At 41.8% G+C, this 72089-nt stretch overlaps 2 protein-coding genes across 2 annotated transcripts; both read left to right on the top strand.

Moving 5' to 3' along the window:
* Positions 1 to 10565: 10565 nt before the first annotated feature.
* On the top strand, positions 10566 to 20539 carry mrpl37 (mitochondrial ribosomal protein L37). The gene is made up of 8 exons (XM_047367221.1): positions 10566 to 11128; positions 11566 to 11749; positions 14799 to 14914; positions 15565 to 15753; positions 15844 to 15998; positions 16090 to 16221; positions 19939 to 20013; positions 20253 to 20539. Exons 1-8 carry the CDS (start codon positions 10747 to 10749, stop codon positions 20328 to 20330), a joined length of 1311 nt encoding a protein of 436 aa, XP_047223177.1. The 5' UTR covers positions 10566 to 10746; the 3' UTR covers positions 20331 to 20539.
* An 8367-nt stretch (positions 20540 to 28906) lies between these two features.
* On the top strand, positions 28907 to 59066 carry LOC124870425 (acyl-coenzyme A thioesterase 11-like). Its single transcript, XM_047369098.1, has 17 exons — positions 28907 to 29037; positions 30870 to 31048; positions 31152 to 31221; positions 31294 to 31354; positions 32059 to 32163; positions 32774 to 32909; positions 33026 to 33117; positions 36407 to 36468; positions 41714 to 41833; positions 42089 to 42227; positions 45289 to 45344; positions 45600 to 45666; positions 57039 to 57122; positions 57218 to 57351; positions 57878 to 58045; positions 58136 to 58262; positions 58357 to 59066. The coding sequence occupies exons 2-17, from the start codon at positions 30871 to 30873 to the stop codon at positions 58483 to 58485; spliced, it is 1728 nt and encodes a 575-aa protein (XP_047225054.1). The 5' UTR covers positions 28907 to 29037; position 30870; the 3' UTR covers positions 58486 to 59066.
* Positions 59067 to 72089: the final 13023 nt, after the last annotated feature.

Raw genomic sequence — 72089 nt, 5'->3', positions numbered from 1 at the left:
GGAATCCTTTGGCAGAAATGACTGCTTCAATGCGGCGTGGCATGGAGGCAATCAGCCTGTGGCACTGCTGAGGTCTTATGGAGGCCCAGGATGCTTCGATAGCGGCCTTTAGCTCATCCAGAGTGTTGGGTCTTGAGTCTCTCAACGTTCTCTTCACAATATCCCACAGATTCTCTATGGGGTTCAGGTCAGGAGAGTCTGCAGGCCAATTGAGCACAGTGATACCATGGTCAGTAAACCATTTACCAGTGGTTTTGGCACTGTGAGCAGGTGCCAGGTCGTGCTGAAAAAGGAAATCTTCATCTCCATAAAGCTTTTCAGCAGATGGAAGCATGAAGTGCTCCAAAATCTCCTGATAGCTAGCTGCATTGACCCTGCCCTTGATAAAACACAGTGGACCAACACCAGCAGCTGACACGGCACCCCAGACCATCACTGACTGTGGGTACTTGACACTGGACTTCTGGCATTTTGGCATTTCCTTCTCCCCAGTCTTCCTCCAGACTCTGGCACCTTGATTTCCGAATGACATGCAGAATTTGCTTTCATCCGAAAAAAGTACTTTGGACCACTGAGCAACAGTCCAGTGCTGCTTCTCTGTAGCCCCAGGTCAGGCGCTTCTGCCGCTGTTTCTGTTTCAAACGTGGCTTGAACTGGGGAATGCGGTTCCTGTAGCCCATTTCCCGCACACGCCTGTGCACGGTGGCTCTGGATGTTTCTACTCCAGACTCAGTCCACTGCTTCCACAGGTCCCCCAAGGTCTGGAATCGGCCCTTCTCCACAATCTTCCTCAGGGTCCGGTCACCTCTTCTCATTGTGCAGCGTTTTCTGCCACACTTTTTCCTTCCCACAGACTTCCCACTGAGGTGCCTTGATACAGCACTCTGGGAACAGCCTATTTGTTCGGAAATTTCTTTCTGTGTCTTACCCTCTTGTTTGAGGGTGTCAATAGTGGCCTTCTGGACAGCAGTCAGGTCGGCAGTCTTACCCATGATTGGGGTTTTGAGTGATGAACCAGGCTGGGAGTTTTAAAGGCCTCAGGAATCTTTTGCAGGTGTTTAGAGGTAACTCGTTGATTCAGATGATTAGGTTCATAGCTCGTTTAGAGACCCTTTTGGTGATATGCTAATTTTGTGAGATAGGAATTTTGGGTTTTCATGAGCTGTATGCCACAATCATCCGTATTAAGACAATAAAAGACCTGAAATATTTCAGTTAATGTGCAATGAATCTAAAATATATGAATGTTAAATTTTCATCATTACATTATGGAAAATAATGAACTTTATCACAGTATGCTAATATTTTGAGAAGGACCTGTACATTGAAGGAGTTTCCAACTCACCCTGCTGTCTCCTCACTCGTCTGCATTTTCGGTCCAGCCTAAACAACTTCATGACATTTCAAGCATCAGATGTGCTACTGAGCTGAGCCGAATCTGTTCTGACCAGACAAAGGTGAAACACCATCTTATATCAACATTGTAAAATCCAAATGCAGCCCCCCTCTAGGAAGAGCAGATGTGAGAAATTGAATTAATTCCCTCCTCGACGTCTCGGGTCCTCTGTGATAAACATTTCCCCTTTAGCTTGTAAATGCAGTGGTGATGACCAGCAGGAGGAAGCAGGAAGGCAGGTGAAAGCCATTGTCAGGTCAGACAGATCGTCACCTCAGAAGGACAAAAGCATTCAAATTTTACTATCACACATCATACTGTCTTTACAAACTTTTCACCAAAACCTGAAGATTCCCCATAGAGGACCCAAACATTTAGCTCAGCCACACTCTAGAACAGAAATTTTATTTAAGGTTGAAACAGGTCAGAAAAGGTTTGACTTTACTGGAGAAAATAGATATTTTGACAGCTTTAATGTTTTTACTAGTTTTTAGTATGAAGTATTTGAAGATATTAGAATATAATAATGTCATCTCATTTAAGTCAAAACAAGCATTTGGGTTTCAGCTGACTTATGTTTTGCTGTCAATTTACACACAGAAGTGCACACATCCAGTCTCCTATTCAGTGGCTATATAGACTGTACAACTGAGGCCTAAATTTCTGTTCACATCTTTTTCTGCCAAACATAGCAGTTCAGAAAATGTCGATTTACTGATTTACTCAGCTAGCCTTTCCCACGTTCCATTAACAACCCCTTTTCAAATTTGCAACCGGCCTAACAGAAGGAAGCTAATGTGTGTGATTTTAGTAGTTAGCTGCATTAGCACCATTCAAAATGCACCATACCATACACTGGTTTTGTTCCCATTTGAAGTTCAGTTCAGATTTTCTGTTTTTTTTTTTTATAATAAATTTATACGAAATGTCAACCTGTACATCCAGCTCATATCCAGCTACAGCGTTCAAACTGATCAAAAGTCAGTTTAAATTAATCCAATTCATTCTAATAGAATCAAATTGAACTATAATATTGAGATCTAAGTACAAACAATCAAGTTCGATCCGAACCATAGTAGTATCAATTGGTAAACAGTTATCCATGAAACTCAGGTGTTTTTATTGAGTCTTTTATTTAACTCTTCAGAAGTACTTCATGCCGGGTGAGCATGGCAGCAGTTGAAAGGAATGACTATTTAAACAGCAAGAGACTTTCAGCAGGTGGTCTATGTGTTTCAAATGAAGTTCAAGTTGTTTATTAATGGAATAACCACTTTTTGCTCCAGGCAGCCAGTCAACATCATCTACCCTAACCACACCGAGCAGCCAGAAATTTTGCAGTACAGATTAACATAGTAGTCAAGCAGGTGACGACTAAGGTCTTTTTTCTTCTATTAGGTCTGTTTACCTTTGTGGGTTTTCTGTCACTTTTTGTGCTCATCTTAAAGAAGGCTGTCCAACTCAGTCCTCAAGGGCCAACATCCTGCGAATTTTAGAAGAGTAACAATATTAAGCTAGCCTGTATCAAATTACTGAATTACCTTCTCAGCATGCCATCATGTTCTCCAACTGACTTTGGACACCACTTTCTTAAAGCATATTAAATTGCCAAATTGCATAATATTCATTATGCAATTTGGCAATTTAATATGCAAAATTGCCAAATTGCATAATGAATACTATGCAATTTGGTAATTTAACGTGCTTTAAATTGACAAATTGCATAGTATTCATTATGTACAGGTCCTTCTCAAAATATTAGCATATTGTGATAAAGTTCATTATTTTCCACAATGTAATGATGAAAATTTAACATTCATATATTTTAGATTCATTGCACATTAACTGAAATATTTCAGGTCTTTTATTGTCTTAATACGGATGACTGTGGCATACAGCTCATGAAAACCCAAAATTCCTATCTCACAAAATTAGCACATCACTAAAAGGGTCTCTAAATGAGCTATGAACCTAATCATCTGAATCAACGAGTTAACTCTAAACACCTGCAAAAGATTCCTGAGGCCTTTAAAACTCCCAGCCTGGTTCATCACTCAAAACCCCAATCATGGGTAAGACTGCCGACCTGACTGCTGTCCAGAAGGCCACTATTGACACCCTCAAACAAGAGGGTAAGACACAGAAAGAAATTTCTGAACAAATAGGCTGTTCCCAGAGTGCTGTATCAAGGCACCTCAGTGGGAAGTCTGTGGGAAGGAAAAAGTGTGGCAGAAAACGCTGCACAACGAGAAGAGGTGACCGGACCCTGAGGAAGATTGTGGAGAAGGGCCGATTCCAGACCTTGGGGGACCAGCGGAAGCAGTGGACTGAGTCTGGAGTAGAAATATCCAGAGCCACCGTGCACAGGCGTGCGCAGGAAATGGACTACAGGTGCCGCATTCCCCAGTTCAAGCCACGTTTGAACCAGAAACAGCGGCAGAAGCGCCTGACCTGGGCTACAGAGAAGGCCCTACTTTTTTCGGATGAAAGCAAATTCTGCATGTCATTCGGAAATCAAGGTGCCAGAGTCTGGAGGAAGACTGGGGAGAAGGAAATGCCAAAATGCCAGAAGTCCAGTGTCAAGTACCCACAGTCAGTGATGGTCTGGGGTGCCGTGTCAGCTGCTGGTGTTGGTCCACTGTGTTTTATCAAGGGCAGGGTCAATGCAGCTAGCTATCAGGAGATTTTGGAGCACTTCATGCTTCCATCTGCTGAAAAGCTTTATGGAGATGAAGATTTCCTTTTTCAGCACGACCTGGCACCTGCTCACAGTGCCAAAACCACTGGTAAATGGTTTACTGACCATGGTATCACTGTGCTCAATTGGCCGGCCAACTCTCCTGACCTGAACCCCACAGAGAATCTGTGGGATATTGTGAAGAGAACGTTGAGAGACTCAAGACCCAACACTCTGGATGAGCTAAAGGCCGCTATCGAAGCATCCTGGGCCTCCATAAGACCTCAGCAGTGCCACAGGCTGATTGCCTCCATGCCACGCCGCATTGAAGCAGTCATTTCTGTCAAAGGATTCCCGCCCAAGTATTGAGTGCATAGCTGTACATGATTATTTGAAGGTTGACGTTTTTTGTATTAAAAACACTTTTCTTTTATTGGTCGGATGAAATATGCTAATTTTGTGAGATAAGAATTTTGGGTTTTCATGAGCTGTATGCCAAAATCATCCATATTAAGACAATAAAAGACCTGAAATATTTCAGTTAGTGTGCAATGAATCTAAAATATATGAATGTTAAATTTTCATCATTATATTATGGAAAATAATTAATTTGATCACAATATGCTAATATTTTGAGAAGGACCTGTATATACCTAGAGTATGTCCATAGTGATAGTTAATGAACAGGACGTCTTCATATCTATGGTAAATGGCCTGCACTTGTATAGATCTTCAACAAGTCCGAGGACCCCAAAGTGCTTCAAACTACAATCAGTCATCCACCCATTTATACACACATTCACACACTGACAGTGGTAGACTACATTGTAACCACAGCTGCCCTGGGGCAGACTGACAGAACTAAGCAATATCTATGGCTGTGGACTGTGTCTGTCATCTCGCCCTATTTTTCTATGCAGCCCTGCCCCTGATGCCAGAAAGACAGACTGAAAAGGGGAGTGGGTATTTTTCCTTTCACCCGGGCCCACTCCAGGGAGGGACCCTCAAAAAACATAAAATATGGGTTTTATGGCATTTTGTTACAGTTTTAATTAATTATTGTTGTAATGAAATTCAGCCTGGCTGAATGAAACGGCTGAGATATTGAAATTTTGGATTAACATTAATGAATGTTCTCCAAGGCTCCTTTTTTAATGGTGCACATAGTTTAGTCCACACATGCCCACAGTCTTTCAACTGAATTAGAAATAGGAGATTCCACCCTGGTGGGTAGATGGGCAGAAAGCAGGGAAAATCCCTGTTTTTCCCCAAGAAAGGGGATTTTAATTCAATTCCAATTCAATTTAAAAATACTTTATTAATCCCGAAGGGAAACTAAATATATTGTAACTCATACTATGCTGGTTTCTTCAAAGAGTCGTTGTAGATGCTGATGGCTGTGGGCAGGAAGGATCTCTTGTAGCAGTCTGTTTTACAGCAGATCTGAAGAAACGTCTGACTGAAGACACTCTGTTGTTGTAGGACAGACTCATGAAGAGGATGATCAGGGTTCTCCATTATGTTCTTTATTTTATGAAGAATCCTTCATCAACAAAATGAGCAACTGAAAACTATAAGAAAGAAGAGTTGAGAGCAGCAAGCAGGACAACAAACACACAGCTTAAGTTAATGTAAGCTGCAAATGTCTCAAAGTGACATAAGTGCTTTATTTTGACAACCTAGATTAATTTCTGTCATAAATTTATCACCACTAGAGTAATACTTTGATTATGAGATGTAACAGACCTTGTGGTAAAAACAGTTAAACTTTGTATCAACATTTTAACCCAGGCTTCAAAAACTAATTTTATTACCAAATGATCTGCCATAATTTTACAAATTTAAAACTAGTTAAATAATGAAACAATGGAGGCTAATTCGCAAACTTAAGGCTGTTATGACTGAGGAGGAAGTCATATAATTATATGACTCGTTGTTAGTATCTTTGATTCTGATGCACTGCCTTCTAAAACATTTTTATCTTATAATGAGAGTAGAATACACAGTAAATCTACAGAGTAACAAATCAGTCTGGAGGTACAACAAAAAGCATAACTCACATGCCTTTGCAGTCAAAGTTTGGCAAAAGTATAACTGCATAGGAAACGTATATATTATAACCTTTCAGCACCACTGCAACACTTTTATAAAGAATAAGAATCATATTTCTCATTTAGCATGTCAGAAAGATGGTAGAATGAAACTTGTCTTTCAGACCAGCAACATAAAATACATAAAGCAAAGCAATATACAAAGATAAATTAAAGTATACCAGAATAGAGTAATGTGCATTTAAAAACAAAAACAGAGCCCAGAGGGTTATTTATAAGGTTAAGTTCATATGCTATGCAGCCTCAGAAAAGAGGCTGTTCTTTTCTGAGGCGTGTGTACATTTTTCTTATATGTGGTCTGTCGCTGAGGCAGAGTGGTAAGGTGAGAAAGAAAATGATGTAAGTAAAGAAAAAGGTCAATTTTTCTGAAGGTAGTAAGGAGGACAAGGAGAAGACAGAAGAGGTAGGTGAAGACATTTAAAGGCTGAGCAATGCTGGCATTTAGGCATTTGCTCAGTATAGGCAGTGAGCTAAGATCATGTTAAACATTTTGTCTTTTACCATGTGACAAGTATGCTTGTGAGAGACTGATCTAAGTGAGTATGGGGGCCCATCAAGATGCTTCATACAACAGTCCCAGAATTTCAGCAATACCCCTGTACACAGCACAGTCTTTAAGGAGATCTACAGTTCTGGTCTCTTTACTGCACTTTTTAAATATGACTTATTTTTATATGCAAAAATGTGAATGCACCTTTTTTTTTGGTAAAAACCTGAACAAGGGCCTCATATGCATTCACCTGTATATCTGCAGGCCTGGAGGGTCAGATGTGGTACTGGATGCTTCTGGGAAAAGCTGCAGTGCTCCTCTTCAGTTTGGTCTCCCTGGCAGTAAAATACAAGAGAGGATAGGACATAAAACAATGCTCCATACACCACAAGAACATCTTCAGCTGTTATGCTACCGTCTGGCTTATTAATAATGAATGCCTTGTGCCTAAAAATATTAAGATCTCAGCATCAAGTCAAATTAAACTTTTTTGTTGTGGAAATGCATTACTGTGTAAAAACTATTCTGTTGAAACAGACATATTTTAATGTATAAGCATTTTACATGGACAATAAAATGCAATGTATGTACATTTGTTCTTCCTGTAATGATTTTTTTTTTTTTGGTTTTGGACTTTTCTCATTTTTGTTCTCCCCACTGAATTTTGGAATCTCTTTCTGTTTATTGTTTTAGAGGTGGTGCTGTAGTTGTTTAGGTTTGTTTTCTTGTGGATGTTTTCAGTTCATATAGTGCTTTCAAGTTTATGTTCTGTTACTGTTATGTTTCTTAGGGTCATGCCTGCCTGTCCATGCTGTTTTCTGCCACCACTTTCTGAAGTGAGTTTTATTAATTAAATCAGTTTTACTCACCACCGATGCTCAAGTGTGTAATTTGCGTGTGGGGTTAGGGGGTTGTGACCCCCCAAAAATCTGATCAAGTCAATATGCCCCCCCAATATAATAACATAATACATAATAATCACTCCGATTTACAAATAAATAATGCATAAATAACTTGATGATTTTCTTTTATTTTTATTTGCCAGCAAAATAGCATCATCATCTGGTAATGTAACCCTCCTCCTCCTCCCAAAAACTTGCTATCACCTAACCTGCTTCTCCAACAAGCATTCACTGTTTGCTGTACTTTTGATTCAGACGCTGGTGAGAGTGGTTGTACTCACAAAAACAGCGGACAGACAACGATTTTTCACTGTTGGTCGACAACACCTTGTAAAAAATTATAAAAATCAAAATGAGGTAAATATGTATTGTTAAGTTAGTTTTCTCTATGCCGCTCGCACACGCCTGTACACGCAGACACACTGAATGGTGGTCCATGTAGACTAGCTCCTAAATACAGTGGTACCCAGATGCTTTGTTAGACCTGTCACCTGGACCTCTGGGGCTGAAGCTCCAGATGTTCTCAGAACAGCCCCGAATCTCATGAAAGAAGACATTTAGGAGTTTATATCTGTTCAAAAGATGCATTAAGCCCCAAAATGACAGACTTCACATTTTTTATTAAAAACAATCAGATTTGTTTCTACTGTGTTCCATATAATCACTGCCCGCTCCACTGAACCTGACAATGAGTCTAAAGGAAAAGAAGGCAAAAAGTGGTTATTTGCGCACACGCTGCACCGCGACTGCGCAACTACGACACTTCCATTTATTTAGGCCTTTATTTAGCGAGGAAATAAAGGAAAACTGCAAATTGTCTCTTACATAAGCCTTACTGAATGAATGAATGAATGAATGAATGAATGAATGAATGAATGAATCAATCAATCAATCAATCAATCAATAGTCTTTGGACGCTCACCAGTAAGAGAAAATATCAGTGAAGTAGGTTTATGTCTTCATTAGAAACATATTCACCATCATAACATAATGTTACAACAACCATGAAACCCACTAACGCCACATTAGCTAGTGCTTTTGGCCACACTGCCTTGTAAACACTCGTTTGATGTTCAATGCTTAGAAGCATCATGTCTTTCTTAGTACTTGAACATTAGACCACCTGGATAAACTAGGTCCTGTAACCTTATTTTCTTTACTGCAAATGGGGCTGAAACACAGGCTAATGAGACATTTATGTCCCACATAATCAGAGCTATGCTTTTCCCTCATAAGCTTTACTTCAGCGAGATGAGACATTTCAACACAAGACTCTTTTAACCTTTTTGTGCACATCTGTGAAAACACAAGAACACCCAATGATCTGGGAGATTTTTTTATGGTTGCCATGGTAGCACTTCGATGCATTGCTTATATTTAAACATAAACATAATTCCAAAGCTTTTTTCTTTAATTTCCCTCAATTTCTTTATAATAGTAATTTCTGTTGAGAGGATTTTGCTTTCTGACAAGAGGTAAGGAGAGGAAGAAAAGTGAAGGAACCAATGTCAAACAGGGAAATGTATTGTTGACTCTGGTTCTGAGACAATTTTCACAAACCCTTAAGTTTCTTTCTGATGTGGTCTCCACCCAATTCCCAATGTCACAAGGTGTAGACAATACTGGCATGGAAATGTTTTTTAAAAGGAAAACTGCAGTTTTCTTCTATATAAGCCTCATTGAATGAATGGATGACAAATTCTGCAAAGAGGAAAGAGAGAGGGAGGAAGTTCAAAGCGGTCTGTTGCTAGAAGTCAGGTGAAGAGGCAGGTCAGAGAAGGCTGCAGGTCCAAATGGTGTCAGCTTCAGAGTCCTGAAGGTTTGTGCAGAGCAGCCCTGTGGGATTCTGTAGTGCCTCTTCAACCTTAGGCTGACCAGGAGAAGGTTCCAGTGTTGTGGAAGACCTACTGTTTTGTTTCCCTTTAATTGAATTGAATTGGATTGAATTGAATTTCCCTTTGGGATGAATAAGGTATTTTTTATTTGAATTCAGTACCAAAAAAAAACCTCACCAATTAGTCTCACTCATGTGATGATCATGTTCTTTGATTTCTCCAGTGCATTTAACAGAATTCAGCCTGATTTGCTTTGTCAGAAACTCCAGAAGACTCAGGTGGACGCCTCAATAATCTCTTGGATCAAAAACTACTTGACAAACAGACCACAAACAGATTGAAGGGCTGTGTGTCTAACCAGGTAGTCAGCAGCACAGGAGCACCACAAGGAGTTGTACTCTCACAGTTATTTTCCTTTAGAACCTCTGGAAATCATTGTGCAAAGAAGGATTCTTCATAAAATGAACAACATTATGGAGAACCCAGAGCACCCTTTTCATGATACTGTTGTACAACTGAATGTTTTCAGTCAGAGGCTTCTTCAGATCTGCTGTTACACCACTACAGGAGATCCTTCCTGACCACAGCCATCAGCATCTACAACGGCTACAACTACATTTAATTTCCCTTTGGGGGAAAAAAAAATTGAATTTTGTTGACTGCATGGTACCAACTGCAGTTGGTAGCACTCTTGCCTTGCAGCAAGAAGGTCCTGCGTTTGACTCCTGGCCAGGGGGTCTTTCTGCATGGAGTTTGCATGTTCTCCCTGTGCATGTGTGGGCTCTTACCGGGTACTCTGGCTTCCTCCCACAGTCCAAAAACATGACTTTTATTTGATTGGTCTCTCTAAAATTGCCCTTAGGTGTGAATGAGTGTGTGCATGGTTATTTATGTGTTGCCCTGCGATGGACTGGCAACCTGTCCGGGGTGTACCCCGCCTCCCGCCCATTGCTGGAGACTGCTGGAGAGAGGGACCAGCTTCCCCGCGACCCACTATTGAATAAGCGGTAGAAAATGACTGACTGACAATCTAGATGTTAACCCATGATGAACCACACTCCATACCAGTTGGTGGCGGTAATGCACATCTTACACTTTTTGCCAATTGCCAATAAACAGAAGAAGAAAAATGAAGTTCTGTGGAGAAGGGGTTCTGGTTCTGTCTCACGCTCCAATCCTGTAGGGAGCGCTAAACGCTCCTTTCACCAACAAGTGATCACGAAGAAACGCCATCATGGCGTCCTCCTGTAGCAATTTGATCTACCAGTGAAGGCCGCAGTTACCAAAAAATCTTAATCCTCAGAACGTAGGAAGAAGTTGGACCGCAGCTGTAACATGTTTCCAGAAGCTACACGGTCTTTAAAAGCGGCAGTTCCTTTATTTCCTCCAAATGTTTTCCTGAATGCTTCCAAACTGTCCGCACATGGAGGACCAAGCAGCCTTCAGATCCGGAGGAACCTCAGGGTCAGCCACCGTTTGGCAGCCAAGGTAGCCCCTCCGAAGAAACCCAGGGAGAAGGTGGAAATCCCCGGGCTGGAGGTGGTGACCTACGGAGACAGGATGCACTATGTGCCTGGTCTGGCTAAGCCCGTGTATCCTCCATGGGAGAGGAGCTACAAGGACCCGAGGTACTACAGGTCTCCCCCCGCTCAGGAGATGCCGCTGTATAAAAACAAACAGTGCTATGTGTTCAACCAGAGGACAAGCGTGCTGGAAGGTAGGCTGCTGTAGCTGGGGTACCTTAAAAACACGCTGTGGATGTGTGAACAGTCTTCTCTGTGATGCAAGGCTTCATCATTATGGAGCTGAGCTGGATTTATGAATGTGGGGTTTTGTTTTGTGATCAGGAAAATCTATCAGAACATCCCACTGTCACTCTGTTAATAAAAAATAACAGGACGCTTTAACAGGTTCAACGCTACTATATAACATGAATTTCATTTGCATCTGCTTGATTAAAGACCTTTTAAATATAGAAGTGGAACTGTGTGTGTAATGTGGAAACATTCATGTTTCATGTCAGACAACAATTTGAAAATGTGAAAATAAGTGAGGTTTTATACTGCTCCTAACATCCAGACGAGCATCAAGGCTGACATGTCATCAGATTATTCCAACAAAGCTGCTTCCATTTAATGTGCGTCTTTGTTTCAGGTGTCCGCCAGGCTGCGTGGTTGACCAAAACCTACGTGATCCCTGGTCTGCCACCTCACCTCATCGCACTGGGGGCAACACCTGAAAACCAGCTGCCGAACCAGGATGAGCGCGTGCAGAACGCCATCAAACATGCCCGGTTCTGGGACACAACGGAGCAACGGCCAAGAAAGGAGAAGTACAGGTAGGCTCACTTATTAAAGTGGTTGACTTACTGAATATAATAATATTAATAATTTTATTTATAAAGAGCTTTCAATCAAAGTGCTGTACAGGTAGATTAAAAACAGACATTAAAAAACAAATTGTTAATAAAAATAACAAAAAATGAAAACTGTACAAAATAACTCACGAACGATATCAAAGGGAAAACAAGTGGGTCTTTAGCTTTTTAAAAACATCCACAGAGCATACCTGTCTTACATCCACTGTTGCAAAGTTTAGCTGGACATTAGAAGCAGGCAGAGGACTGAGCGACAAAGACCGAATCCTCTGGAAACCTACAGAAAACCCTTCTGGACCATCAAGGATTAATCCACCTTATCCTGTTCTGTGTCTGTGAGGGATGAGTGGCACAAAAATAAAAAGATTGATACAAACTAAACATGATGTAAAGTGGTAACATGAGAGTGGACTAGGAACCTTCAGTATTTCTATTAACAGAAGAAAAGAAATGACCACTCTCAGCACTCCACACTTACAGGGGTTGGACAATGAAACTGAAACACCTGTCATTTTAGTGTGGGAGGTTTCATGGCTAAATTGGACCAGCCTGGTAGCCAGTCTTCAGTGATTGCACATTGCACCAGTAAGAGCAGAGTGTGAAGGTTCAATTAGCAGGGTAAGAGCACAGTTTTGCTCAAAATATTGAAATGCACACAACATTATGGGTGACATACCAGAGTTCAAAAGAGGACAAATCGTTGGTGCACGTCTTGCTGGCGCATCTGTGACCAAGACAGCAAGTCTTTGTGATGTATCAAGAGCCACGGTATCCAGGGTAATGTCAGCATACCACCACGAAGGACGAACCACATCCAACAGGATTAACTGTGGACACAAGAGGAAGCTGTCTGAAAGGGATGTTCGGGTGCTAACCCGGATTGTATCCAAAAAACATAAAACCATGGCTGCCCAAATCACGGCAGAATTAAATGTGCACCTCAACTCTCCTGTTTCCACCAGAACTGTCCGTCGGGAGCTCCACAGGGTCAATATACACGGCCGGGCTGCTATAGCCAAACCTTTGGTCACTCATGCCAATGCCAAACATCGGTTTCAATGGTGCAAGGAGTGCAAATCTTGGGCTGTGGACAATGTGAAACATGTATTGTTCTCTGATGAGTCCACCTTTACTGTTTTCCCCACATCCGGGAGAGTTATGGTATGGAGAAGCCCCAAAGAAGCGTACCACCCAGACTGTTGCATGCCCAGAGTGAAGCATGGGGGTGGATCAGTGATGGTTCGGGCTGCCATATCATGGCATTCCCTTGGTCCAATACTTGTGCTAGATGGGCACGTCACTCCCAAGGACTACCGAACCATTCTTGAGGACCATGTGTATCCAATGGTTCAAACATTGTATCCTGAAGGCGGTGCTGTGTATCAGGATGACAATGCACCAATACACACAGCAAGACTGGTGAAAGATTGGTTTGATGAACATGAAAGTGAAGTTGAACATCTCCCATGGCCTGCACAGTCACCAGATCTAAATATTATTGAGCCACTTTGGGGTGTTTTGGAGGAGCGAGTCAGGAAATGTTTTCCTCCACCAGTATCACGTAGTGACCTGGCCACTATCCTGCAAGAAGAATGGCTTAAAATCCCTCTGACCACTGTGCAGGACTTGTATATGTCATTCCCAAGACGAATTGACGCTGTATTGGCCACAAAAGGAGGCCCTACACCATACTAATAAATTATTGTGATCTAAAACCAGGTGTTTCAGTTTCATTGTCCATTGTGCACCGATTATTACTCGCAAAAGTCTGTTTATACACCATAAAATAGTTGAAATCATCTCACATTCACAGTGTAACAGGTCAAATCAGTCCAGAAGTATCACCTAAAGGGTGAATGTTGACCCCTGATTAGATGGGTAGAGATGCACTAATCAGGCATTTACTGGCTGATACAAATTTTTGTTTTGTAATGTAACAAGGAGCAAACAGAAGCGATGCGAGGTTCTAGTTTGGAATCCATGAAAAAATGAAGAGGTTATAAAATTATTCCTGTTTATGAATCAAATATTACGTCTCTAAACCTCTTTTCATTATACGTACCTGAAAATAAAGTGCATTATGGACTTGCTGTTTGTTGTTGCATATACTAAGTCTATTTGATACATTTAGTGAACATAGAATAATTGTTTTGTCAGTCTTTGAGCTGCCGATCAGTGGTCAGAGCTGGCTGGTTTTGATCCAAGAAGGATTTGGGCTTTATTAAAATGACTTGTACTGCCACTATTTCTACCTTAATTTGGAAACCATTATTCAGACTCAGCCCTTTAGTCTCTATCTGGGCTGTAGCGTGATTGTATCCTGTCAATTATAAATACACTTTTAAAAACCGAATTTAAGTCCTTATAATTAGCAGCATACCAACTTAATAACAAAGGTTTAGGATAAGAAAGTTTTTCTTCAGAAAGAAATCTGCCCTACATACTTCATAAAATAATAGACATCAGGTGATAACTAATAAGAACCAACTTTCCCCTGGCACTGCAACACAAACAAACATTAACTTGTGGCTCACTGAATAATAAGGAAGTCTTGAGACCTTGTGTGGGACATGCAAGCTGATTAACACAGACCTTTAATCTGATCTGTGGACCCAAGCCATTCGTACACATCTGTAGTATATTGGAAGTATGTGAACTGATGTAGTAAAACAAAAATAACTGAAAGCTGAAGCTTCAGATTGTTTTGTAAAATGTAGTGTTGCTTGCTGTTTCATTTAATTTTATTCCCCTATCAATGCCAGAAGATAAAACTAAATGAATAAAACCTAGATACACTGTTTAAGCTGCAGCCTTAAACTCCTAGCAACCCACACTGACTTGGGTGTGATTTGTAGGCTCTTGTCATTCTCTCCAACTCTTGTGTTTTTCCCCTGCAGAAAAGTTCCCTGCACGTTCCTTCACGCATGGAATTCAATACAGAGTCTACTGTATTTTTCACAGATCCTTTCAGCATGCCCAAACCATTTCTCATTGTGTGTTTATTCTGTAGCAACACTCTGCTCCTCAACCTGCTCCATCTCTGTGGAACGCTGCAGCCCACTCACCCAGCCACTGGAAGGAGGATCCTTGCAGATAACTATTCATTAGCAGCTACTTGGAAAAGAGGTATTTAGTGGCATTTAGCTGGCTGTCTGTTTGTAAAAAGAGCTTTAATATGAAAAGTTAACTCAACTGAGGAAGCCATCGCTTCCACTATCACCACAAGCTTGCTCACATGGAGAATCATTAGATTTCAACCAGTTGGAACTATAATCTGAATTAGACTGCATTGTATTGCAGCTAGGATTGAATGTAATGTTACTGGAGTGTATTGGATTGATTAGATGATATATTTCTGGATAACTGGATCAGTTTATCTTCCAGACTGCTTTGGGATGATGCTTGTTACATTACATTAAAATATATATAAACTGAATTGAGTGGAATGAAATCACAGACTGTTGTGTTCGAACTTCTTCCACTGTCAGGCTCTCTCCAACTCAGTCGTTGTGTCCTTGGGGCAAGACACTTCACCCGCCTTGCCAGCTGATGGTGGTCAGAGGGCCCAGTGGCACTGATTGTATGTCAGTCTGCCCCAGAGCAGCTGTGGCTACAGTGTAGCTCACTACTATCAGTGTGTGAATGTGTGTATGAATGGGTGGATGACTGTATGGACTGTATGGTGGATGATTGTAGTGTAAAGCGCTTTGGGGCCTTGGACTAGATAAAGCACTATACATGTGCTTGTCATTTACCATTTTCTGTTTGCCTATTAGGTGAGGACCTGTTCCAGATCAGAGGTCAGAATGGTTTGCTGCACTGCAGTATTGATCCTCTTCCACAGGTCTGCAGGAAAAAGGAAGTGTTGGAGACATCAGATCAGGTCCTGGAAAGCTTTTATCCCGTTTCACCCACTATCGACCTGCAACAAGTTAATGTGTACAAAGAGGAAATGAACTGCACAGGTGAGTTATCTCTAGGTTTCCATGAGATGACCCTCAGCTGGATCCGTGTTGTATGGCCCACCTCAAATTGCCTCTCTCCCATTGGCTCAGGTTTTAGGGGAAACTACCCTTACCCTCATGCCCACACACTTTACTTCCTGGAGACGGCTGATCCTAACTGTAAGCTCCGCCCAGAGCAATTCAGAGCCAAGATGATCATGTTCACCTTTGGGAATGCTTTGGCACGTGCACACAAACTATATGGGGTAAGAAGCTCACATTACTACGAGCAAAACTGTCAGAACTCTCTTTGTTTTACATTAGTCCTAATAATCAGTTTTACACGTTATGTGTCAGACTCAGCCCCAGAGTCTGTTAGAGCGTCCTGTAACTGTACAGGCAGTCGGGACCAACGGCAGAATTTTCCAGTTTCTGGTTTTCCAGCTCAACACCACAGAGCTCTCTGGAGATGACGGCATCAAGAATCAGGTCAGTTAAATCTTCTCTGGAGTTCTCATTCCCAGACAAAGTGTGAAAATGTAAAATCCTGCAAATTTGAAGGTGCTGTGTTTCAGGACAAATTCAATTAAGTTTTATTTTTATAGCACAATCGTCATGTCATTTCAAGGCACTTCACAAAGTCAGTTCGATCGAATCATACAGATTTCAAGTCAGGTACATGCATTCCAATTAATCCTAACAATCGAACAATGCGGTAAGGTTCAGTTTATTATTCAAATATATTATATATATATATATATATTCAGTTTAAATTCAATTCAAAAATACTTTATTAATCCCAAAGGGAAATTAAATGTTGTTGTAGCTTATTATGTAGGTTTTATGTATATGTGTGTGTGCGTTGTTATGTTAATTTTTATTTACGCACTTATACTAACCATAACCAGAGAGTTTGAAATTTAAATATCATGAAACCTTAAAATGAACTTTTATTTGAAAAACCAACACCGCCGGCTCCTTCCTGCCTGCGAAGCGGCTACAGTTGTTCGTAGAGGCACAGACATTAATATGTCGATGCCTCTTTCACCGGGTTGGCTCGCCACTGAGACGCCACAATGTCTCCACCATATTGCTGGAGGAAAGGCTGTGATGTAACCTAATAAACATAAAGGGATGTTATTTCATAAAACACATTTAAACAGAGATTTATGTTAATGCCTCACCTTATTTATTCACACACACTTATGTCTGTAAGTACGACGGAGAATCAGGGCCAGGCTAAGATATGTATATATTTTTTTGAAATTACAAGAATAAAGTCAGAATCTTTAGGAGAACTCTTACAAAAAAGTGTAGATCTCCATGATTTGATTTGAACACCTAAACGGTTCGAACAATTCCATGCTGCACATGTAAGAAGCATTTTGAACAACTCCAATTTTCTGTTCCATTCCGCTAGTAATCTAGCGCCGCAAAAACAAGACCAAAATGGCAAAAACAGTTTATATAATAATATAATAATACTATTCAAATCATGCAGTGTGGTTCTGTCCTGATGGAGCTAAAAGCAGCACAGCTCTAACATAAGCAGAAGGCACGATGCTACTGCTATCAGAACAATGACCAGGACGTCGCATAAACGCACAATAAATTCACGTTTAAAATAATGTCTGCTGTCATTTTAGCTTTATTTGTAGCTTAATGCTTTGCTGTGACGGTTGTTTCCATAGACATAAGGAACTGACTCTTTAATCAGATGAAGTCTTTTAGCAAATCCTTCTTGACACTGGCGGCGGTTGATGAAGGCACTCGTCCTTGAAGTGCTTCGTGCAAACAAAGAGGAATTTCCCCGCTAATGTGGGAACATTTCCATGAAAAGTAAAATCTAACCATTCACTTTTAAGAGGTTCTGATGCTGGGGGACGGTATAATGAATTGTGTGGGTTAATACACCCAACAACCGAACCGAACTTATCCTCTTTCAGTGTAGGCTTACTTGAGATTGGACTACAAAATCACTGAGAAATAAATATGTCGGATACGTGAAATTGATCAGCCGGAAGTGAATCATACCCCCTTCATTTAAGTACACATGCTATACAGGATACGGGGTGCATCAAAAGTGAAATATTCTTCATAGACATGATGGGACTGGATGTTCTATTTCATCCCTACTGACTGCCAGAGGGCGGTGCTGAAAGCACTGAATGTTCCCTTCACACATGCGCAGTTCGAGTAATTATACCGACAGAGTCACACCTGTGACACACCGGATGACCACAGAAGGCTATACAGGTCCTTCTCAAAATATTAGCATATTGTGATAAAGTTAATTATTTTCCATAATGTCATGATGAAAATTTAACATTCATATATTTTAGATTCATTGCACACTAACTGAAATATTTCAGGTCTTTTATTGTCTTAATACAGATGATTTTGGCATACAGCTCATGAAAACCCAAAATTCCTATCTCACAAAATTAGCATATTTCATCCGACCAATAAAAGAAAAGTGTTTTTAATACAAAAAACGTCAACCTTCAAATAATCGTGTACAGTTATGCACTCAATACTTGGTCGGGAATCCTTTGGCAGAAATGACTGCTTCAATGCGGCGTGGCATGGAGGCAATCAGCCTGTGGCACTGCTGAGGTCTTATGGAGGCCCAGGATGCTTCGATAGCGGCCTTTAGCTCATCCAGAGTGTTGGGTCTTGAGTCTCTCAACGTTCTCTTCACAATATCCCACAGATTCTCTATGGGGTTCAGGTCAGGAGAGTTGGCAGGCCAATTGAGCACAGTGATACCATGGTCAGTAAACCATTTACCAGTGGTTTTGGCACTGTGAGCAGGTGCCAGGTCGTGCTGAAAAATGAAATCTTCATCTCCATAAAGCTTTTCAGCAGATGGAAGCATGAAGTGCTCCAAAATCTCCTGATAGCTAGCTGCATTGACCCTGCCCTTGATAAAACACAGTGGACCAACACCAGCAGCTGACACGGCAACCAGACCATCACTGACTGTGGGTACTTGACACTGGACTTCTGGCATTTCCTTCTCCCCAGTCTTCCTCCAGACTCTGGCACCTTGATTTCCGAATGACATGCAGAATTTGCTTTCATCCGAAAAAAGTACTTTGGACCACTGAGCAACAGTCCAGTGCTGCTTCTCTGTAGCCCAAGTCAGGCGCTTCTGCCGCTGTTTCTGGTTCAAAAGTGGCTTGACCTGGGGAATGCGGCACCTGTAGCCCATTTCCTGCACACGCCTGTGCACGGTGGCTCTGGATGTTTCTACTCCAGACTCAGTCCACTGCTTCCGCAGGTCCCCCAAGGTCTGGAATCGGCCCTTCTCCACAATCTTCCTCAGGGTCCGGTCACCTCTTCTCGTTGTGCAGCGTTTTCTGCCACACTTTTTCCTTCCCACAGACTTCCCACTGAGGTGCCTTGATACAGCACTCTGGGAACAGCCTATTCGTTCAGAAATTTCTTTCTGTGTCTTACCCTCTTGCTTGAGGGTGTCAATAGTGGCCTTCTGGACAGCAGTCAGGTCAGCAGTCTTACCCATGATTGGGGTTTTGAGTGATGAACCAGGCTGGGAGTTTTAAAGGCCTCAGGAATCTTTTGCAGGTGTTTAGAGTTAACTCGTTGATTCAGATGATTAGGTTCATAGCTCGTTTAGAGACCATTTTAATGATATGCTAATTTTGTGAGATAGGAATTTTGGGTTTTCATGAGCTGTATGCCAAAATCATCCGTATTAAGACAATAAAAGACCTGAAATATTTCAGTTAGTGTGCAATGAATCTAAAATTTATGAATGTTAAATTTTCATCATGACATTATGGAAAATAAAATAAAGGACCTGTATATGCCTACGTCATCAGAGGCTCTGTTCCTAGAATCTTCTCACGGAAGCAAGTATTCTGAGTGACAGAGAATCTCTGGCGGTCATCCGGGATTCATAGAACCGTAGTTACATACGTAACTTTCGTTCCACAAACTGCCCTTCATTTTCTTCACATTCTCTCAGAAGAACCAGTGTGCTGAGGTTTCCTTTAGGAAATCAAATACAAAGTCACATATTGGATGGAGAATGTCACTAGTTGATCACGTTCACCTTCCATTCATCCTTTTTTTTTTTCTGCATGTTTTCATTTGATAATGAACCCGCAGGAATCAGCTGCTGTCAGGCCTATTCTTTATCTTCAGGTGAACATTTTTTCTCTGTGCTTTTGTCCACTGCAGGTTTGGTTGGATGAAGACGTTGAGCTTTATGATTTTGCAAAGGTCCGACCCCTCTTCAAGAAAAAAGAAGTAAAGGTAGGACAATGTCCCATCACTGAAGAGTATAAAAATGTCTTTTTAGGGTTTCTTCAGCCTACAGCTCTCAGTGCCTGTACTCAGCATGTGTCAAATAATCGTTTCCATATACCTGGTTTTACTACACAAGAAGCTGCTGTGTTTTGGCTTTGCTGACCTGTATTTGTACTGTGTGTAGATCATACATCAGGAAGGTAGTGAACACTGATGGTGACAGATGGCTCTTTGTTTCTCTTCAGGTACCAGCTGGTCTGGCAGGATACAAACCTGAAACATTCAGCAAATTCCTGGCCCTGTACCTGCATGGAGCTGTTTAAGACTGCCGCTTACCTTGTTCATTTGAATATGTTTGCATATGGACACATTATTAGCAGTGAGTCACTGCTTGTCAGGTATAGGATGGAGATTCAAAGCGAGAGCATTCCGCTCGTTCAGCAGTGACACGTTGACTGTGATGAACAGAAACGTCCCATTTTCTGCCTTCATCTGTAACCTCTAAGAGCTCAATAAATTAAATCGAGTTTAATATGGCTTCTTGTGTTGTGTTGAAATGAAGGAGAACCGACTCCTCCTAAAAAGTAAGGAGTTGGCTCCATTATTATAATTATTACCAAGGGGCACAGCAGTAACAGATTCAGGTTATGGTGCGTAACCAGCTGAAAACAGACATGAGATGATGCTGTAAAAAATTAATTATTAAAAATTTAGAATGGTGGCAAACTTTAGACTTATAAAAACTGAGTCAAAATGCATGGAATACTGCAGTAGTTTTGGAAAACCTAAATCCACCTTTACTGCTTCTAAGAAGGTAGGTTTGCTGATCTGGAGCCTTTTGGTTTGTGTTAACACGATGTGTCCAGTTCAGACAAAGACTCAACAAGTGTGGCCTTTTATGGAAGATTGCCAGAAGAAACCCCCTTCGCTCTAAAAGGAGTTGTGGCAGCACAGCTTACAGAGTTGTGTCTGGATGAGCTACAAGACTTTTGGAACAGTGTCTTGAGACTTAATATTACCAATTGTGCTAAACACAGTAAATCAGAACATGCCTCCCAACATTGACAGTCAACCATGGTGGTGGAAGTATGATGATGTGTTTGTTTGGCTTCAAGCTCTGCTGCTCATACAGGTATTCTATAGTCAAATGTGAGGCTCAGGCTGAAAAATATAAGAAAATGACATAGGGACTGTCTCCTACCCAGAACGAAGGGGACCACCTCCTGGGTCCGGGGACTGGTTGCCCCTCTGGTGTATCAGTACCTGGACCTGGAAGTATAAAGTATGTAACGGGAGTGTGAGGGAGTGTATTGTTGTGTCTTCACGTTGGGTGTGTGACGGTGTGAGTACTTTAATGTGTATGCATGAGGGTGGGAACGTGTGATTGACTGTGTGCGTCTGTGTCAGGTTGGGTCCTGGACTGCTTCCTCTCCTTGATCAGTTTAGGTCTCCTCGCCACATTCCCTGCTGGTGGCTGGTGTCTCTGCCTGCTGGTGTACAGGTCCTTCTCAAAATATTAGCATATTGTGATAAAGTTAATTATTTTCCATAATGTAATGATGAAAATTTAACATTCATATATTTTAGATTCATTGCACACTAACTGAAATATTTCAGGTCTTTTATTGTCTTAATACGGATGATTTTGGCATACAGCTCATGAAAACCCAAAATTCCTATCTCACAAAATTAGCATATCATTAAAAGGGTCTCTAAACGAGCTATGAACCTAATCATCTGAATCAACGAGTTAACTCTAAACACCTGCAAAAGATTCCTGAGGCCTTTAAAACTCCCAGCCTGGTTCATCACTCAAAACCCCAATCATGGGTAAGACTGCCGACCTGACTGCTGTCCAGAAGGCCACTATTGACACCCTCAAGCAAGAGGGTAAGACACAGAAAGAAATTTCTGAATGAATAGGCTGTTCCCAGAGTGCTGTATCAAGGCACCTCAGTGGGAAGGAAAAAGTGTGGCAGAAAACGATGCACAACGAGAAGGTGACCGGACCCTGAGGAAGATTGTGGAGAAGGGCCGATTCCAGACCTTGGGGGACCTGCGGAAGCAGTGGACTGAGTCTGGAGTAGAAACATCCAGAGCCACCGTGCACAGGCGTGTGCAGGAAATGGACTACAGGTGCCGCATTCCCCAGGTCAAGCCACTTTTGTACCAGAAACAGCGGCAGAAGCGCCTGACCTGGGGCTACAGAGAAGCAGCACTGGACTGTTGCTCAGTGGTCCAAAGTACTTTTTTCGGATGAAAGCAAATTCTGCATGTCATTCGGAAATCAAGGTGCCAGAGTCTGGAGGAAGACTGGGGCAAAATGCCAGAAGTCCAGTGTCAAGTACCCACAGTCAGTGATGGTCGGGGTGCTGTGTCAGCTGCTGGTGTTGGTCCACTGTGTTTTATCAAGGGCAGGGTCAATGCAGCTAGCTATCAGGAGATTTTGGAGCACTTCATGCTTCCATGTGCTGAAAAGCTTTATGGAGATGAAGATTTCATTTTTCAGCACGACCTGGCACCTGCTCACAGTGCCAAAACCACTGGTAAATGGTTTACTGACCATGGTATCACTGTGCTCAATTGGCCTGCCAACTCTCCTGACCTGAACCCCATAGAGAATCTGTGGGATATTGTGAAGAGAACGTTGAGAGACTCAAGACCCAACACTCTGGATGAGCTAAAGGCCGCTATCAAGGCATCCTGGGCCTCCATAAGACCTCAGCAGTGCCACAGGCTGATTGCCTCCATGCCACGCCGCATTGAAGCAGTCATTTCTGCAAAAGGATTCCCGACCAAGTATTGAGTGCATAACTGTACATGATTGTTTGAAGGTTGACGTTTTTTGTATTAAAAACACTTTTCTTTTATTGGTCGGATGAAATATGCTAATTTTGTGAGATAGGAATTTTGGGTTTTCATGAGCTGTATGCCACAATCATCCGTATTAAGACAATAAAAGACCTGAAATATTTTCAGTTAGTGTGCAATGAATCTCGGTGTCAGGGCTGAGTGATTTAGCGTTTGTCAGCATGGCTCCGGCATAGATGGCTGCCCCGCGGGGCCTGTGGGCTCATTGCTGCAGCTCCTTGGGGTTTCTGCACTGTAGCTGCTGGATGGTTCCCCTAGGGCTCTCCTGCTCATCTCTGTGGGGGTTGCGGTGGTCCTCCCAGGGTTCCCGTTCTCTGTCTGGCCCCCCAGACAGAGCACGGGAACCCTGATCTGTGACTCAGATCTCCTCTGTGTCTGTCCTAGGTCCAGTGGGGCAGGTCTGTGTCCCCTCAGACTCTCTATATCATATTTTTATTGAGAAACCTTATATACACAAGCGCTTAGACCCACAGGTGTTTGGATTCAGGTGTTAACAGATACACAGATGTTCTGTACTGAGAAGCAGTTACCACCAAATACATCTTGCATTTATTAGTATCGTGCACTTTTCAGTAACTGCTGTTATATATGTTTCTGCAGGTGTAGAAGCAGTCTCTTAGGGTGTTATCTTGTATTCTTTTCATCCTTCTTTATATCCTCTATTCTTTTCTCCTTCTCTCCATTTTTCTGTTTTGCCCCACCTCTCTCTTTCTTGCTTTTTTTTTTTCCTTTTTGTTTCTGTCTCCGTGTCCATTGCAATTGAAATAATCCCAGAGCAGTTTCTAATATACATATGTGTGTGTGTGTGTGTGTGTGTGTATATATATATATATATACAGGGGTTGGACAATGAAACTGAAACACCTGGTTTTAGACCACAATAATTTATTAGTATGGTGTAGGGCCTCCTTTTGCGGCCAATACAGCGTCAATTCGTCTTGGGAATGACATATACAAGTCCTGCACAGTGGTCAGAGGGATTTTAAGCCATTCTTCTTGCAGGATAGTGGCCAGGTCACTACGTGATACTGGTGGAGGAAAACGTTTCCTGACTCGCTCCTCCAAAACACCCCAAAGTGGCTCAATAATATTTAGATCTGGTGACTGTGCAGGCCATGGGAGATGTTCAACTTCACTTTCATGTTCATCAAACCAATCTTTCACCAGTCTTGCTGTGTGTATTGGTGCACTGTCATCCTGATACACAGCACCGCCTTCAGGATACAATGTTTGAACCATTGGATGCACATGGTCCTCAAGAATGGTTCGGTAGTCCTTGGCAGTGACGCGCCCATCTAGCACAAGTATTGGGCCAAGGTAATGCCATGATATGGCAGCCCAAACCATCACTGATCCACCCCCATGCTTCACTCTGGGCATGCAACAGTCCGGGTGGTACGCTTCTTTGGGGCTTCTCCACACCGTAACTCTCCCGGATGTGGGGAAAACAGTAAAGGTGGACTCATCATAGAACAATACATATTTCACATTGTCCACAGCCCAAGATTTCGCTCCTTGCACCATTGAAACCGACGTTTGGCATTGGCATGAGTGACCAAAGGTTTGGCTATAGCAGCCCGGCCGTGTATATTGACCCTGTGGAGCTCCCGACGGACAGTTCTGGTGGAAACAGGAGAGTTGAGGTGCACATTTTATTCTGCCGTGATTTGGGCAGCCGTGGTTTTATGTTTTTTGGATACAATCCGGGTTAGCACCAGAACATCCCTTTCAGACAGCTTCCTCTTGTGTCCACAGTTAATCCTGTTGGATGTGGTTCGTCCTTCGTGGTGGTATGCTGACATTACCCTGGATACCGTGGCTCTCGATACATCACAAAGACTTGCTGTCTTGGTCACAGATGCGCCAGCAAGACGTGCACCAACAATTTGTCCTCTTTTGAACTCTGGTATGTCACCCATAATGTTGTGTGCATTTCAATATTTTGAGCAAAACTGTGCTCTTACCCTGCTAATTGAACCTTCACGCTCTGCATTTACTGGTGCAATGTGCAATGAATGAAGACTGGCTACCAGGCTGGTCCAATTTAGCCATGAAACCTCCCACACTAAAATGACAGGTGTTTCAGTTTCATTGTCCAACCCCTGTATATATATATATATATATACACAGTACAGTGCAAAGGTTTTAGGCAGGTATGAAAAAAAGCTATAAACAAAGAATGCTTCCAAAAATGGAAGTGTTAATCATTTATTTTCATCAATCAACAAAATGCAGTGAATGAACAAAAGAAATATCTAAAATCAATATTTGGTGTGACCACCCTCTGCCTTCAAAACAGCATCAATTCTTCTTGGTACACATGCACAGTTTTTGAAGGAACTCGGCTGGTAGATTGTTTCAAACATCTTGGAGAACTAACCACAATTCTTCTGTGGATGTAGACTTTCTCACATCCTTCTGTCTCTTCACGTAATCCTAGACACACTCCATGATGTTGAGATCAGGGCTTTCTGGGGCCATACCATCACTTCCAGTAAGTTTTGCTCTTGTTTATGCTGAAGATACTTCTTAATGACTTTGGCTGTGTTTCTGAAAGCATTCTTTGTTTACAGCATTTTTTTTCACACCTACATAAATCCTTTGCACAGTACTGTATATATATCGAGTGTTAGCCGTAATGCTCCTCTTGTAAAAGTAAATCTGTTGGGCTTCTCTTAGACAACAATCTGAGTGCTACTCTGCCAGACAAGACAGGTAAAAAAAAATAAAAATCATATGACTGTGATGTAATTAGTAATTACTGTCGTGATGATATCCATCCTAATAAATCTACATTTTCCTGTCTCTTCTCTCTTACATCTGTTCTTCCAGCACCTTTTGTGAACTTTAGTTTCTATAATCTGGGTCAGATGTGGGCATGAAGGCAGTTCCTGGAGGATGAAGGTGTTGATACCATTGACTGGTCTCCACACTCCCCTGACCTAAATCCTATAGAACATCTGTGGGACATGTTCAGGTCCATCTGATGCCACTAGGTTGCACCTCAGACTGCCCAGGAGCCCCGATGTTGTCAGACATGCATAAAACCACGTGAGGGCCATCCAAACTACTGAGTACCATTTTGAGTTGCGGATTCTGTGCCTCTCCACTTTTCCTTCAGAATTTGGGACCTTGATTACTAAAGGAAATGCAAAATGTACTTTAATCTGAAAGAGGTCTTTGGAACCCTGAGTAACAGTCCAGTCCTTTTATCAGGTAAAACACTTTTTAATGATGTCTGATTCAGAAGTGGCTTTACACAAGGACTGTGACAGTTGTAGCCCATGCAACTGTCACAGTTGCATGGGCTGGATGCATCTGTGTGGTGGCTCAAGAAGCTCTGACTCCAGCTGCAAACACTTTGGGAATTCCCCACACTCTTAAATGAAGTTTTCTTCACAGTCCTCACAAGGCTGTGGTTATCCCAGTGTATTGTGCACCTTTTTCAACTACTCTTTGTCCTTCCACTCAATTTCCTATTAACATACTTGGTTACAGCACTCTGTGAACAGCCAGCTTCTTTAGCAATGACCTTTTGTGACTTTTCCTGTCGTCTGCTGAGTTGTAAGATGTCTTTGATAAAAATTATTTTTATTGGTCTTTTTTAATCATATTTTCTGCCACACTGAAGTTTTTATAAACTTTAAACCATAATCATCAAATTAAAAAAAATATGAATATAAAATATTACTATATGTAAATATTTGCATATTTGAAGCTAGTTACTGATATAAATGCACTTTTCAGTGAAGTTCTAATTCATTGTAATGGTCCTGTATTTTTAGAAAAAATGTGAAGTTATTGATGTGGAAATCGAGCAAAAACATTAGACAGATTAATTCATTGCTGGCTTACTAGTTAGCCATAAAACAAGTTGCATCATTGCGGAATTCAAAAGTGAGCAAGAGTATAACAGTGGGCCTAACTGGAGGTGGGACCTCTAATACAGGTCCTTCTCAAAAAATTAGCATATTGTGATATAGTTCATTATTTTCCATAATGTCATGATGAAAATTTAACATTCATATATTTTAGATTCATTGCACACTAACTGAAATATTTCAGGTCTTTTATTGTCTTAATACAGATGATTTTGGCATACAGCTCATGAAAACCCAAAATTCCTATCTCACAAAATTAGCATATTATTAAAAGGGTCTCTAAATGAGCTATGAACCTAATCATCTGAATCAACGAGTTAACTCTAAACACCTGCAAAAGATTCCTGAGGCCTTTAAAACTCCCAGCCTGGTTCATCACTCAAAACCCCAATCATGGGTAAGACTGCTGACCTGACTGCTGTCCAGAAGGCCACTATTGACACACTCAAGCAAGAGGGTAAGACACAGAAAGAAATTTCTGAACAAATAGGCTGTTCCCAGAGTGCTGTATCAAGGCACCTCAGTGGAAAGTCTGTGGGAAGGAAAAAGTGTGGCAGAAAACGCTGCACAACAAGAAGAGGTGACCGGACCCTGAGGAAGATTGTGGAGAAGGGCCGATTCCAGACCTTGGGGGACCTGCGGAAGCAGTGGACTGAGTCTGGAGTAGAAACATCCAGAGCCACCGTGCACAGGCGTGTGCAGGAAATGGGCTACAGGTGCCGCATTCCCCAGACCTGGGCTACAGAGAAGCAGCACTGGACTGTTGCTCAGTGGTCCAAAGTACTTTTTTCGGATGACAGCAAATTCTGCATGTCATTTGGAAATCAAAGTGCCAGAGTCTGGAGGAAGACTGGGGAGAAGGAAATGCCAAAATGCCAGAAGTCCAGTGTCAAGTACCCACAGTCAGTGATGGTCTGGGGTGCCGTGTCAGCTGCTGGTGTTGGTCCACTGTGTTTTATCAAGGGCAGGGTCAATGCAGCTAGCTATCAGGAGATTTTGGAGCACTTCATGCTTCCATCTGCTGAAAAGCTTTATGGAGATGAAGATTTCGTTTTTCAGCACGACCTGGCACCTGCTCACAGTGCCAAAACCACTGGTAAATGGTTTACTGACCATGGTATCATTGTGCTCAATTGGCCTGCCAACTCTCCTGACCTGAACCCCATAGAGAATCTGTGGGATATTGTGAAGAGAACGTTGAGAGACTCAAGACCCAACACTCTGGATGAGCTAAAGGCCGCTATCGAAGCATCCTGGGCCTCCATAAGACCTCGGCAGTGCCACAGGTTGATTGCCTCCATGCCACGCCGCATTAAAGCAGTCATTTCTGCAAAAGGATTCCCGACCAAGTATTGAGTGCATAACTGTACATGATTATTTGAAGGTTGACGTTGTTTGTATTAAAAACACTTTTATTTTATTGGTCGGATGAAATATGCTAATTTTGTGAGATAGGAATTTTGGGTTTTCATGAGCTGTATGCCACAATCATCCGTATTAAGACAATGAAATACCTGAAATATTTCAGTTAGTGTGCAATGAATCTAAAATATATGAATGTTAAATTTTCATCATTACATTATAGAAAATAATGAACTTCATCACAATATGCTAATGTTTTGAGAAGGACCTGTATAATTCAGCATTTGGCCCCTTTCGACCTTGCACTGCACATCTTATACTTGCAACAGTCTAATTTTTCGTTTGTTATTATCTTCCCACTTATCACCTAACATTTTAACTTGCCAAAATAACCAATAAGTAAAGGGAAGCCGTGACAGCAGTGATGCAAGATGACAAACAGCATGCATTGAGTGCAGTGAGTTTTCTTCCGGAAGGTTGGTCACAGCCGCATGCTATGCTGTAAGGTTAAAGGAATACAGTCCACGGAGAAACCACTGTCAGTCAGGACGCTGCAGTCAAATCCTAACGAAATTAATTTCATCATATTCAGCTCTGCGTAACTAAACCAACATTTTCTACAGTTGTGTGAAGCAATATGAAGATTTACAAACATAAACGGAAGTCAGGTGTGCGCCTTCACACGTAAAGTTTTTCCGTTCTTATTACAGCTTTGAATATTTTTCAGTTACAAAATATTAGCGGCTAACCTCCACACACAGATATCACAGCAATAGTAGCTTGGCATAAATAAATAAAACTCGAGCTGCACCGCAGTTTGCAGATTTCGATGGCTTTTATTTTGAAATGCTCGCAGAAACTCATAACAAATTTTGTTCACTGTCTATCTAGTGTTGACTTGTTGACCTGCTCTCAGGTATGTAAATCTTAATGTGTTCAAACTTGATGATCCAGAGTTGTTATAGTATAGGCGGCTGCTGAAACCGGGTTAGTTTATAGGTGTTTTATGGTATAGCTGCAAGATTGGATTCTGGGAGAGTTCAGTTCCATGTCTGCTCATCTGGACTTTGGCATTCTGTTCAGCGGGACGTTAGTGAACGCTCTGTTTGTGCTCTGGTTGGCAGCTGAACAAGGCGAGAGAACAATGTTCTGAAATACTGAGTCGATATGAGAGATCGGACTAACTCCGCTCATTCGTCTTCCTATATCGAAAGGATTTAGCTGCTGTTTATTTATTGATGAAAAATCTTCTAGTGAATTAAGAAATCCTTTAATTTTAAAGCAATTAATGTTGAGGAAGTTGTTGCATTACTGTCGAGACCAAGAAATGCATTTTTAGTAGAGATGCACTGATAAGATATTTTATCACCGATTAGAAACCAAAGCAAAATATCAGTTTTAGCCGGTTCTCATTTCCCACTAATAACTAAAAAAATCAGTAACAACAACCTGCCTTTTTAAATGAAAACAACGATATTCATTGAAACCGCCAGAAGTTACAGAGATGTCTCTGCATTACTTGTAACAACTATGAGACAGAGGTCTCTGTGGTCTACAGATAAAACCCACCTAATAAGAATCAGCCAGATAACAGCTCACTAACGTTTTATTGTTTATTTGCGCACCCTTAAAATGGTGTGTGGACCAATTAAAAAATTGCAAGAAATCTTAAGAATCTAAAAGAAGAAATGGGAGCAAGAGACAAAATATTTTGAGCAGACAATTTATTAAAAGCAAAGATATAACTAAAATAGGCTGTTCATGAGCCGATGAAAAGTTTAAGACCATAGCAAAAAACAAAAATAACCCCTCAAACCAGAAATCAAAGTGTCAGAAAATGACTTGGTATTGAGAAGCTCCACTTGATCATTTCAAACTGTTGTTTAGGCATGTTGATGCAAATGTGTTCAGGAGGCTAGAGGGACGGTTTGTAAACTTCTCTTGCCACCCATCTCCAAATGCTCAGTTGGATTTAGATCAGGATCATGCAGGATGCTCCAAAAGACAGATGTTATTCTCTTGAAAAAAGTTGTTTGTCAGGTGGACATTGTCAACTGCAGCATTGTCCTGTTGAAAAACCCAGTCATTACTTCATATATGGGGACCCTCAGTCATAAGGGATTCCCACTGCAACATCTTTACATAGCCATCCGCTGTTTGACACCCCTGCACAACATGAAGCTCCATTGTTCTATTGATGGAAAAAGCACCCAAAATCATGAAGGTGCCCCCTCCTCCCACCACCCATGTTCAAAGACAGTGAGCTTTTTTGTCTCTGCCATGAGGAGGTACTGACAGTGTTATTACTTGACAGAAAATGACAAGGATAAAACGCTTTGCTCAGATTTTGACTTTGAAAGGCTGTGGTCTGAAACCTTTGATCAGCTGAAAAAAAGCATGTTTGAGTTTCAATGCAGCTGTCAAATTGTCTGCTCAAACATCTGTAGTTTCCATTCCCCACATTTTTTTTCTAGCATTGTGAAGCTCAACTTGAAACCTTCCTAAGATCCAAAAGTGCAAAAAGTACATTATTGCAATTTTTAACTTGACTTTTTAAGTGGTCTTAAGATTTTGATCAGGAGGGTATGCATAAAGCTGGAAAACCTTTCAGACTAGTCTGGGAATTTGGGGTGAGAAACATCGCTATGTTGAATAATCCCTTTATATTTGAACTCAATGATGTAAAAAACAGGATTACTGGTACAGTTCTAACGGGTGCTTATTGTAATTATGTTCTTTATCTTTGAGGATGACTTCACAGTTGTCAGATGACCTTAAAGAAGAGGAAGAGGAAGATGAAGAGAGTTGCGTTAACCCTACGGAGGTGAAAATGAGTCAGATAGTCATGCCCTGCCACTGCAACCATCGGCAGGAGCTGAGTGTGGGACAGCTGCTTAAATGGATGGACTCTACTGCCTGCCTCTCAGGTGGGTTACACAGTTAGAAGAGTTACTGGAAATGTTTCTTGTAAATGCATGTTGTCAGCAAAGCTAATCCATACAGGAAATTGTTCTTGTTTCATGTGAGCAGCTGAGAGGCTTGCTGGAAGTCTCTGTGTCACCGCCTCCATGGATGACATCCACTTTGAACACACCATTAGGTAACTGGAAGGCCATAAATGTATAAGACCAATGTGACAGAAAATACTGATCTATCTTCCCTGTGTCCTCAGCATGGGTCAAGTGGTGAACATCAGGGCAAAGGTCAACAGAGCCTTTAACACCAGTATGGAGGTCAGTGAAGCTGCCAGTGTGGATTTGGAAACTGCTGAATTTCATTCTCAAACAACCTTCTAATAATCTAAATAAACCACAGTGTGCAAACGGTGCCAATAACAGAATATGATCATGCTGATGGTGAGTTGTTTTGGACCGGTGATCACAGATTTCAGCAGTCAGCTGTACTTAAAGTGGTACAGTACAAATACATTTCCATTAAAGTGTTTGCTCCCTTCCAGATTCTTTTCTGTTTTTTGTTTCACTTAAATGTTTCAGATGATCAAATTAATTTTATTGTCAGACAAAGATCATCTGAGTAAATACACTATGCAGTTTTAAAATTCTGATTTTATTCATTAAGGGAAACAAAGCCATCCAAAGTATCCTGATCATAAATAAAAATTTTATTGCCACCTACAGCTAAAAACTGGGTGTTCCACCTGTGGCAGCAAAAACGGCCATTAAGCATTTGCCTTAACTGGAAAGTAGACTTTTACATCACTGTGGTGGAACTTTGGCTCACTCTTCTTTACAGAATTTTTTTAATTCAGCCAAATTGGAGGATTTTTAAGCACAAGAGGCAGGTTTAAGGTCATGCTTAATCATATCAGTCAGATTAAAGTAGCACGAAGTAGTCCTCTATAGACTTAAATTTCCACCTGTGTTATGGAGGATGGTTTACATTTCAAGTGATTTTCTCCAATGTGTGATGCTCCCAGGTTGGTATCCATGTGAGCTGTGAAGACCTATACTCTGATCGCCACTGGAGGGTGTGCCATGCCTACGCCACCTTTGTGACCCAGCGAACCAACACTGGACAAAAAGTAAGTGAGGGTAGGAATTGTATGCCAAATATTTTGTGAGGTTAATTTTGATATTTGCTTTAATACATGGCACAGAACAAAAATAAATAAAACATTCCAATCCAGAATTTTGAACTGTGGCTTAATTTTCAAGTAAAAGCTGGATCTGGTTACCAGCAAGCTGTTTGTCATAAAGAGAATTGATCCAAACATAAAAAAAAATGCCATGAAATGATATTTTAGCTTCAAGTAGATAAGAATCCCAAGAGCTATTCTTTTGTTGTACTTATAGTTGTTTGGACCTGACAAATGTTTTTTTCGTCCTTAACTTAAATTGGTTTACTAATTTTAGACACTTTCTTCACATTATGCGGCAGGTATAAAGACACAACAGAAAATGTGTCCAGATACAGCCAAAGTCCAAAAGACTTTTGATCAATTGATCAAAAGCTCTCTAAAATACATAATTTCTACTAAGTCAACAGTAATTCTGAATCAAGTCTGGTTTAAAGCCCACACACTACTGCAGATGAGTGATTTTTTAGTGTTGATAAAATCTGGCTTGCATATTAGTGAGGACTGTAATAAAGCTGTCTAGATGGACTGAACATGCGGATACATTACTTCACAGGTGACGCTGAAGCCTGTTGTACCTCAGTCCCAGAACGAGCATGTGGAATACAGCGTGGCAGCTGAGCGAAGACGGGTCCGGATGGTGCACAGTGACATCATCAAAGAACTCCTTTCCAGTGGGTCTGTAGAGCAGGGTAGGTGTGATGCACAGTGCTATAGCTCTGCACCTCAGGATGATTACAGTTAACAAAGTTACTGCTGGTTGTTCTAGAAGTACAGATGTGCTGTTTGATGGTGTTTTTCTGATCAGCTAAGAGCTCTGCAGTGTGCAGCGGGGTGGTAGCAGAGAAGACCAGAGTGGAGAGTGTTGAACTGGTTCTACCTCCACATGCAAACCACCAGGTTATTCATGTACTTTTGTTTATCTAACTATAAAAGAAGGGATAATGGCATTGTTTAATTCAGATGCTGAGCCACAGATCCTGCACTTCTGGGGAATATTTATCACATTAAAGTACTTGTACTCGTCGTCTTCCGCTTATCCGGGACCGGGTCGTGGGCGCAGCAGACTCAGCAGAGACGCCCAAACGTCCCTCTCCCCAGACACCTCCTCCAGCTCCTCCGGGGGGAGCCCAAGGCGTTCCCAGGCCAGCCGAGAGACATAGTCCCTCCAGCGTGTCCTGGGCCGTCCCCTGGGCCTCCTCCCGGTGGGACGTGCCTGGAACACCTCCCAAGGAAGGCGTCCAGGAGGCATCCGGTATAGATGCCCGAGCCCCTCCCGGATGGTCGAGCTCCTCACCCTATCTCTAAGGGAGTGCCCAGCCACCCTACGGAGGAAGCTCATTTTAGCCGCTTGTATCCGGGACCTCGTTCTTTCGATCATGACCCAAAGTTCATGGCCATAGGTGAGGGTAGGAACGTAGACTGACCGGTAAATTGAGAGCTTTGCTTTTCGGCTCAGCTCTCTCTTCACCACAACGGACCGGCACAGTGCCCCCATTACTGCGGCAGCCGCACCGATCCGTCTGTCGATCTCCTGCTCCATTTTTCCCTCACTCGTGAACAAGACCCCGAGATACTTAAACTCTTCCACTTGAGGCAGGAACTCCCCTCCAACCTGAAGAGGACAGGCCACCCTTTTCCGGTCGAGAACCATGGCCTCGGACTTGGAGGAGCTGATCTTCATCCCAGCCACTTCACACTCGGCTGCGAACTGTGGCGGTTAGGTCTTGGCTAGAAGGGGCCAGCAGGACCACGTCATCTGCAAAAAGAAGAGACAAAATCCACTGGTCCCCAAACCAGACCCCTCTGGCCCTTGGCTGCGTCTAGAAATCCTGTCCATAAAAGTTATGAACAGGACCGGTGACAAACATGCACCGGGAACAGGTCTGACTTAGTGCCGGCAATGCGGACCAAACTCCTGCTCCGCTCGTACAGGGACCGGATGGCCCCTAATAAAGGGCCCCCGATTCCATACTCCTGGAGCACCCCCCACAGGGCATCATGAGGGACACAGTCGAATGCCTTCTCCAGGTCCACAAAACACATGTGAACCGGTTGGGCAAATTCCCATGAACCCTCGAGCACCCTGTAGAGGGTATAGAGCTGGTCCAGTGTTCCACGGCCGGGACGAAAACCACACTGCTCCTCCTGAAGCCGAGGTTCGACTATCGGCCGGACTCTCCTTTCCAATACCCTGGCGTAGGCCTTTACCAGGGAGGCTGAGGAGTGTGATCCCCCTGTAGTTATGAAGGGGGACCACCACCCCAGTCTGCCAGTCCAGAGGCACTGTCCCCGACCGCCACGCAATGTTGAAGAGGTGTGTCAACCATGACAGCCCAACAACATCCAGAGATTTGAGGTACTCAGGGCGGATCTCATCCACCCCCGAAGCCTTGCCACCGCTGAGCTTCTTAACCAGGATCCTCGAAGTACTCCTTCCACCGCCCGATAATGTCCTCAGTCGAGGTCAGCAGCCTCCCACCCCCACTATAAACAGTGTTGGCAAAGCACTGCTTCCCCCTCTTGAGGCGCCGGACGGTTTGCCAGAATCGCTTCGAGGCCAACCGGTAGTCCTTCTCCATGGCTTCACTGAACTCATCCCAGGCCTGAGTCTTTGCCTCTGCCACAGCCCGGGCCGCAGCACGCTTGGCCTCACGTCAGCCGCCTCAGGAGTCCCACAAGCCAACCACAGCCGATAGGACTCCTTCTTCAGCTTGACAGCATCCCTTACTGCCGGTGTCCACCACCGGGTTCTGGGATTGCCGCCGCGACAGGCACCGCAGACCTTACGGCTGCAACTATGGGCAGCAGCATCGACAATAGATGCGGAGAACATGGTCCACTCGGACTCTATATCTCCAACATCCCCCGGGATCTGGTCAAAGCTCTCCTGGAGGTGGGAGTTGAACACATCCCTGGCCGAGGGCTCCGCCAGGCATTTCCAGCAGACCCTTACTATGCGCTTGGGCCTGCCAAGTCTGTCCGGCTTTCTCCTCCTCCAGCGGATCTAACTCACCACAAGGGGGTGATCAGTGGACAGCTCAGCCCCTCTCTTCACCTGAGTGTCCATAGCATGCGGCCGAAGGTCTGATGATACGACAACAAAGTCGATCATCGACCTCCTGCCTAGGGTGTCCTGGTGCCAAGTGCACTGATGGACACCCTTATGTTTGAACATGGTGTTCATTATGGACAATCCGTGATTATAACAGAAGTCCAATAACAAAACACCGCTCGGATTCAGATCGGGGAGGCCATTCCTCCTGATCACGCCTCTCCAGGTGTCACTGTCGTTTCCCACGTGGGCGTTGAAGTCCCCCAGCAGAATAATGGAGTCCCCGGGAGGGGCACTATCCAGCACCCCCGACAGGGACACCAAGAAGGCCGGGTTCTCCGCACTGTCGTCTCGGCCCGTAGGCTGACAGAGACCTATCCCCAACCCGAAGGCGCAGGGATACGACCCTCTCATCCACTGGGGTAAACCCCAACACGAGACGGCTGAGCTGGGGGGCAACAAGCAAACCCACACCAGCCTGCCGCCTCTCCCCGTGGGCCACTCCAGAGTAGAAGAGAGTCCAACCCCTCTCAAGGAGATGCGTTCCAGAGCCCACGCTGTGCGGGGAGGCAAGCCCGACTATTTCTAGTCGATATTTCTCGACCTCCCGCACAAGCTCAGGCTACTTCCCCCCCAGCGAGGTGACATTCCACGATCCTTAGAGCCAGCCTAAGCATCTGGGGATCGGGCCGCTGAAGTCTCCACCTTCGTCCGCCACCCAATCCTCTTTGCACCGGTCCCTCACGGTTACACCTGCAGGTGGTGGGCCCACTGGGGGATGGCCTCGCGTCTCTCGTTCGGGGCTTGGCCCGGCCGGATCCCGCGAGGAGCAACCCGGCCACCAGGCGCTCTCCGGTGAGTCCCGACCCCAGACCTGGCTCCAGGGTGGGACCCCGGCTCTGCCGTACCAGGCGACGTCACGTGCCTCGATATTTTTGTCCTCATGAGGGAATCACATTAAAGTATCATTTGAAATAACCATGAGACATTCACAAGTGGAACCATATAGATGCTATTTGCAGGGATGTTTAGGTAAATTTGACTCTTGTTAATGAGTTGCAAATCCTTTATAATATTGCAGTTTGGGTTTTAATTCGTGGCATCATTGAATGTTTAAATCTCACCTATATTCAGGTGAATACCTTTGGAGGGCAGATCATGGCCTGGATGGTGAATGTAGCAACAATTGCTGCCAGGTAACTCCTCACACTAATCCATTCATTTTTTTATTATCATTTTTATATTTATGAGTTTACTGAGGTTTAACACAGATGGATAAAGTTGTTATAAGCCAGGTGTTACATACTGATTTTCAGGTGCCTCTCAATAAATTACAATATCTGTCAAGGATGATAGATTTTTAAAATTTTTCTGTTAAGTTTGATGAATATGGCTTACAGCTAATGAAAACCTATAATCCAGTTTCTCAGAAAATTAGAATGTAACATAAGCCCATCAAAAGGTTGTGTTATGTCCATGTTATTGGCTACACAATCATGGGGAAACCTGCTGATGTGGCAGCTGTCCAGCATACAGTCATTGACAATGTCCACATAGAGGGTAAACCACATTGCTAAAGAAGCTGGCTGCCCACAGAGTGCTGTATGCAAGCATATTCATGATAAAGTTTAGTGGAAGAAAAAAGTGTGGTAGGAAAAGGTTTACCATTAGGTAGGGTTCCTATGCAGTTTTAAAACACATGGAACTTGGTTTTATTTTTTCTAATTCCGTATCAGTATAGAAAAAAGAAAAGTAAGCTTGGGACAATATCTGTTTGCAAACTCTTTTGCATGTTCAATTTCTAAAAAACATCTTGATGGACATAAAAGATGGAAACCTGAAACAGCACCTCATATAGCAGATATGTGTTAAGAAGAAAGGCATTGTAAAATCCTCAAAAAGTAAACTCCAACTCCATAGAACATATTTTTCTTTCACATCATTGTTTAGGGCCAAGGCCTTTCATAAAATTAGTGTTTTGGATTCTAACAACTAATCCGGATCTGACTCAGAGGTGTGGACTTTGACTTGGTGACTTGACTTGAGTCAGACTTGAGTCATAAATTTGATTACTTGAGACATGACTTGGTTATATTAGAAACAACTTGCAAATCGACTTTGATTTGAATATTACTAACTTGAGACTTGACTTGGACTTGAGTGTCTTTACTTAAAATTACTTGATACTCTTATTAAAGTCAAAGAATTACTGCAAAAAATAACAATAGTAAAAATAAAATATGTATCCACATCGTTTGTTTTCTCACACCATTAACGTTTTCCACCTCGCCCCTCTCACCCTACCACAAAATTAGAAATGGCTCATGCTAGCTTTGCTAGCATGTTTTGCTTTTGTGTTGACAGGTGGAAAGGGCAGTTCAATATTAAATAAATAAAGATTTTCTTTCATTAATCATAAGTTTAATAAAAATGAAACACTGAGAAGTAACACTGGAAAGGTATTTTCTTCTTCTCTAACTAGTTAATTTTGAATTTATGACTTTGAAATTATGACACAACCATGTTAATTATGCTATTTTATTGGCATTTAAAAACTGTTTTATGATTACCTTCATCCCTTCCTTCATTTTGTTCTGCTACATCATATTTAAGGTCTTGTAGGATAGTTGGGTAAGGGCGCTTATCCAAGCTGCCAACAAGCAAAAGGTAGGGTACATCCTGAGCAGATTGCAGAAAGTTGCCAGTCCATTGCAGGACTGAAAGCCTTAAAAAGGATGTTAAACATTTATAGAAAGCATTTATTTAGATGCTTTGTGACATTTAAACAAACACTAATTGTTAGGTTTTGTTTGTGTAAAGTGTTTCAGGGATTAATCATTATGACTTGTTAATAAGTTTAAACCATATGACTTGAGACTTGACTATAAAGACTTGAAACTTACTTTTGACTTGGGAAGTTGTTGTGCAATCAGGATGCTTATATTATTTAATATAAGCATCCTGATTGCTTATATTAATATTTAATTAAATAACCATTTGGTCTGTCAAATGTCCTGGGAATATCAGCCCAATATGGCAGTGGTATTTGGACAACATATGAAAGAGTGATTTGAGCTCTGGCATTACAGAACAGCAAAGTCTGCACACAAAATATAAGAATTTATTAACAAAAACAATTCAACTCCAAGCTAAACACATTTCAGTTAAACTCTTTACTAGGCTAGAACAATTCAACTAAAATTACCAGTCAAAATTAAGGAATAAAGAAAACTAATGAACTACAAATGAAGGAACAAGAAAACCAATAAAAATGGTTGAAAACCATAATTAATAAAATTGTTCAATATTACCATTCAGTGTTAACTATATTTCAGAACCAAGGTTTACCTTGAGGAATTTGGAAATGAGAACAAATTAGTTTTAGAACTTAGTTCTAAAACTTATTTGTTATAAAATTTGTTTTAGAAGCAAATAAAAACAATAATCGGTATGTCTTCAAACAACCAATCACCATGCAAATCTGAGGAGTAGATATATTATTATTTTAATAAAATAATGTTTTAAAGAATGATTTGCTTACTTAGAAATCAACCGTTTGGAAAATTAATTCTTAATGTTTAATTAATTAACCTTATTTAGTAAAATAATATATATGGGAATATTATTTTCTGGATTGGGAATGTATAACCTTGCTGGATAATTTATTCTCAATGGTTATTTAAATTGCAATCACTTGGGGTAATGGACTACTAAAATGGTGGAGGAACGTCTATGGACTCTCACAGGATGGCAACGAGTCTGATGTAAACATTTGACTGATCCGACACTAGCATTAACCTCCAGCGATTTTAGCTAACAAAGAAAAACTTATAGCTTATTCACAGCTTCTTTAAAGTCACATGTACCATTACATTGAATTACCATTAATATACAGTACTCAGGCGGGTGTGAAAAACTGCTGTAAACACAGAATGCTTCCAAAAATGGAAGTATTAATCATTTATTTTCATCAATCAACAAAATGCAGTGAATGAACAAAAGAGAAATCTAAATCAAATCAACATTTGGTGTGACCACCCTTTGCCTTCAAAACAGCATCAATTCTTCTAGGTCCACTTGCACACAGCTTTTAAAGAAACTCGGCTGGTAGGTTGTTCCAAACATCTTGGAGAACTAACCAGAGATCTTCTGTGGATGTAGGCTTTCTCACATCCTTCTGTCTCTTCATGTAATCTCAGACACACTCCATGATATTGAGATCAGGGCTCTGTGGGGGCCATACCATCACTTCCAGTAAGTCTTGCTCTTCTTTATGCTGATGATAGTTTTTAATGACTTTGGCTGTGTGTTTGGGTTCGCTCACTATTTTGTAAATTGATAAAAATAAACAATCATCATTTATATTTCTGAAAGCATGCTTTGTTTACAGCGTTTTTTTTTTACACGTGCCTAAAACGTTTGCACAGTACTGTGCATATTAATGTGCATATAAGCGCTGGTGGTGCGTTATGGAAGATCTATGTTTAAAACCACACACTTATATTAACTTCAAAACCAAGCCAATCTAGTTTGATACCTCGGGGTCTGTGGCCAGTTAGCACTTAAATGGTTTAGCTTTTAGCACCACAAACAAAACAAAACATCATGGAATAAACAATATTCCAGCCACATGGCGGGCTCGAACAAAGAAACATTGCAGCTATTCTCAGTAGCAGCTGTGGTTGGTCGTTTACGCTGGATTGGCACGCAACGGACTTGCAGAGCTGCAGTTCTGATACCCTTTTCTCCAAGCCGTGGGGAACAGCACTTCCATTAGAGACAAATTCTTATTGGGGCCTATCTGGCACAGGTTGTTTTTCTGCAAAAGCTCAGAAAGAAAGATTTCAAGACAAGCTTGACTTAATTATCCCTTTTTGCATGAATGCTGGACTATTCAGACAGCAAGTCATACTTAACTCTCCATCGACGGATTTGCCAACATCAGATCGTCGTAAACTCTGGATCCAAGTTTGAAGAATTAGTCCAGCTTGCCAGCAATTCTGACATTCATGCACATTTCCTTCCCTGTCCATTTCTCTGTTGAGAGGTGCGTGGTAGAGAACAAGGTGTGGCAGAATGTTTTTGTCACCAGCTTCATGACATCACAGGGATTCCAGCTGTGACTCCTCCTTCCTGGGCTGGAATAAGAGTGGGTTAATGTGTGTATTTAAAAGGTGCAGAGTTCCTACCAGCATCTTTGTGTACAGTTCAAAGTCCATGTTTTATGCATGTTTTTTTCATGGCTGGGGCTACAGCAAGATAATGATTTGGTCCCACCTCTGATTAAGACTATATTTGAGCCCTGAATCTGGACTGCTGAACCAGACTTTAAGCTTATTTTTACAAAACACGAATATTTTCTTGAAGAAGCCTCAAACCCTGAGATAAAGACTAAACATTATTGAAAAATGTCCAAAAAGTGCTTGGTTTTGTTTGCTTTTAGAATGGCATTGTTCACTGTTATGTACCTCTGAGCTCAGTACTTGTTTCTGTGGTTTTTGATTATACAGATGGTAAACATCTCACCGTGGTCCAAATGTTGGAAATGCACAGTAAATGTGTGTCCTGAGACAAACAAATGGCCTAAAAGATTTAAAGAAATTACTGTGGAAAGGCAAATAATTTTACAATGGAAATTGTGTGGGGCATCCCATGTTATGATCTACACAATCATAGAAAATACTGTTAATTTGATAGCTATCCAAACAGGTGGACAATCAACAGGGACAACCACAACCTTGAGAGGATGGTGAAACAAAGCCCAGTCAAGAGTTTGTTTGAGTTTCACAATGAGTGGTCTTCAGCTGGAGTCAGAGCTTTAAGATCTACCGTACACAGATGCATTCAGGACATGTACTACCACAACTATTGCTTTCCTTGTGTTTAGCCACTCATAAACCAGAGGCAATGTTAGACGTGTCTTACCTGGATTAAGGAGAAAAAAGATTGGACTATTTTTATGTGGTCCAAAGTCCTCTTTTTAATGGAAATTCTGTATTTTATTTAATGGTAAATGGCCTGCACTTGTATAGCGCTTTTATCAAGTCACCAGAGACCCCAAAACACTTTACACTACAATCAGTATTTAGAAATCATGTTAATGATATATTATGGCATTGGTCCTTTTTTTCTATTAGATAAAACAAATTATATTTGGTTGTTGTTTGGACAAAATGTAAAACAAGACAACTTTGTAAAGTTGCAGTTATTATTTTACAAAATTGAAATTTTTTAAAACTTCATTATAATTAGAAAATATCTACATTAAATAGACTAGAAATTAAAAGTATTTTTGTAGGCAGCAGTTACTTATGGGCATTTAAAAATTTCCAATAGCCTCAACATAATTATATTTTGTTCTTTTTTACATCTAATATAGGCTTGCTTTGCTCTTGTTCTAATGTTACTATCTTCCTGTTTATTCCTGCTATGTTAATGCAGTCGTTTCTGCCAGGCTCACCCAACTCTTCGGACCATTGACATGTTCACTTTCAGAGGACCCTCTCAAGTTGGCGACAGACTGCTGCTGAGGGCTATAGTCAATAATGCCTTCAAAAACAGGTATTGAGGGGTTAAACTTAAATTCAAATTCAAAAATACTTTATTAATCCCAAAGGGAAATTACATGTTGTTGTAGCTCATTATGAAATACAGGAATGGCTTCTTCTGTTTCTTTTTTAGGGTTAATGATACTGAATATCAGCACAGACAATGTGAACATTGTGTTTGGATAGTATGAGGTCTTATGATGCAAGCAAGGAAGGGGTAGAACTTTTGAGAAACTTTGATACCAATAGATCAGATGATTTCTTCCAGCCTGGAGGTGGGGGTACGTGCAGAAGCCTACCGGGAGGAGGGACCTAACCGGCACATAAACTCTGCCTTCATGACCTTCGAGGTTCTTGACAACAGCGGGAAGCCATGCACTCTTCCACGGATACGACCAGAACCTCTGGTGAGTTAGTTATACTGTACATTGACCCTATAAAATAACGGTCGATCACTGATCATTATTCATTGTTTTTGTTGTAACATTGAGTTGACACTAATTTGTCACCCAAAAAAGGTGTACCATTACAACCACCAATACGTAATCAGAATCAGAATCAGCTTTATTGCCAAGTTTGTGCATACAAACAAGAAATTTGACTCCGGTACACTTTGCTCTTTTGTTCTGTTTTTGCATTACAGAATATACAAATGTACAATATACAATGTACAATATACACATATCTAATAGAAAAGGTGCATTTGCAACATCTGTATGCTGTTGTTCTGTACTCTATTGAATGTTCATCAGAGAAACAGCCTGGGGGAAGAAACTGTCTTTGTGGTGGTTGGTTTTAGTAAACAGTGCTCTGTAGCGGCGGCCTGAAGGTAAAACTCTAAACAGTTTATGTGCAGGGTGTGTGGGGTCTGCAGAGATTTTGGCAGCTCTTTTCTTGACCCTAGACCTGTATAAGTCCTGGATGGAGGGAAGGTCAGCTCTGATTATTCTCTCTGCAGTCCTGATTATTCATTGCAGTCTGGACCTGTCCTGTTTTGTGGATGAGCCAAACCACACTGAGATGGATGAAGACAGGACAGACTGAATGATGGCAGTGTAGAAGATGACCAACAGCTCCTGTGGAAGGTTGAACTTCTTGAGTTGCCTCAGGAAGTACAGTCTCTGCTGGGCCTTCTTTCGAACAGTGTCTATGTGTGAAGACCATCTCAGGTCCTCAGAGATGGTGGTTCCTAAGAACCTGAAGTGGTCCACGGCCAATACAGTGTTGTTGAGGATGACCGTCCTGGATCAGTCCAATGACAGTGGTGTTGTCTGCAAACTTAAGGAGTTAGTATCAGTAAACACTGATAATTGGTTTACAACCACTTTGCCATGGCTATTGACAGTGGGCATTCTGCTCATGTCATACAGCACTTTACAAAAGCAGCAACCTTCTTTCAACACTCTTTAAGAGGGACTGATAATCCTGAGGAAATGCGTTTCTTCAATAGGAGAGGGAAGATGGTCAGTTAATGGAAAGATGGGTGGTGATAAATACAGGTCAATTCTGGGAAAAAACCTTTCCGAGGCTGCCCATGACTTGAGACTGGGCCGCAGGAAGACAGGGTTACTTTGGAATGGTTTCGATCAAAGCATATTCATGTGTTCGAATGGCCCAGTCCATGTCCAGACCGAAACCCATGTTGGTACTTGAAAATAGCTTTCCACAGATGTTGTACAAATGTGCAAAGCAGGTAGAGACATACCCCATAGGATTTCTATCTGTAACTGCAGCAAAAGATGGTGTCACAACACATTGACTCAAAAGACTGAATACAAATGCAAACCACACCTTTTTCAGATTCAGTTTTTTTACATCTGACAAAACGTGAAAACAGAAATTAGTAGTTTTGCAAACAATGTGCATAGACAAATATTTAAATCTGTACTCCTGAAGCATTGTGCGGTAAATCTCTCGAGCAGGCGCCTCATTTACAGAGGCTATACTCCTCGATGAAGCCGTCCTGGGTTCGATTCCTAACCTTGAGACCTTTGCTACATCTCTTCCCCCTTTCTGTCTCTGCCTATTTCCTGTCTTAACTGTCAATAAAGGCCACAACTATCATAAAAAAAACAACAAAAAACATTCTCCTATTATTGATTTTGGAAGTTGTGGGTGGAGCTCTCAATACTTTGATGTTCGTGTAACAATTTTTAAAAGGACCCCTATTAAATATTAACTGCCATTATATTAGCTTGTATAATTGTTAGTAATGTTGATGGCCTGTCTGAACAAAGCTCAGAGCTGTAAACTGATTATTTGTAAAGGATGTTGTGGGTAAAATATCAGCAGTCCTAAACCTTTTAAAGTTCAGAACCTTGTGTTGGCCATAGCTCTTATCACAACTGCAGTTGTAAAAGAAACCCGATTTATGAGTTACTATAATAAGATTGTAGCATTATCAGCATGTCAAGCGCAGTAGACCTTATTACCACACCTCAGGGTCACCTGATTATCTGAGACAGTTGGTCCAGCCTGTGAAAGCAAATCTCTGATTCCTTCAGGGTTGAAGAAATGACACCTTCTTAATTTCTGTCTTTTTCTCTGCTATATCTCTGCTTCTGGACTTCATATCAGGCAACCCCAAGCACTAACTATGATTTCACTTGGGTCTATCTGTTTCTGTGGTGACATGTGTTGTCCATGGGGGGGGGGAGGGGGGGGGGGGGGGTCTACTTTGGTCTAAATGAAGAAACAGGCTGACCACAACAGGGGCTCAGCACAGTTGGCAATCAATAAATATAGTTAAGCAGTACATAAGTGATTACAGACTTTGTGATGCATGGCGATCTCTTCACCCTAACCGTAGAGAATATGCTTTCTTCTCACATGTTCATCACTCTTACTCTCGTCTAGATTATTTCTTAGTCAGCAGCTTGTTGTTGACTGACATTTCAGACACTGAGATACACCCTATAGAAGTCAGTGATCATGCACCGTCTCCTTAACTCTAGTAAATAAGAAAGAAAACCCACAAAGCAAAAACTGGAGGTTTAATACATCATTGCTTAAGGATGAAGAGTTTATCAAATATTTTAAAGAAGAGTGGGCTTCATATTTGGAGTTTAATGACATCCCAGGGATATCGACACCTGTTCTCTGGAAGGCATGGAAAGCAGTGGTAAGAGGTAAAATACATTACGTTATGGGCATGGTGCTCTTTCTCTCCCTTTTTCCTTTTTGCCCCAACTCTCTTTCTTTCTTACTTCTTTTTTCCTTTTTGTTTCCCTCTCCATGTCCATTGCAATTGAAAGAATCCCAAAGCAGTTTCTAATAAAGTTTCTTTTATAAATATCAAACGGAGCATTAAAGCGTTAGCCGTAATACTCCACTTGTGAAAGTGGACAAAAATTCTGAGTGAAACTCTGCTGGACAGGACATGGTGAAAATGAAAAAGAAATGCCTCAAGTCAGAGATTGAAGAAAAGAGCTGTCTATTTTCCTCAGTGTGTGTGTCCTTCATTTTTAGGAGGGTGAGAGAAGATCCCAAGAAGCAATAGCAAGAAACAAAATCAGACTGGACAGGTGAATGTGAATGTATGCTTTCTAGATAGAGCTCTGTGTTTATGACATTTATTTATAAACAGTTTAGTTCATTTTTTTTCATTTAACGTACCAATAAAGAATTTAAACATTTTCAGCTCTCTGCAGTCTGCGTTATAACACATTAAACCCTAAATCAAATTTCCATAAGTAGTCTGAAATTATAACTTTGCTTTATGAATCTTACTCTCTCATGTCAGAAAAGTCACATAAATGTTTCCCTAATTTTTATTTCAGGAAGTATATAATTTCTCGCAAACAGAGTGAGGTTCCTCTGTCTGTTCCCTGGGACCCCAGGAACCAGGTGAGTTTTAATCATAAAGAACCAGCCAGTATATCTAAGTTTATCACTTGTACACAAGTATTGTGTTTACAGAGACAAAACAAGCTATAATATATCCCTCTCATAGTTCATCTTACATCATGCACCCCGGCTGAACTTAGACATATTGGGCTGGGCTTTGTTTACAGACACCCTACCCCTCATTATGTCAATCCTGTTTACTATAACAATCCAATATGGAGCTGAATCTCAAAATGTAACACATGAACTGAATAGTGATACAGATGGCAAAGATTTTATAAAGTTTATATTACAGTACTTTATGAAAAGAAATCTGATTTATACACAGAAATTTGTTGTCCATTCAATCTAATCAAACATACAGATTCAAAGTCAGTTACAACCCCAATTCCAATGAAGTTGGGATGTTGTGGAAAATAAATCCTGTTCAACCTATATGCAAGAATACACTACAAAGACAAAATATTTTAAAATGATAAAATTTGTTTTTTTTTGCAAGTATTTGCAAGTATTTTTTTGAATTTGATGCTTGTGAAACATTCCACAAAAGCTGGAACAGGGGCAACAAAAGACTGGGAAAGTTGAGAAATGCTCCAAAAATACCTATTTGGAACATTCCAAGTGAGCAGGTTAACTGGAAACATGTGAGTGATGTCATGTCATGATTGGGTTTAAATGGGCATCCCTAAAAGGCTCAGTTATTCACAAGCAAGCATGGGCGAGGTTCATCACTTTGTGAACAACTGAGTGCCATAATAGCCCAACAGCTTAACATTTTTCAATTGCAAGGAGGATTTGGGGATTTCATCATCTACAGTCTATAATATCATCATAAGATTCAGAGAATCTGGAGAAATCTCTGCACATAAGCAGCAAGGCTGAAAACCAACATTGAATGCCCGTGACATGCAACTCCTCAGGACGCACTGGAATAAAAACAAACATCATTCTGTAACAGATATTACATGGACCAAAAGCCAAATATCAACAACACTCAAGAACGCTGCCAAGTTCTGTTGGCCTTAGCTCATCTTAGATGGACTAACGCAAATTGAAGAAGTATGCTTTGGTCTGACGAGTCCACATTTCAAATTGTTTTTAGAAATCATGGACATTGTGTTCTCCGGGACAAAGAGGAAAAGGACAATCCGGATTGTTTTCAGGGCAAAATTCAAAAGCCAGCATCTGGCTGGATGGTATGGAGGTGTGTTGGTGACCATGGCATGGGTACCTTGCACATCTGTGATGGCACCATTAATGTGAAATATACATACTGGTTTTGGAGCAACATATTCTGCCATTACTGTCTATTTCAGTGACGTCCCTGCTTATTTCAGCATGACAATGCCAAGCCACATTCTACACATGTTCTAACAGCGTGTCTTCATAGTAAAAGAGTGAGCACCCCAACTGTCTGCAGTCCAGACATGTCTTCCATTGAAAACATGTGGAGAAAGGCACATTATGAAGTGCAAAACATGACAAAGGAGACCCTGGATTGTAAAACAACTGAACTTGTACATCAAGCAAGAATACAAAGATTCAACAATTAGTGTTCTCAGTTCCTAAATGCTTATTGAGTCTTGTTAAAAGGAAAGGTGGTGTAACACATTTTAACAATAATGCAGGGGTTGACACAAGGACATTCCAGAAAACCCTTTAAAGGACATATCCAAGTCAGGTAAGATTTTTTACATTAATACTGGAGGCCAATTTAATGCAATCCAGAATAAGTGACAAAGAAGGTTTTTTTTTCCAACACTGTGGTCCAAATATTGCAACTTTTGTCTTGTTTAAATTTAAAAGCAAAAAGGTTATAAATAAAGTCATCCAAGTTTCTATGGCTTGAAGACATGGATGTAGTCTACTTACCTGATTGGATTCATAAGAATTTGAGGATAAATAAAGCTGAGCATCATCAGCGTAACAGTGGTAGGGTTTACTATTATTTCCAGCCCACCCTTTGCAGCTATAACAGCTTCGTCTTCTGGGAAGGGTTTCCACAAGATTTGGGAGAATGTTTACAGGAGCTCTTTAACTTTTTTAAGAAGCACCTTTGTAAGGTCAGAAACTGATGTTGCACACAAATGTGTGGCTCTCTCTTTCACCTCTAATTTATCCCAAAGGTGTTCTATCAGATTGAGATCAAGATTCTGTGCAGGCCAGTCATTTTTTTCCACAGTAAAATCCCTTGTCATGGTGGAACAGGAAGAGGCTATCTCTGAACTGTTGACTCTGGGGAAGTTTAGAGACTTCAGTGCACTATGAGCCTAGGCATCCTCTGACCCCATTCTGGGTTGAAGTGGCCTACCTCTTCATGGCCGAGTTGCTGTGCTTCCTAATCTCTTCCACTTTGCTATAACACACAGCTGATTGCAAAATATTAAGCATTGAGGAAATACCACAACTGGACGTACTGCACAGGTGACATCCTATTACAGTACCACACTGTAATTCACTGAGCCTCAGAGGGACCCATTCTTTCCAAAATGTTTGTAGAAGCAGTCTGCATGGCTAACTGCTGGAGTTATACACCAGAGGTAACAACACCCAAAGTCAAAGATTTGAATGGGTGGGGTGCCTTTGATGCCCACACCAAATATAGGTTTTAGTTACCAAAATGCTAAAGCTCATGGAAAGTGTTGTGGACAAAACTGATGGAAGGAGAAGAGGGAAAAGGGAGGTTAATTACAATAATACATTCTCCATATATGGCAGCCCTCATTGAGACTCATTTTCTTTGTATGTATCAGGTTCAAACAACCTAAAATACTTCTAATCATCACAAAAAGAAGAGAAAGACAAAGAATTAGTTATTTTACTCGCTGCGAGAAGAATGGACAGAGATGTGCTTTCAGTTACAAATCTCCTACCGCTCTGAAAACCATCTGTCCGCACCTCTCTTTTTATTATCTTTGGGGTTTCCCTAGTTACAATAAACATTGCTCTCTAAAGGATGGGAAAAACAGCTGCAACGTAAACTGGTCATATACACCATTATCTTGTAACAACACACTTCCACAGTCTCCCCCATCTTAAGATCAGTGTGTCATCTGCTCAGCACAATCAGCCACTTTCTTTATGACACCCTCATCTGTGACTGCTTCCTTCTCAGCTCCACCTTTGATCCTTGCCTGCAGACAAACTCATCACATCCTTACTCACGCATACAGCATGAAAGGTTATAAAGATCAAATTGTAAAGTTAATAGAAAAGGAAAAAATATAAGATAAATCTATATGCAATTATTCCAACATTTCCCCCCTGTTTATCTTATATTTGCTCATATTCTCATATCACTTAAACAGCCACTTCTTTTGGATTTTTAACTGTAAGATCAATTTCACGAGTACAAAGACAATTACACTCAGAGGCACTTACTGACATTTAAATCACAGAATCATATAGAGATGGATCTGGGTACAGGTCAAAAAAGTGGTCAGTCACATCCTCATCATCTTCATCATCCTGATGTTTAAGTAACGGATAGAGTTGGGTAACTCTGTCTTCCATAGGAGAAATAGCTGTGGTGATGAGACGTTAAGAAGAGAACGAAGGCAGGGAATACAACAACATCCACCCAATGTCAAAAGTTGCAGCAAACACTGCAAAGGAAATTATTACTGATGATACTAAAATTTCATACTTCCCAAACACATCCAGCCAGGAGTCCCACATCGAGGGGTCTACTCCAGAATGCTCCTTCATTTTGCCATTTAGAGATCTCAAACCTTCTATGGCTTTAGCGAGGCTGCCGTCAATCAGCACCAGTGTTAGGTATGAATGTGCAGCATTTTTCTCCAAAAATTGCACAAACTCCTCCTTTTTCAGCTAACAACATGTCCAAAGCAATTCTATTCTGGAATGCCATCAGGGACGTTGAAGCCAATTAGTCATGGACAGCTTCAAACCCGCTTTGTGTCCAATTTCTTAGTTTTTGAACATTATAGTGAATATAGTTGATCCTGTCTACGTTTTTGTTCATCGTACACCAACAGATACTTGATTCAAACCTTGCGGCTACTTGATCAGTTAATTTATCTTCATCTATATCATCTATGTATGTAGAGTCTCCCTCAGTCTGCCAAGCTACTGCTCTGCACTTTCTATTACGCCAGTCATGTGGGTTTACACTAAATCATCTACTACTTCATCTACTGACATAGGATATACTGAAACTGGTAACAATAAAGTGACTAGAGCACAGAGTCCCGTTACCTTTGAAGGTAATTGATCAAACAACCTGTCGTCATCACACCACCACCAAATGTCTCCTCTACAGACTGGTTTAAAATACTTATTTACTTTTACAGTTGTAGTACACCATACTGCAGTGAGATTTCCCAATTTATTGCCTCTCTCTGTCATATTTATACATGTGTAGTTTCCAGTGGTGACCCGTTTATGGAATTATGATTTGTCCTTATCTGCTCTAATTACAGGAAAAACAAAATCCCAGTGCTGACACATTTCATTAGGATTCGTTTGATTATTCACTTCCATCACACAGGGTTGTGGTATCACAGCTGGAATTACTTGTAATAAAAGCCTGAGACCCATACACACAACACAATCTCTTTTAGTCATTAGTTAAGTACCAATTATATCTGTTATAATCCTGTCCTTTCCTTCCTCGTTTGGTCAAGTTAATGAGTGGGATCAGCACTACAGCTGTGGTATTAGATTTCACGCACACTTGAATGCCATAAGTATAACAAGTTTGTTTAGTACACATAGTTGGGTTATCTTGCCTTCCTTGGTTTAGCGCTACTTGTTTCATATGACTCATAGCAGGTGTTGTTACATTCTGTTTTATCTGTTTTATCTGTTTTATCTTTTATCCCAGAGGTACCAGAAAAATAAGAAAATCAATATGAGGAAAAATATAAATGCCCAGCAACGGAATGCATTGCTAATACATCTAAGAGTCATTTTGGCTGAAATTTTGACTCCTCTAAGTGGTTCCAGTGTCTTAATTTTCTTCACTGACTTTCGGGTCTCTCCAGCCTCTAAATGTCTGGGTCCACCCTATTATAAGACTGTAAAGCACTTCCCCTGGCGGAGCTTTCAACCAAAATGACCTTTTTACAATGTGTAAGGTGAATCCAGGTTGACCTCTCAGCTATTTTTACTGCTGTAGGAGTGGTTAGTAATACCTAATATGGATCCTCCCACTTAGGTGAATACCAATGTTTCTTCTTTACACTTTTGTTTCTGTTGCTTTTCTAACATACTCCTCACATAATCAGCTAGGTTGACTTCTTCATCTAACTCCTACTGATTTTTTAACTGTGGTAATCTGTATGGTCTTCCAAATAACGTTTCATAGGGTGTTATCCCTGAGGTGCTTGTAATGTTTATATATAGTTTTACTAAATCTAGACACTGCGTCCATGGTCTTCCTGGCTCTTCAATACACTTTTTCAGGCAGTTCTTAATAGTACCATTCATTCTTTCCACTAATCCAGCGCTTTGAGGGTGGTAAGCGCAATGGTTTTTCAGATTTATGTGAAACATAATTCCTATTTTCTTTATTATTTGATTTACAAAATGGGCTCCATTATCACTATATATTTTCTCTGGAATCCCATATCTGGGAATGATATCTTTACACAGTGATTTTGCTACAGTTAAGACATCTGGATGTTTAGTTGGAAATCGTTCTTATCCATTTAGAAAATGCATCTATAATGACTAAATAGAACTTTTTCCCTTCACTGTGGTTTAACTCAATAAAATCCATATGAATTGTTTGGAAAGGGTATTTTGGTTTTGAAAATTGTTCCCTTTGTGGTCTTAAATTCCCTTGTGGATTATGTTTTGCACATGTTAAACATGTTCTACAAATTTTTTTTTTAAATAAGAATTAAGAATTAAATCCATGTTATATAATATTAATATATCTGTCCTACCATTCCTCCCTGTTGAGACATTGTGAAGCACGATGGCTCAGTATTGCCGCCCATTTATATAGGTTCTTTGGTAGGACAGGTTTATTATCTGGTCAAATATAATTTTCATCTTTTAATGCAGCTCCATGTTTTTTCCACATTTCTATCTCCTGTAGTGGGCTTTGTTGTTGCATTTCTTTTAACACTATATCTTTTGTCACCAATGCATATCCTGTTTGTATCTTCCCTCTCTCATCTTTTTTGGAGAAGTCATTCACATAAACTATTTCGTGATCCTGCAAATCACTTCTAGTTTTTGCTTCTTTTTCTGCTAATTCTTGACAATCATGTTAATTTCCATCTTCAGGCGTGGGTAACAATGTTGCTGAGTTTAAAGTGGTGCACCTTTCTATAGTTAAGTGTGGTTGTCACAGTAAGGTTGACATGCAGGACAAATGTCTGGCAGGTGATAGAAAGGTCATATTCGTCTGCAGTAATATTGCTGAAACTGCATGGGGAACTCTTAAGGTTAAAGGGTGAAATAACACTATTGTAGCACTAACGTCAACTGCCATGGAGGCAGCAATTACAGCTCTCACACAATATGGTTGCGCACACGCAACACTGTCTAGTTTTGAAGAGAAATAGGCTATTGGTTTCATTTTATCTCCATGTTGTTGAACCAGAACTGAAGTCATAAAATGTCCCTTGCAATCTACCATCTGAACAAACGGTTTACTATAATCTGGTAATGCTAAAGCAGTACTGGAAACTAGAACTTGTTTTATGTTGGTAGATGTTTCTTCAGCTTCTACACTCCATTTCAGTTCAGACGTCATTTTCACCTCTTCCTCATACATTAGTTTGTTTAATGGAGCTACTATTTCTGCATAATTTGGCACCCAGTTTCTACAATAATTAGTTAGTCCAAGGAAGGACATGATTTGTTTTTTTATTACTGGTTTTGGAGCTTGTAATATTGCAGTCTTTCTTTCTTCTACAATTGTGCGTCCCCCTGCGCTAAGATTGTGGCTTAGGTATTTAACCTCATTTTTGCACAACTGAAGTTTCTTTTTACTGACATTGTGTCCCTTGTAGTTATTAAATCCTTTATTGCTCGTTTTATTCCTTCACGTGCATCATGTTTCAAAGGGTATTGTTTTACACTGGGCCTGTATTCTGTTTTTGCCCTGATTTGGACAGGTAACGCTCCTTTTACTAAGTCGTCTGTAGAATTTTTTGACCACAACTTATCAGGGACTTCACTCAAGAACTGTTCCTCCTGTTCAGTAAGGTATATTTCTCATTTATGCTTTGTATGCAAATGTATCCCTTCCTGCACTGTCACTGTCCAGAATAATGGCTTCCTAGTTAATCCTGTGGATGCACTGGTGTCTATGTTCATTGTTATTGCAAACCAGTATGTGGCATCTTTTCCCCTCTGCACTATTCTTCCCATGTCCTGCCTCTTGAGTTCTTTATCCTTGAATAAAGATATGTGTGGAAGTGTTCACATTTTGCAGAGCTTCCTAGTGTCTTCCGCTAACACTACTTCAGCAACTGACGTACTGTTCCCATCTGCATAAACATAAGTTACCATGACTTTGGTAGGGGTTACTTTAGTTAATGCTTCTTCATACGTTTTATCTGGTCCAGGAGTATTTTTTATGCCACATGTTAATATGTAGATCATCTGGTGTCATCTGATCTTGTAGTCGAGTAATGACATTTCTTCCTTCTGTTAATAAAGCTGTCCCTATGTCTAGGGGTGGCTTATTTGGAACATCTAGTGGTAATAAGATGGTCCCACTCCTTTTAACACGAAATAATCTCCTTGGCTGAGTTCTGCTTTTCTCTTTACTACAATATGTCCTTCTGAGGTCGGAATTAATGCTAACCCCAGATGTAGTAATCCATCTTGTCCCAATAGATTCACTGGACACTCAGGGAACATTAGAATAGATAGCTGACATGACTGTTCATTGGGAGCTCTTATCCAAACTGGTTCAGACTCACAGACTTGTGTCAATTTCCCACTAGCTGACCTTACTGTTATTTGCTGATCACTAAGTCTGGAATTTGAGATTGTTTCTCTACAGGTGGTCCTGCATGCTCCGGTATCACAAAGAAAAGTAATTGATTTTCCATTCAACAGTAAGGTAACTTCAGGTTTAATGCTATCTAGGGAGAGAAGGTCCTAGAAATTTAGGAGGACATCCTGCCCCTGTGTTTTTGGTTTTTTGTTTTCATCGGTGTCTGAGGTACTAGGAACAATTTCACTTGTTTTCTGTCCTAGTCATGCTGAATTATTATTTCTCCTCTCAGGACAGTCTCTGGCCAGATGTCCTTCTTTCCCACAACACCAGCATCCTGAGGTGTATTGTCTGTAGTTTCCTCTGCCTACTCCTCCTCTCTGACCCCTGCGATTTTGTCCTCTGCCCCTAAATCCTCCTCTTCCTCTGTTGTTCTGATAATAAATCTGTTCTTCTTCTTCTTCTTGCTGAAAAAAGGTGCTGGCTATCTTTTTCTGTTTTTTATCCTTCATAACTTTTTCTGCATGGAGGGCATGATTTACATAGTCTTCTAGATTTGCTGTGGGGAACCCTATAAAATGTCTCCTTACCCAGGTATTAATTGCATCCCTGGAACCAGCATGTAGTGCATTTTTTAACTGCTGTCGATAAGCTCCTTATTCGTTTTCATCTTCTTGTAGACCACTATGTATTTTAAACACTTTTGTCAGTCTAATCCTATATTCTTCAAAATGCTCTTTCTCTTTTTGTTTCACTCTGGCTATTTCTGCGTAGTCAGCTCTGCGTCTGTATCTAACTGTAAGCCTATCGATTAATCCCTTCACTCTGTTTGTTCTGCTGTTAAAAAGAGTAAAATATTTTCTAAGGTTACACAGAAAAAACGTGTCATGCCATGAACCTCCGTGACACGCTGTATCAACAGCCTCCAGCGTCTCAAACAATAAAAAATAAACACAAATAAAACATACATGAGGTACAGCCATGGTGGGGATGGATTTATTCACCAAAGGGACTCATTTTAGCCCATCCAATCCTGTCAAACCTCATCAGATCTTTGGAACAAAACAAAAACTTTCCACCTACTCTTTTTACTCACTTTCTTTTGTCCTGCTGTTCTACTTTGCAAATCCATCAAAAATTACTACATATCACTCTGACCTTTTCTCTGTTTCCACAAAAACGTCCATTCTTATCTCCTGCATCACATCTCTCTATTTTTAGTTACTTTTAACCAATAATCTACATCCTCATAACCTTTTTTGTTCATTTTTCTTAAATCACTTGTACTTTTAATGTACTTTTAATTATTGCATCCTGTAGATTAACACATTTTTTAGAGTTTAATCGACCATCATAATATGTGGTTATCCATTTATCTAAATATTTTATTTTTAATATTTTAATTTGATCCTGTGCTTCTACAAATTTGTAATCTTTGCATTGTAATTAATTTTTTAGTTTATTTTTACTCGTCCCTTTTCCCATATTTCTTTTTTATTTAAATTTGGTCCAGCATATAAATAGAATGCTGGATTATTCTGCTCAGTGGGGTGACAGAAAAATCTCCTTTTGTGGTAATTCTCACTTCAACTCTTTCGAGTGGAGAATTCTTGCTTTCGCATCCACAAATGTTAGTCACTTACTGCTTTGGTATGAGGCAAACCTAGTGGTTTAAATCCTCCATTAATTTCTCACATGCACACATTTTTTAAACGCGGAATTTTCTTAGTATTTTTGTTTAAATACTTAAACAGGACTCCGCCGTCCTTGAAGCACAGAATTTTCACTATTACTTCTTAATACTTAGAGGACTACGCCGTTCCCTTTTTTAAACACAGAATTTTTAGTATTACTTCATAATACTTCGAGGACTCCGCCGTCCTTTAAACATGGAATTTTTAGTTTTACTTCTTAATACTTTTTCAGGAATCCGCAGTCCTACTTTTATCTGTTAGGGTCTAGGATTCACAGGGTTTTATTTCACGCAATGACCCCCAGTTATTCGTCACACTTTTTAATCCAAACTCAAACTCACCACTTTGTCTTCTCTATCTCGGAGTGCCGTCAGCCGTCAGACCCCAGCGGGCAGGCCGAGGTCCAGTCCTGGAAAGGGTCTGTGAGTCTCCCTGAGGAAGACTGCCGTGCGCACGGTCTTTACTGGAGTCCACCAACCCGCTGGAATCCTCAGGCGTAATTGGACTCCGGCTCGAAGGACCAAATAATGTCAGGTTCAAACAACCTAAAATACTTATAATCATCACAAAAAGAAGAGAAAGACAAATAATTAGTTATTTTACTCGCTGCGAGGAGAAAGGACAGAGATGTGCTTTCAGTTACAAATCTCCTACGGCTCTGAAAACCATTTGTCCACACCTCTCTTTTTATTATCTTTGGGGGCTCCCTAGTCACAATAAACGTTGCTCTCTAAAGGATGGGAAAAACAGCTGCAACGTAAACTGGTCATATACACCATTATCTTGTAACAACACACTTCCACAGTCTCCCCCATCTTAAGATCAGTGTGTCTTCTTCTCAGCACAATCAGCCACCCTCTTTATGACATCCTCATCTGTGTCTGCTTCCTTCTCAGCTCCACCTTTGATCCTTGCCTGCAGACAAACTCATCACATCCTTACTCACGCATACAGCATGAAAGGTTATAAAGATCAAATTGTAAAGTTAATAGAAAAGGAAAAAATATAAGATAAATCTATATACAATTATTCCAACAGTATGTTGTAAGATGAAATATGTTTAGAGGATTTGCCAAATCTTCACGTATCTCTCTAAAAAGCAGACAAGCACTTTAAATGAATCATTTGACCCTGGGACAGTGGCTGTTTGGTAACGGTGGACAAAAAAGTGTTGCATTTTATATCACAAGAAGGCTGAGGATGAGAAGTGAGACCAGAACATTAACCCTCATGCAATTTTATATCACAAGAAGGCTGAGGATGAGAAGTGAGACCAGAACATTAACCCTCATGCAATTTTATATCACAAGAAGGCTGAGGATGAGAAGTGAGACCAGAACATTAACCCTCATGCAATTTTATATCACAAGAAGGCTGAGGATGAGAAGTGAGACCAGAACATTAACCCTCATGCAATTTTATATCACAAGAAGGCTGAGGATGAGAAGTGAGACCAGAACATTAACCCTCATGCAATTTTATATCACAAGAAGGCTGAGGATGAGAAGTGAGACCAGAACATTAACCCTCATGCATGTAGCTGGATGCCTAATATTGTAAATTCATCACTCAGGCAGTGACTGTTAGTAATGTATGTTTGCAATTTCGTGAACGCTTTCAGTCCCTTTTACAAGAAGACACTGACTCATATGATGACTGTTTAACTTTTAACTGTGATTGGATCGTCAGCTGAAATTGTGTCAAATACAAGTTTGCCATCCTGTAATCCATGTGTTTTATGTCTTTGAGAATAGGTGTATCTCAGCTATAACAATGTATCAGCCCTGAAAATGTTGGCAGCAAAGAAGAACTGGCGCCTCAGCACAGAAAAAGACGGGGTCTGGGATTATTGTTTTTACTTGTAAATTGAATGAGTTTATTTTTACTGTTTCACACAAGGACTTGTTTGGTTTACTTTATCCTCTGTTTAAAGGTTCGTCTGTACATCCTGGAGCAAAAGTCAGTGTTGAGTTTCAGGGTGGAAGCAGAGGTGGATGTTCCTGCTCACAGAGCCTTTTGTTTGCTTGCTGAACTAAGCAACAGAACAAGTTGGGACATGCACTATAAGTAATTCACAAACATTTATGGAGATATTGACATATGATGTAATACATCTTGCCTAACATGGTATTCCTCACTACATATCTGTTAGTGTAATTTGGTCACTGGTTGTGATTTAGGCTGGAATGGCAAGTAGCTCAGGTGCTTAGTTCCTAGTCTGACTTTAGAGTTATTTAACTTGCCCTCCATATCTCATCACATTGCTAAAGTATTTTCCTTAGATTACTGGTTCCATTGTTTTGTTAGAAGCATTAGATCAGTTAGAACTAAAGGGGGAACTTCACTCAAAGTACACTGACCTAGAACCATTCTTATGTTGACCTGCAGTCATAAACTGATGATTAGTGGAAAAAAAGAAACTTTTATTTTTTTCTAATTACATTTAAAAATATATATAATAATAATAATAAGAAGAAAAACTGTGGTCAGTTAAGATCGACTCATGTATGCACTGTTTTACCAGTTCATTCATGCACAAAGCAGCCAATAATTGTTTTAATCAGCTCATCAGTGTGCATCCTTTGTGTACTAGGAAATGTGAGCTGATTCACCGTGTTGACGATGATGACTTTATTTACCGTGTGGTGACACCATCAGTGCATCAAGGTGCAGTTGGATCCCCCACCTCATCCAATCAGGGAGAAAGGGTTCTCCAGGATTTCATTCTTTTAGCCTCTAAAAGGAAGCCATGCGGCCATGGGTAAGTAGCATGAATAGACACATCCTACTGAAGTTTATCCACATCTGTCCTGCAGGACTGACAGGGACTCTTTTGTTTTTCCTTCTTCAGAGATCCCTATGTCATTGCTCTGCGCTCAGTATCCCTGGCCACCCATCCTCCCTTCCAAGGATATAACAGAGGAGAGGTTCTGTGTGCTGGATTTACCATACTGGAGACCAATAACAACATGTCATTGGTAAGAAGTTTCATTAATCTTTTCTGTTTTCAAATCTTTTTAAATATAGTCTAATCAGTATTCAACTATAATTACATTTGCTGTTTTTCTCCAGATCAGTTACTATAACCAGGCATCTCCAGAGGTCCTTCCTTACATTTCCACAGATATTGCAGGTCTCTCTTCCTCTTTCTATCACACCTTCTGCTCCTGCAGCCAGTACCTGAACAAAAACAGACTGTAGCCTGCCTCTGAGGAGCTCACATGCAAATGTGAAACCACGAAAAACAACAGCCCCACCTACCTGCTGTCAGAGGCACTGCACAGCACCCAACTGTAAAAACCAGGCAGAGTTTCTTGGCCAGTTCATCGGTGTGCTGCTTAACACATGGTACAGAGTCAAACAATGCTGTTGTTGGTCTATCTTGTAAGAGCCTTTTTATTTTTAGTGTTTAAAATAAACAATTGATTTTTTAAAAATAAAATTACAAGTGCATGACAACATAACTAGGATTTCCACATCACATCGGCATGACTCCTCCAGCCAAACATCCAGTTTTACATTTTGCCTCTGAACCTTTCAACAACAATGCTCTGAATATGCTCTGAGGAGATTCAAATCATAAACACAAAACTTTTTAAGATTCTAGGCTGTTGGCTTTGGCTGTAAATTGATTTTGTTCTTTTGTTTACTTATATTCCAAATGTGGACATATATTACAGCTCTAAGGAGAGAGGATGTTTGCTGTACAGATTCTAATGCTTTCAAATAAACTCATTTTTTACATGGTAGAGGGATATATCATTAAAATGAATTAAAACTTGTTTCATTGTGTTGTCTTTTTCTCTGTTCTCTCGCCTTACCTGCATACAAAAAAATTAGACGACTATAGTATAAAATTATATATACTGACAGAATCACAATATTGGCACAATTAACAACTGAATGATTATACTGGACCCAGTCACCAACAGGGTAACTGTTAGGGTTTGAAAACTTTTGTATTGTTTATCACTCATGTCTGGACAAAGTGCTTTTCCCTCCCACGTGCCACAGAAAGGGAGATGGGGGAGAGGAGTGAGTTATGCTTCTATCAGCAACATCTGGGGGCTGCTTGTACCAGTCCCCACTCCCTCTCTGTTTAAAAGCAAAACACATGCACCCTAACCCTTCTGACCCCCCACACACAGACACACACACACACACACACACAGACACCCCCTAAATGCCTGAATTGTCTGTTGAACTGTGTGTGTGAACCAGCATGTATAAATAAAGAGAGAGGGTGCCAACACTTTGTAGATTTGCACTGCAGAGTGTGAGCTACCTCTTGCGCAAGATTAAGAGACTCGTTTCTTCTTACCTCTGAGTTGACTAATTAATACCTAACATTAAGTTGGTCCTTCGACGCCGGATAATTTTTTTAACTAACCTAATCTTGTTTTTTTGCAATGACTGAAGGACACTGGGGACCGCCGACGACAAGGAAGCGCTACCGCACAGCCGCACCTAGGCCTGGTGGCTGAAAGCCCCGGTGTGTAAATTCACATCAGGCCGGTAGGTTAACTGCTTCTAGGGTTGCCAACTCCTTGATAAATAAATAAGGGACACCTCCTGGTAGGGCCATCCAACCCCGCTGTCTGCACCTCTACCGGCCTGGTGATTTTTTTCACCCTTTTTCTTTGTGTGAAATAACTTTGGAAACATTGGACTCGAACCCAAGTTTAATTCGATGCATGTTTTTGACTGATACAAATATCCATGGAAAAAAAATTATTCAGCAATTTATAAAATAATTTATTCTTTTTGCAAAATAAAATTACTAGACAAAAACAAATATCCTTCTAAAATAAATAAACCACTATTGAAAAGACCTCCGTCCTGCTTAACTTAAAACAATATAAAAAAGCATAACAGTATAATGCAAAACATTTTTGTAATAGTGCATTTAGTGCAAACAAAAAGTCTGTAGAAAAGTTGTAAGCATAAACACTTGTGCCTTAAAGGCCATGACTGTACAGGTGTAGTGAAAAAAATATTGAACTAGTGAACTAAAAATGCAGTACTGAATTATCTAGAAACAACCTATTTTTTCCATTTATATTTGAGCTCTTGCTGCTGCAAGGAGTTGTTTGTTTTTCAGGACTACAGAGTAAAACTCTGAGCAGGACATTTCATTAATTAGACTGACAATTAGCTCACTTCTCATTAATTCTGTAGAACATTTGATCCTCACATCAGTCCACTTATTTTTCATGATGGAGAAAATACTTTCCACAAACCCACTAGAAGAAGGGATGCTGAGGACAAAGGGTAAAATAGCCTGGATGTTGGGGATGTCAGCTGTCTGAAGAACTTGCATCCACCTCTCTGCTGTTCCACTGGACTGACACTTCGCCTTTTCCCGAGAGACTGTAGTGAGGCACTCTAGTAGGCAGTATCTATCTATCTATCTATCTATCTATCTATCTATCTATCTATCTATCTATCTATCTATCTATCTATCTATCTATCTATCTATCTATCTATCTATCTATCTATCTATCTATCTATCTATCTATCTATCTATCTATCTATCTATCTATCTATCTATCTATCTATCTATCTATCTATCTATCTATCTATCTATCTATCTATCTATCTATCTATCTATCTATCTATCTATCTATCTATCTATCTATCTATCTATCTATCTATAGATCTATAAATCTATCAATCTATGATGTGAGCACAGTTGCAAAAAAGTGGGACAACTTCGCCGAAACACGTTGTTTGAGCTTTTTTTGTGACGTAAGCGGCGAGGAGACGCTGGGGAAACCGCATCTGAAGGGGAAACGCGAATCGATGTAACACCTGTATCTACCCTTAGCAACGGTACCTGCTGGCCAATGAGATGAGCCGAAATATTCTGTCAGTTCATTGGTCACAGAGCAGGATATGGCTGGTAAAGAATTTACCGTAATGTTAAATATAAAGCACCCCATCATTTATTGATTCTATTGACATTTTAGTGAAGATACGGGATAATACGGGACTACGTGCGTCCTGTTTCAGCTCAATACGGGACGCGTACTTTTTATTCTAAATACGGGACGATTCCGTTTTTCAAGGGACGGTTGGCAACTCTAACTGCTTCGCTCGCGCCGGGGGACTCTGGGGGTCCGGAGAGTCACTTAGAAGTCAGCTCAGAGGTGAGACGTTTTGTTTAATATTAAAGAAAGTTGGAAGTCGCTGGTAGTGTCTCGCCGAAAGGAGACAGCAATTGGAAAGGTATTATTCCGCCGAAAAGGAATAGCGATAAATTAGGTAGGATCCCGCCGTAAGGGGATCAGAAACGACTAGGTAGTTCTGCCGTAAGGGAACTGGATAATTTGGTTGGTAGCATTCCGCCAGAAGGGAATGAAATTAAATGTTGATCGGGGCTCTGCTTCACTGACTAAGCTCAGTGACAGGGTCTTCAAACGCTGAATGCCTTTGAATAAAACTTATAAAGACAAAGCCTTCTCTCCTACTTTGATAAGAAAATTCCACAACAATTTAGCATCACGAACAGGATCTAACGTGCCAGAGGAAACCGCAGGAGGGGACACGGACGCCTGGCCAGCCTGGAGACGTTGTCCTCAGTCCACCTCCATTTTATGGAGGGGAGTCCTAGTGCCCGCCACAGAAGGAACAATATAAGCAGTGGAGATAACACCGTAAGATATAATAATTAATGAGCTGTGAGTTGGGTAAAAACCAACAACACCAGACAGAAATAAAAGTTAAAAGAATGAGCTGTTAGTTGGATAAATAAGCGACAACAGACTCGTTAGGGTTAAAAATTAATGAGCTGTAAAGTTGGAGATAAATAACCAACAACAGACATTGTTAGAGTGAATGAGCTGGACACAAAACACACCAGCAAAAATTAGACAAGATTTATAGTTTAGGTCCATGAGCTGTGAGACACACACACACACACTGGCCACTAAAAACAGGCTTCTGGGGGTTGAATGTGTTCTGGTGTCTTGGAGGTTGGTCAGAAATGAATGAGTGAATGACTGAGATAACGCATTAAAAATATATCTTTTAGAAAAAAGGATAGTAGTTGTCATAAGAATGGAAGGTGAATTTGATAATAGTGCAAAAGAACAGAATGATTCATGGAAGACCATAGAGAATCAGCTGTTAATAATGAAGAATGCTATTAAGAAATCACTTGAATGTAGAGAAGGACAAAAGCTGGTTAAACGGATGGACTCTAAAATGAATGAAAAATTGTCAAAAGATGGAAAGAGCAAAACAGATAAAGAGAATCTTGGCAAGTGGTTTTGGATGAAGGTGAATAAATTAAAACAGGAGAAAGACTTGGCTGACAAACAGTGTAGAGACAGCAGATGGTTGGGCAGAGGGAAATGGAAGCAACGTGCACAAAGAACAGAAAGTGATGAGAAATGTTGGTCATAAATGGGTTTGTTATGGCAAAGTAGCGACCATGCCATGACTGACAAGAAAAGCAGACAGATTAAAGATAATAGTACTGTTGAAATGCCACCACAATATGAACGTTTTGCTTATCAGCCCACTACAGCCCCCACTTTTCCTCTTACTGGTTTATATCCCACGCTGCAAGTTACTGGGGGAAAGGTGAGCGTGTGTGATTTGCTGCCAGTAACTGCCCGGCCACCCCATGGCCCATCACCGCCTGACCCTTCCCCCTTGGCCCCCACCTCTGTCTGCTCACATTCCACTGCTGTGTCTGTACTCTCATCCGGAGGCTCATTCATTTCACAGGATCCACTAATTGACCCATTTACTGACCGGGTATTACGGGACAAATTGCCAGTTTCTGGCCCAATAAAGTGTTCCACCCCGTATATTTCCCATTCACTTAGCGATATGGAATTGGTCACTCTGAAACCAGATGTAACTGAGGGCTCAGTTAATATGACAGTGTCAGGAAAATGGATAAAAGAAGAACCACTGACTGAGGTAACTTATTATGACGCTGCTATGCAGGCACCACCCATTACAGTACAGAATCAGTTACCAATTGAAAATGAGGAAGTTATGTTATGTCCCTCAACCCCAATGCCACCAGTACCTGAGGCTACTCCTCCCCCTGCTGGACATGGCTATAACATGAGACCCCGAACCCAGCCCAAACCTTCTTATATGGGTCCACTGTTCCAACAACAATTTGGAGGAAACAGATACAAGCCATTCACATTGGGAGATCTCACCACTTTGTGTGACAAATTGCCCCCGATCACAGAACTTGCATCTATATGGTTACAGACACTGAACTCCCTGACAGCAGGCACCACGTTAGCTCTAGGTGATTATAGGGCCATTGCTGGACGATGCATGAAGCCACACACCTGTAGGGACATAGAGCTTCTCGTGGGTAAAACAGCAGAACCAAATGGGGTCCCATTTACTTTATATTCCACTCTTATAGGCATGGCTCTTAGACACATGTATCCAGTAACCAGAGGACGTACCATTCCAAAATTTGAGTGGAACGCAAACACAAATCCTAGAGAATATATAGATCAGTGCAAATCCGTGTGGCAAACACAGACAGGAACCAATCCAGATGGAGAAGGTCCCCAAAGGGACTGGTTCTGGGATGCTATTTTAAGAGGGTTACCCTTGCAGGTTAAAACTAATATGGAGGATAATCCCGACCTCCCTGGATCAGAGCCTGGAGTATGGGATCGCCATTTGACGCATCATTTATCTAAACTCAAAGAGGCAAAACAAGATGAGGAGAGTGAATTAAAAACGTTACAAACACAGCTCCTGAAAATGCAATTAGCAGAAGCTAAACAGAAGGTCAGGGAAAAGAAAAAGGAGGGTAAAACACCTAAGATTATGTATGAAGGTGCAGTGTCTCATCCCCCTCAGGCTCCTCCATTTTCTAGAAATAGAGAAACAGCAGGACAGTGGCATCAGGCCCCGGTCCCATATCAGGGACTTGCTGGTCGTTTTGGGGGACGGGGAGGGCCAAGAGCAAGGGGATTCCAAAGAAGACCACAGAGGAGGCTGGGTAATGCTGATGTGTGTTATTACTGCAATGAGCCTGGACATTGGGCCCGAGATTGCCCCCATAAGAATGGTCCACCCGGAGGGTATGGGTGTTACGGTCCCTCCATGGCCCATCCATACAGAGGCAGAGGTGGCCCAGCACGCGGTGCACACGGACCACAACTCCAATTACCGGCCTGGGACGAGCCTAGTCTCTGGCCTGAGCACTACTGAAGGTCCCCACCGACCCCAGAAGACAGCGGGACTGCGGACCCCCTGCTGTCTGTGACTGTGTCCGGAAATAGCCTTCCTTTTCTGGTGGACACTGGGGCCACATGTTCAACCATCAAACAGGCTCCTCTAAACACACTCTCCACCAGGACTACAACTGTCATGGGGTTCTCGGGGGCAAAACAGGTCCTGCCATATACCAAGCCTTTAAAGACTGAAATTGGTGGACAGACACTGAATCACAGTTATCTAGTCTCCACTGACACACCGGTAAATTTACTGGGTAGAGACATGTTAATAAAACTGGGAGCAACCATTTTATGCGGGACTGATGGACTACAGGTTTACCTGCCCAATGGCATCCAGTTATTTTGTGTCAATAACACTTCTTTTTCACATGGACAGTACCTCCTCCAGCCACTGCAGGACTCAATGGCTGACATATACTGGGTTTTGCTGCAACCTGAAACCACCGCGCACAGAGGCATTCTCTCGGCTTTCCATTGGTGGAAATTCTGGGTCTCCACTCTGGCGCCCTATGTATCTCCTCCTGACCCCCCGCATGTCACCTTGTTTTATGATAGAAATAATTGTGAATGTTACCAGGAAAGCTTTGCTGATGATTTAGAGGGTACACACTGGGACATTGCCACCACAGACATTTATGTAGCACCAGAAGGAGTGGTGGCCGAGGTTCACTTGACTGAAGAGCAGGAAGTGTGGTTTAGGATGGGGTCTGATGGCGTGCCTCATGTCTCTTTGGCTCTGCACCCAGGTCATGAAGCACGTGAACTTGGAGGTGTGTTAAAACGCTCCCTGAACCTACAGGATTGGCAGCCTTTGGCAACCCCTAACCTTTTTTATTCACCCTCAGGGAACACTTATCGCATATTCAACCACTCCACGGATGTGGGCACACTGGAGCATGTTCAGTTAGACAGACACCATGGCAGAGAAAAAACAGACCATCCACTTGCAGCTGCTATTGTGGAAAAAATGACCTCCACCCTCTGGGCAGAGGGGCCCACAGATGTAGGCCTGATTAAATGTTCCCCCATTACCTTTCAGTTAACCACCGACCAACCAATATGGAAGCCCCAATACCCTCACAAACCAGCAGCAGAATTAGGCATTAAAGATACAGCGGAAGGCTTCTGGTCCACACATTCCTCTTCATGGAACACACCCATTTTGCCAGTGGAGAAAAAAGGGACAGGTAAATGGCGCATGGCACATGATTTACGGGCCATAAATGCAGCTTTGGCCACCCCTACCATTCCCGTGCCCAATCCCTATGTGGCTCTGACAAATCTTAACCCTGACCATTGCTGGTTTACCTGCATCGATCTGGCCAACGCATTTTTCTTTTTGTTTTGTTTTATTTTGAAAGTCCAGCATGGTTGTACTTTCAGGTCTGGGTTAGTTCCATTAGTTAAATAGAACCCGCTTGCTATTTAAAAATAATTTTCTATACACTTGTCAGCTCAGAAAATCCATAGTAAATATGGAAGGTTGAGGCTTTTATTTTGAAAGTTTCAGTAACCCTTATTTCAAAGGACCAGCATAGTCCCATTTCCAACACTGGGTGAGTTCCAACATTAGTGTGAAGCCCACTGCTGCAATCATCTATTGTTTAAAATGTAAAGGCTTTGATTTTGTAGAGCATTTTCTGTCTTATTTTGAAAGTCCAGTATAGTTGTCCTTTCAGGTATGGGTTACTTCCACTAGTTATATAGAAGCTGCTTGCTGTTCCAAAATCATTGTGTATACTGTTATCAGCTTAAAAAAATCAATAATAATTATGGAAGGTTGAGGCTTTTATTTTGAACGTTTTAGTGCTCTTCTGAAATCATTGTGTATGCTATTATCAGCTTTCAAAAATCATTAGTAACCATGGAAGGGTGATGAAAGAAATTGCCCTTTAGGGTTAATCACTGTTGTCTGGGTGTTGGAACAGCATTACATGCTGTTTAAGTATCCCACACAAAATGGCTGCCATGTAGTTGCCTCCTATGAAGATGGTCAAAGGGTCAGGGGTCGGGTCAGGTTTAAGCCATAGAAATGAATGAAAATCAATGGAAGTCAATGAAAGTCCTGAAATAGATAGTAATCCATGTATGTGTGTGTGTCTGTGTGTGTGTGTGTGGGTGTGTGTGTCCGAATGTGAGACACAGACAGGCAGAAAGAAAGACAGAATCACATCCAGACATATACTGTAGGAGATACACAGAGCTATAAATAGAACAGTGAGGAATGAATCAGCCAATCAGCCGCTTCAGCTAAAGGCACCGGTCTCCACCTTCACACCCATCACGAGGGTGGAGTCCCTGACGGATCAGGGGTTTTCCCCAGTTCCTGCTCTGGAGCCCAGTCTGTCGGCAGTTTTTGGGGCTAGGTCGGCCCGGCGCGTCGGAAGACGGCCTGTGCCCCCCTCCCCCAGTGATCAGATCACGACCAGACTGACTGATCGCTCCCACCAATGTGCCGCTCAGGTCGCTGCGGCGACCAACAACACCGCCTTCCTGGCCTACGCCATCTCCAAGAAGGCTCGGGAGATGGAGCTGCCTCCGGAGGATGTGGAGGAATTCTGCAATCTCGCAGACACCATCCTCAACCTCTGTGCGGCATCGGCTGTGTGCTCCTCCCGCATCGCTGCCTGGCAGACCCTGCTACAGCGACAGATGTGGCTTCGGCTCTCCTCCATCCCTGAGGATTTTAAGAGGGAGTTACTGGAGGGACAGATCAGCCCGGATGGGCTGTTCGGTCCTCATTTCCAGTCCGTGCTGGGCCAGATGCAGACCTCTCAAGAGGAACTTGAGCGGGTCAAGAGACATGGGTCTCTTAATCGCTCTGGCTTCCGGTTTTCCCAAACCACTGGCCGCTGGCGGGATCGCCGTGATCAGCGGCATCAGCAGAGACGCTCCACGGCCGCTGCCGCAACTCCCCGAGTTCCTCCGCCCACTGCTCCGTCTACTCAGCAGCAGCGCAGAGGTCGGCAGTTGGCGTGCGCCTGGTCCAACCTTCCGCAGGAGCCACGGCGATTTAAAAAGTGACTGGTGGGGGGGATGTGTGTAAAACTACTGATTGTTTTGAAATAAAACACATAAATTTCTCTAAGAGCAAGTTTCCGTTTTATTCCGGCTCAGCCAGATCGTACGATCTCGCTGTGCTTTCCTCACACACATCCCCCACTCCTAATGAGACGGCCCCTTTTAAACGACCGTTTAAGAGGCCCCACGATCTCACAGTTTCAAAGCATGACTCCACGAGAGCATCCTATGCTGTTCCGGTAGAGCCACGCTCGCTGCCTTCTCCCTCCTGTCCTCCCCAGCTGTCAGTGGGTGAGATCACAGAGGATGCACAACAGCAGCTCCCTACGAAGTGGCGCATCAGTGATGCTCCTGCTCAACACCAAGCTGCGAACCTGGGTGAATATCCCCCTGGTGAGGCTGGTTTACAGCCCTTTCGATCCGAGCCCCCCATGGGTTACCTCCGATCAGAATCCGAGTCGGGTAACGGCGGTAGGGGCTCTAGCCTGGCTCGTATCCATGAGCCCCATGGCACGACAGATAAATGCGCGGCCGCTCTCAGAGCACTACTCAGAGTGGCGATGTGTATGTTCCCTGGACAGGTGGATGGACAGACTGATCAGCAGAGATTACACGCTGCAGTTCCTGTCTCCGCCCCCACCGTTCAGAGGGATTTTGGAGACAGTCCTGTCCTCCCCGGAGCAGAGTTCCGTTCTCATGTCAGAACTGCAGGAACTCCTGATAAAAAACGTCATTTCCAGGGTTCCTCGCGGAGAGGAAAACACGGGATTTTATTCTCGATATTTTCTGGTTCCCAAGAAAACAGGAGTTATGAGACCGATTCTCGATCTGTCTCTGTTCAACAAAGCGATCATGGAGAGACGTTTCCACATGCTGACAGTCAGACAGGTGATGGAGAACGTTCCCCAGAATGACTGGTTCACCTCCATAGATCTGAAGGATGCTTATTTTCACATCCCCATCATCCCGAAACACCGCAAATATCTGCGTTTCGCTTATCAGGGGATCTCATATCAATACAACCGCCTGCCATTCGGTTACTCTCTCGCCCCACGCACGTTCTCCAAATATGTGGAGACGGCGTTGCAGCCGCTGCGCTCGGCAGGGATGAGAATCCTTTTTTATCTGGACGACCTGCTTTTGCTGGTTCGGTCCAGAGAGGAAGCAGCGGCACAGACAAAGAAGCTGGCCGCACATCTGACAGTCCTGGGATTTTCAATAAACTGGCAAAAAAGTTCTGTTTACCCATCCCGGATGATCGTTTATCTGGGGGTGGAGCTAAACTCAGCCACAATGAGAGCCCAGCTCTCACAGCCGAGAGCAGACGTGCTGTCAGCGCTTCTCCTCCGTGTCAAACCCCACAGCGTAGTGACAGTTCTGTCACTTATGCGATTACTGGGAATGATGTCAGCGGCTCACGTGGTTGTTCCGCTGGGTCTGCTTCATATGAGACGTCTTCAGAGATGGTTCATCCGCCTGCGCATAGATCCTGTGCGTCAGAAGAGGCGGATGATCTCAGTCCCTCCTTCAGTGGGACCCAACCTGGCCCACTGGGGAAATCCCCGCATCCTGTCAGAGGGAGTTCCCCTCAGCAGACCGGCGTCACACGTCTACAACCCTGTCGGGATGGGGAGGAACGTGTCAGTCTCAGGCGGTGGGAGCACAGTGGCCAGACCACATGTCTCTCCACATAAACGTGCTGGAGCTTCTCACAGTGTGGAAGGTGACACAGCATTTTGCTCCTCTGCTGCGGGACCAGCATGTTCTGATCCACACAGACAACAGAGTGGCAGCAGCGTACATAAATCGCCAAGGAGGTGTGCGCTCGGCCCAGCTGCTAAACATTTCCAGGCAGCTGCTGTGCTGGGCACGCATGAACCTGCTCTCCATCAGAGCAGTGTACATCCCCGGCGTCCTGAACAGAGGAGCGGACATCATGTCCAGAGGTGGTCCTCGTCCCGGGGACTGGAGTCTCCACCCCGAGCTGATTGTTCAGATCTGGAGCAGGTTTGGGAAAGCAGCAGTGGATCTTTTCGCCACACGGGAGAATGCACAATGCCAGTTGTGGTTCTCACTGAGCCCACGGGAGGATCCACCATTAAGAGTGGACGCCTTTGCTCAAAGCCCGTGGCCGAAAACCCTCCTTTATGCCTTTCCAGCAGTTCCGCTGATCCCGCGGCTCCTGGATCGAATCCGAGAGGAACAGCTCTCAGTGATTCTCGTAGCCCCCGAGCGCAAAAGCGCGCCATGGTTTCCGAGCCTGCAGCAGCTGGTGTCAGGTCGCCCATGGCAGCTGCCATGGAGAGAGGATGCACTTCTCCAGGCGGGAGGATCGATCAGGAGCGTCCCAGAGTTAGGTCAACGTCTCTGGGTCTGGCCGCTGAACGGGAGCGCTTAGAAAGGCTGGGTCTCCCGCACGATGTAGTGCGCACGATTCAGGGCGCACGAGCCCCCTCTACCACAGCATCATACGCATCAAAGTGGGCAGCTTTTCAGCGCTGGTGCGCAGAGAAAGACGTGGAGCCTTTTTCATGTGCATTAGGCTGCGTGCTGTCATTCCTCCAGCAGCTGATGAACAGGAATTTAGCTTTCAGCACCATTAAAACTTATGCTGCAGCTATTTCCTCCTGTCATGAGGGTTTTGGTGACAGAACGGTTTTTAACCACCCGCTGATGAAGCGTTTTCTGCGGGGTGTACGTAGACACAGACCCGTGTTACGCCCCTTAGTCCCTCAGTGGGATTTAGCGCTCGTCCTGCTATGGCAGGCCCCAATAAGATATCCAGATATAGAGATATTTGTATTGCACAGGAGGAAAACACACCTTATTTCCTTGGAAAGACAGAGGGTTGCAAAACTATTATATCTGTTTCATGTGCTTTAATCAACAGACATAAATTTGAGTCACGTCCTATCAGAACTGCTGCTTATACCATTTTAGGATCTTTGGTCCCATATCCCTTTGTGTTAACTTTTAATCTTACAGCCGTACCGAATGGAAGTAAGTTGTATGGCCAGGCAGGTAAATTAACCAGGGTTCTTGTTACTTTTCCTAGTAGAGATAGGTACTCATGTCCTAAGAACATGGTTTGGATGTGTGGAAATAGATCATATCTGTATCTGCCTGCTAATTGGTCTGGAGTATGTTATCTAGCTCATTTACTACCTACAGTCACAACTTATAATTCAATCAGCCCATTATTAGAGAGGAAGGTTTTACTGTTCTGACCAAGGAGCAGCAAGCTCTTAGAGCATGAGTTTACAAAGTAGAATGGCTTATGATCTGTTAGCTGAGAGGGGTGATGGTTTTGAAGAATTTTTTTTTCTTTTAATTGTGATTACCTTGTAATCAGAAGAAAGGAGTTGTAATGGAAATTCTTGTATTAAGTGCTCTAAGGTGTTGAATGAACTAAAATGGCAAAACAGGAAAATTAAGAAAACAGAGATGAAAGACACCAAAAACCCAAATTCTGTTAAATTCAATATCAATTCAGTTTATTTATATATTGCCTATTCACAGCACCTGTTTCAAGGCACTTTACAAAAAAATGTATTTGAGTCATACAGACAGATTTCAAGTTAACAACATACATTCCAAATTGATCCTAGTTATCAAACAATGAAGTCAAGTTCAGTTTATTATTCAAATACGTAAAAAATGTTGGAATACTTGGAATATGCCTGTGTGATTCAATTCAGTTAAATTTTTTGAAAACTACTTGAGACGACGTGCTGTGAATTGGTGCTATATAAATAAAATTACTTGAATAGATTTTCTATCTAAGAAAACCCAGTAGGTTGCAGCATTCACTGCTGGATGAGCATGTAGCGACAGAGAACAGTCGCTTAAATTGTGTGGTTGACTTTGCAGCAATCCCTCATACTGAGCATGTATGTAGCAACAGTAGAAAGGGAAAGAAAACACAGGAGCACTGATTCAGGAGTACTTTTTATGTGAAAGACAAGTAGAACGTTAAAGGCAGTAGTAGCTCCTTTAGTAGCGTCATCTAGGAGAGAAAGACAGCTAAGAAGATGAACTCTGAGCCAGTTTTCAATTGTAGAGTATGAAAGAGAGCACATACAGTGCAGTAGAAGCTCAGCCAGTAGTTATGTCTAGGAGAGAGACAGGGTTAATAAACACTGAAAGACAGCAGCAGTAGCCCTGCCTTCAGGAAGGTGTCAAAGGCACAGCTAAACACAGAGCCAGGCCAGGTGTAGCTTCTATGAAAATTAAAAAAACAGAGAGAAAATAAAGTTAAAAGCTGAAATAACAGCAAATGACGCAAAATTGGAGAGTTGTATGAGAATGTTGAAGAGCGAGGAAAGTGGTTATGTCCTCCAGCAGCCTAAGCCTATAGCAGCATAACTACGGAGATAGTTCAGGATAACCTAAGCCGCTCTAACTAAAGGCTTTATCAAAAAGGAAAGTTTTAGGCCTAGCCTTAAAAGTAGACAGTTGTCTGCCTCACGGACTAAAACTGGGAGATGGTTCCAAAGGAGAGGAGCCTGATAACTAAAGGATCTGCCTCCATTCTACTTCTAGAGACTAGGAACC

This window comes from Girardinichthys multiradiatus, chromosome 6 (genome assembly GCF_021462225.1).
Source record: "Girardinichthys multiradiatus isolate DD_20200921_A chromosome 6, DD_fGirMul_XY1, whole genome shotgun sequence".
Classification (NCBI taxonomy): Eukaryota; Metazoa; Chordata; class Actinopteri; order Cyprinodontiformes; family Goodeidae; genus Girardinichthys; species Girardinichthys multiradiatus.
The sequence above is the reverse complement of the archived record's forward strand: the minus strand, read 5'-3'. Positions and strand labels throughout refer to the sequence as shown.

What these genes read in the sequence shown, in the direction of transcription:
- LOC124870425 (XM_047369098.1), top strand. Translation starts at nt 30,871, where the DNA reads ATGACTTCACAGTTGTCAGATGACCTTAAAGAAGAGGAAGAGGAAGAT. An exon ending in CTCCACATGCAAACCACCAG is followed by an intron (nt 33,118 to 36,406) that starts GTTATTCATGTA and finishes ACCTATATTCAG; the next exon opens with GTGAATACCTTTGGAGGGCA. An exon ending in AATAATGCCTTCAAAAACAG is followed by an intron (nt 41,834 to 42,088) that starts GTATTGAGGGGT and finishes GATTTCTTCCAG; the next exon opens with CCTGGAGGTGGGGGTACGTG.
- mrpl37 (XM_047367221.1), top strand. Translation starts at nt 10,747, where the DNA reads ATGTTTCCAGAAGCTACACGGTCTTTAAAAGCGGCAGTTCCTTTATTT. An exon ending in GTGCACACAAACTATATGGG is followed by an intron (nt 15,999 to 16,089) that starts GTAAGAAGCTCA and finishes GTTATGTGTCAG; the next exon opens with ACTCAGCCCCAGAGTCTGTT. An exon ending in ATGACGGCATCAAGAATCAG is followed by an intron (nt 16,222 to 19,938) that starts GTCAGTTAAATC and finishes TGTCCACTGCAG; the next exon opens with GTTTGGTTGGATGAAGACGT.